The following is a 60,696-nucleotide window of genomic DNA, read 5'->3' as shown; positions in this document are numbered from 1 at the left end:
CAGTGGATATTGGCGTTTGCCAGTATGATGGTGATGACCATGGGATCGTCGTGTCCCGAGATGATTTCGGATGCATCTTCTTTGGTGAACGTAATTGCAGGGATGTCGGGTGCTTCCTCCTTTCCTTCGACATGATATACTTCTTTAAGATATCTTTTGCGGGATGATTTGGAGATTCCTCCTCCTGCAAATCCTCCGTGTATCATATGAACATGTCTTTCTGGTGTACGAGGAGATCGCTCGGTTCGCCCGCCCTCTTTATCCCTCCTCCTTTTTCTTTGCTCATCATCTCGGGTGGCCAAATACTGATCTAGTTTTCCTTCTCTTACTAACTTTTCTATGACGTTTTTTAGATCGAAGCATTCGTTGGTGGAATGTCCACGGACACGATGGTATTCGTAATACTCATTTCGGTTTCCTCCTCCTCTTTTGCCTTTGAGTGGTCGAGCTGGGGGTATTTTTTCTGTGTGGCAGACTTCTTTGTACACGTCCACAAGAGACACCCGAAGGGGGGTGTAATTATGATATTTTTTTAATTTTTTCCCCATGTCGATATTCCTTCTTTTTGGGCTCTTTATCTTTATCTCGGTAGGAGAATCCGGATTTTGAGGTTTCTCCTAGCCGAGAATTTTCTTCCATGTTGATATACTTCTCCGTCCGTTCTTGCACTTCATCCAGGGATGTGGGGTATTTCTTTGATATAGATTGACTGAAAGGTTCCTCTCGTAGACCATTGATGAGGCCCATGATGGCGGCCTCTGTTGGTAAACTTTGTATGTCTAGGCATGTTTTGTTGAATCTTTCCATGTAGTTGCGAAGACTTTCCCGATCTCCTTGCTTGATTCCTAGTAGACTGGGGGCGTACTTAGCTTTGTCCTTTTGAATGGAGAATCTGGCCAGGAACTTTTTGGCTAGATCATCAAAGCTTGAAATGGACTTTGGAGGCAGGTTGTCGAACCATCTGATTGCTGTCTTTGTAAGAGTTGTTGAAAAAGCTTTGCAACGGACTGCATCTGAGGCGTTGGTGAGGTACATTCTACTTCTGAAATTGCTGAAGTGATGGTTGGAGTCTGTAGTGTCATCGTACAAGGTCATGTCCAGAAGTTTGAAGTTCTTATGAATTTTGGTCTTCAAAATTTCCCTAGTGAATGGATCTTGTTCTTTGCGTGGGCTATCCTCAGGGTGGATCGAGTAGCTTTGGCTTTGAGATCGGCTTCAAGTTTTAGAAGTTTATCTTCTAATTCTTGATGTCGCCTTACTTCTCTCTGTAGATCCTTCCCGACTTCTCGTTGATGATGGGTTTCTTTTTAAAGTTGCTTTAAACGATCTTGAAGTGCTTCTATCACTCCCGGATTTGATGAATTTTTATCTCCGTTAGATTCCGGAGTATCCTTCAGTGTGGTATCCACGTTTTTGTGCGGTGTTCTATCTTCTAGATCTGAATCGTGGTCGTTGTCATGGCCGTCCGCCATGGTGATGGGATGACTTCCAGGTTCCCCGGCAACGGCGCCAATGTTCCGAGGGTTACCTGAAACTGTAGGTCGATCTCGGACGAGATCTTCTATACTGGTCGGAGGTGACATGTCCGGCTGGTGGGTGGCGGCCAGAGCTGTCGTGTCCGACTTGTGGGACTGGCTACACTGCTGATCCTTCGTCACCGGAGAGTGAGGGGTACCTGCAAGAGACTCCGATGCTTAAGTTAGCATGGGTATTAAACAGGTTTTTAGTAGAATCAGAGTATGAGTTATACTTGGGTACTCCAGTGTATTTATAATGGTGTAGAGTGACCTTTTTAGATAAGATAAGTTAGTTATCTTATCTTATCTTATCTTATCTTATCTTATCTTATCTTATCTTATCTTTGAGTGAGGTCACCTTATCTTCAAGGGAACCGCCCTTATCTCTATAGGCTTGGACTGCCTTTGAATTTGGGTCGTGTTCCTCTATTTAGGCCCCTTACTGGGCTTTCCTGTCGGTTTGACCGAGCTCTCTTTAAAAAGAGGTCGGATAGTCTGACCTGAGGAGGTCGGTCGCTTTGTTGCTAATCATCCCGGGTTGGACAACTCGACCCAGGGTATGAACAGATACTAAAGGCACGAAGTTGTGATAAAAACAAATTCAAAGGGGCTACCCAAATCAGCCCCAAGAACTTGGAAGCTATTTTTTGTTTTTCAGCCTAAGGTTGCTAAACAAGCAACTAAACAAGTGTCAACAGTCAGCAAAATAAAATTTACAAAATGAAGAGTTTAAAAGCCCACAAGCCGGGCTATCTACATAATCAAGATAAAAAAGTTCAGTTAAACATCAGAAGCCTTCCCGGTAGTATCAACATGGGGAGAAGGAGGGCGAGTCTGGATGGACACAGCATCCACGGTCCCATCATCTCGATTCAGGATTTGACAGTCCGGATCGGATACGGGATGACCGACCTCAACTGAAGGAACTAAAGAAGTTGACACTTTAGCGGCAGGTGCAGGGGGAGGTTCAACATCATCATCATCCAAGTCGTTAGGGACAATCTTACCATCCCTCACAATATTGTCCAGGCCGAAGAGAGACAGATCGACCTCGGGAGCCAAAATTCGAACCTGCTCCTTCAGGTTCTCATAAGCAGCATTCACGCTGCCAACAAGGTGACCTTGGAGCTCGGAGTAATCAGCTCGGGCAAACTCCAACTCCTCCCTCAGACGTATTACCTCCCGATAGGATGTAACATAGCTGTCTTTATGCTTCAATGCCGTGTCCTCGGCCAACCTCACAGAAGCCGCCAAGGCAAGGGAGCTAGCATTCTCGCTCTCCAGCTCCTTCTCCAGTTTGGACATTTTCACTTCGAGCCCCTCCTTCAAGCCCTTCATCCGATCAAACTCATGTTTAGCCTCCTCCATGAAGGCTTTGGCGGCATGAAGAGGAAGATTTTGGGCAGTTCGGTACAAGGTAGCCCCCATGTGCGCCATCTTAACACTACTCTGAGTTATAAAGTCTAAATGGCGAAGGAGCGATACATCATCCATAGGGAGGGCACCGTAAGGACCGATCTGTTGATCTACAAACTCGATCATGTCAAAATCAGGGGCATCAAGGTTGAAAGGCTCAATGGTTTTTTGCTTTTTGTTGGGAGGAGCACCAGAAGTAGCAACAGAGGCTTAGGGAGGATCAATCAAACGAACCCAGGGAGTCGGGATTACCTTCCTCGCCCCAGGTGAGCTCAGAATGGCCGGCTTTGACTGAGCCTGGGATGATCCCTCCCCGGCCGCCTTGGCCGAGATGTTTTTGGCTGCGGTAGCTTTCTTCGCCCTTTTGAAGGCCTTCATAGATTCATTATCCTTAATCATCTCTGCAAGCAAAACACAAATAGTAAGGAATCAATTAACAAATCAGAAAAGAGCTTGCAAACAATATAGGAGCAGTAGAAAGAGGAAAATCAAAAATTAACTACCCAGCTCAGTTTGGAGGAGAGAGGGATTGGTTAAAAACTTCTTTGTGTTGAGATAAGGAGGCTGACCCCAGGTCTCTTCCAGAACAGTCACGAAAGCTTGCTCAGCCTCATCCAACATTTCCCATGAATATCTAAATACCCTCACGTCCTTTTGCCATTCCAAGGGAAAGGCGGGCTCGTCATTTTCATCCAGGAAAAACGGCCGAGCTCCTTCAACAGCTCAGACTTTAAAAAGTAATTTTTAAAATCACGGAAAGATTCATCAACAAAGAGATAAAAGACCTTTTTTCCTTGGGAAGCTCGAAAAGAAACCTAAGCAGCTTTCTTCTTAACTACCCCAGGTTTCGTCAAAACAAAGAGATAGAAGAAAAGGGATTGCGAAGCAGGAATACCGAATCCATGACACAATAATTGAAAGATTTTTATGAAACCCCGGGAATTCGGGTGAAGTTGGGAAGGAGCAACATTACAGGACCATAACAGGTTGGTCTCAAAATCAGTAAAAGGAAGGGTGATACTCATCTGACCAAAAAAGAAATCGTAAGCATAGAAAAAAGGGCGATCTCCAGCAACCCGAGTAGAGAAACAAACTCTCTCTTCAGAAGTGGGAGGTACAAGTTCGTAATTCTTTTCCTCACCAACACTACTACAAACTCTATGAAATTGCCTAAGCTGCTGACAAAATTCAGCATCAACCAAAGAAACACACAAAAGAACCATTGAATCCACCCAATCGGCCATGCCCTCAGGGACTTGGGAAGATGTCTCAACAATGTTCTTGCGAGAAGACATGAGGTCAACTAGTCCTACAGCAAGAAGAGAAGAAAATAGATTACTAACCCAAAACATCTTGGATAAAAAATAAAACATCTCAAAACAGCTCGGACAAGCACGACATAGAGCAATACAAACAAAAAGGAAACCCCAGGACCCATACTAAAGATCCAGGGGCATCCTTTTGGGGGCAAGTTAGGAAGCAAGGATTCAAGGAAACCTACAAGCTTACATCTCTACACGCCCTAACAGGAAGATAACGCTCCGAGAAGAAAGCCACGAGTTACAAATCAAAAATCATCAAAATAATCACCTCCCAAAATTCACAAGTCTCAGACGGAACTAACAAGCAAACAAAAGCATCAAGAGGAAGTCAAGAAAACGCACTCCAAAAAAAAGGCGAAAATCAAATTATGGGTATCGTCATCCCCTACAAAGGTACAGCAATAAGGAAAACCACCAAACAGGGCAGAAATCAAGGGGCAATCTTTTGAAATTGTGAGCAAGATACAGTTTTTTGTTCCTATAAAAAACAGCTAGAAGTGACAGTAGAACATGCAAAGCCCTAAGAAGCCTCAAGCAGAAATACCAGGGGTAGGCGTAAAAACGAAAAAGAAAGTCAGAGATAACACATTACAGCGACAAGCAAACACAAGATCATAGAAAGGTCCAAGCTTTTTTCGGCATACAGTCAAATATCAAAGAGTCACCAAAAAACCAAAAACAAAGCAACGAAAAAAGTGAAGAAACTGTAAATGGAAATAACCTGGAAAAAAGCAAAAAGATTCAGAAGAGTTGAAGACGGAAAGACGGAATCACCGACAAAATCGCTGAGTGACGCCACAACGCAAGAAAAAGCAGAATGTAGGAGAAAAACTCACAGCGAGAGAACGGAGGGAGAAGTTACAAAGAAAAATGAAGAAGAGAAACCGTTTCTGATCGCAAGATTCAAAATAAGAAGCCAATGGAAACGGAGCAATTAAAACCAATTAATGAAGGTATAAACCCTCGCACGTTCCCAAGAACAGAGCGCTGATATAAAAGTGCGCGCTTTCAGAGAAAAACATTCCACATTCAAAAAATTTCTACAAGGAAAGAAATCGACAAAATGCTCGATTTCGGCTTCACTAGAGAAGGATCGAAGTCAAGGACTCGACCTCAAAAAAGAAGACCGAACTCAAGAAGGGGCACTGTTCACACCCTGGGTCGAGCTGTCCGATCCGGGACATTCAGTAATAAAACGACCGACCTCCTCAGGTCCGACTATCCGACCTCTTTTTAAAGAGATCGGCCAAACTGACAGGAAAGCCCAGTAAAGGGCCCAAATAGAGGAACACGACCCAAATCCAAAGGCAGTCCAAGCCTATAGAGATAAAGGCGGTTCCCTTGAAGATAAGCTGACCTCACCCAAAGATAAGATAAGATAAGATAACTAACTTATCTTATCTAAAAAGGTCACTCCACACTATTATAAATACACTGGAGCACCCAGGTATAACTCATACTCTGATTCTACTAAAAACCTGCTTAATACCCTTGCTAACTTAAGCATCGGAGTCCCTTGCAGGTACCCCCCACCTTCCGGTGACGAAGGATCAGCAGTGCAGCCAAACTCAACAAGTCGGATACAACAGCTCCGGCCCTCACTCACAGTCCGACACATCATCTCCGATCAGCATAGAAGATCTCGTCCGGGATCGACCTACAATTTCAGGTAACCCTCGGAACAGGTTTCATGCTCACACAAAGAGGAATCGAGGCAAATCCAGATAAATGTCAGGCTATACTCGACATGAAGAGTCCGACCTGAGTCAAAGAGGTACAACAACTCAATGGAAGACTGGCGGCCTTGTCCAGATTTCTAGCCGGATCAGTAATAAGATCTCTCCCCTTCTATGCCACTCTAAGGAAGGGAAAGAAGTTTGAATGGACAACAGAGTGCAAACAGGCCTTCCAAAATTTTAAAAGGTTCCTGGGACAACCACCTATCTTAACTCGGCCACGGGAAGGAGAACCACTTGTATTGTACCTTGCAGTAGGAAACCGGGCAGTAGCCTCAGCACTGGTCAGAGAGGATGAAAGTGGACAACAACCTATATACTTCATCAGCAAGGCACTACAAGGGTCTGAACTGAACTACCAAAAAATAGAAAAATTTGCCTATGCTCTCATACTGACGTCTCGACGACTTCGCCCATATTTCCAAGCCCACATTATCAAAGTTCAGACTAACCAACCCATAAAAGGTATTTTGCAGAAAACAGATTTAGCAGAAAAAATCTTACAATGAGCAGTCGAGTTATCCGAATTTGACCTTCAATATAAAACTCGGACAGCCATCAAATCACAGTATCTGGCCGAGTTCATTGCAGAATTTACCGACACTCCGGAAATCCCCATAGAATGGAATCTCTACGTAGATGGCTCCTCGAACAAAATCGGAAGTGGTGCAGGTGTGATAATAGAAAGTAACCAGGGAACCCAAATAGAACTTTCCCTCAAATTCGGGTTCCTGCTTCAAACAACCAAGCCGAATATGAGGCATTACTAGCCGATTTGAAGCTGGCTAAGGAGGTCGGAACCAGAAAACTCATCATCTTCAGTGACCCACAAGTAGTCACCTCACAAATAGCAGGGAGCTACCAAGCCAAGGATCCCACCATGAAAAAGTACTTGGACAAAACCAAAGATCAGCTCGGATAACTCGAAGAGTATGAGGTCCGCCACATACCTCGGGAACAGAATGCTTGAATTGATGCACTCTCAAAACTAGCCAGTACCAAACCAGGGGGCAACAATAGAAGCCTCATTCAAGAGATACTACAGAACCCGTCAATTTCGGAAGAAGAGAAGGTCCTAGCCATAACCGGTCTAGATCAAGGATGGATGACTCCCATAATTAACTACCTCAAACCAGAAATACTCCCTGCATATAAGAAGGAGGCAAAGAGGTTAAAACGGAAAGCACAATATTACACCATCATAAACAATACTCTATATAAGAGAGGAATTTCAACACCACTATTAAAATGTGTACCGACTTCCAACACTAAGGAAGTTTTAGAAGAAATACACAGTGGCATCTGTGGCAACCATCTCGGAGCACAAGCTCTCACCAAAAAAGTACTCTGAGCCGGATTCTATTGGCCAACTTTATAAAATGAAGCAATGGAATTCGTAAAGACATGTCCACCATGTCAGAAACATGCTAACTTTCACATCGCCCCACCAGAGGAGCTCATCAGCGTAACCTCACCTTGGCCATTTTCAAAATGGGAACTCGACCTCCTTGGGCCCTTCCCTCAAGGATCAGGACAGGTCAAGTTCCTCATCGTCGGGGTAGATTATTTTACAAAATGGATTGAGGCAGAATCCCTAGCTAATGCCACTGCTCAAAGAAGTCGAAAATTCCTATATAGAAACATTGTCACAAGGTTTGGGGTCCCATACTCCATCACCACGGATAATGGCACTCAATTTACAGACGCAGACTTCAGAAAATTGGTGGCCGACTTGAAAATAAAGCACCAATTCACATCCGTAGAACATCCCCAGGCCAATGGATAGGCAGAAGCCGCCAATAAAGTTATATTAGCTGGGCTAAAATGGAGATTACAGGATGCAAAGGGAGCCTGGGCCGAAGAGCTCCCACAAGTCCTATGGGCATATCGGACAACTCCACACTCCACCACAAAGGAATCACCTTTTCGATTAGCTTACGAAATGGAGGCAATGATCCCAGTGGAGGTCGAAGAAGGATCACCTAGAGTAATCCACTACAGCGAGGAGGCCATCTCTCAACTTCAAAGGGAAGAACTCGACCTACTTCCAGAAATCCGAGAAAGAGCTCGGATCAAGGAAGAGGCATTAAAACGTTGAATGGCCTCAAGATACAATCAAAAGGTAGTACAGCGAGGTTTTGCCGAAAACGACCTCGTCCTAATCCGAAATGATATCGGAACAAGTTGACCTGGAGAAGGAAAGCTGGCAGCAAATTGGAAAGGACCCTACCAAGTCATAGAAGTACTCGAAAATTGCTACTACAAGCTGTCCGAACTTGAAGGGCGAGAACTTCCAAGGTCATGGCACGCCTGCAACTTAAGAAGGTACTACAGTTAGGAGGTAATAAAGATCTTAGGGTAAGACACACTTTTTCCTGAAAAGGTTTTTTAACGAGGCGCCAAGCCAAGATCTATAAACTACCTAACTTAGAGGTGTAAAGCTCCCACATGTATATATTTGCATATTTTCTATTTTGAATAAAGTTTTTTCAGATTTTCTACAAATCCTTTTATCAAGACGCATTAATCTGAAACGCAAAAATTCATCGCCCGATTATAAAGCTACAGATCGGCAAAAGTGAAAATCAAATTCACTGCCCGATCACGATAAAGACCAACAAAGATGAAAACCGAATTCATCACAGGTCAACCAAGCGAGGATCGAACTCAATTTCTACAAAATCGGCAAAGCGGCAAAAACAGAATAATACAAGAAGTTATCAAAAAGTGATCCATAAGAAAGGACCTGACGAGGTCTTAATAAAAATGGGTTTCTAAAAATAACTTAAAGACGGACCGACATAAAGAAGTCGGACGAGTTGATTACAACAACAAAAGTTATAAAAAGTAAATCCCTAGAAAGAGGCCTGGCCAGCCCTAAAAAAGAGGATTTCTAGAAATAACTTGTAAGGGACCGACATGATGAAGTCGGCCCAACAAAATCACAAAAGTTATAAAAGGTAATCCATAAAAAGAGACCTGACAAGGCCCGAACAAAATGGATTACTAAAAATAACTTAGAAGGGACCAACATGATGAAGTCGGCCCAACAAAATCACAAAAAGTTATACAAAGTAATCCACAAAAGATACCCGACAAAGGTCCAAATAAAATGGATTATCGAAATAGCTTAGAAGGGATCGACATGCAGAAGTCGGACCAAAGCTACAGAGTTATAAAAAGTAAACCCCAAGGGATTACTAAAAATAATTCGCAAAGAAATTGATCGACAGAAGGCATGCGCTATAAGGGACTCAAGTCGGACCCGGAAGGCCGTGACCTCAATAAAAATCAATCTGCAAGTACTAATGTGAAGAAGACTAGTTGAACAAAGCTAGCTCCAACTAAAGCAGGAAATAAAGCACAAAGGCAATCAAAAGAGGTCGGACAGCAAGATTCCAGCACTCTCAAGATTCCAGGAAAGTGTTAAAAAGGTGCAGACAAACATGTCACAAAATAACAGACTCAAGAGGCCGCCTGAAGTCAACCCCAAGAGGCTTGAAAAACTGCTTTGTTTTTTCAAAATAAAGGCTGCTAAAAGAAAAACAACTAAAGTATCCAAAGTCAAACAAACCACCAAATACAAAAATAAAAAGTTTAAAAGCCCACAGACCGGACTGTCCACAATACATCAAAGAAAATTATGAAGGATTCAAAGACTCCCCAGTGGTGGCATCTCGGGGTGAAGGAGGACGAGTCTGAAGGGGAACAGCGTCAACAGTCCCATCCGCCCGATTCAAGATATGAACATCAGGATTCGAATCAGGGTGTTCGACCTCGGCTGCAGGCTTGGAAGAAGTCGGGACAACAGAAGTCTTGGAGGATGGCACAGGGGGTGGATCGACATCATCATCATCATCAGGGTCATCAGGGTCATCAGGGACAATCTTACCATCTTTTACAATGTTGTCCAAGCTAAAAAGGGTGAGGTCGAGTTCGGGCGCAAGAACTCGAACCTGATCCTTCAAATTCTCATAAACAGCATTCACACTGCCTACAAGATGACCCTGGAGCTCGGCATAGTCAGCTCGAACAGATTCCAAACTCTCCCTAAGATCCATCATCTCCCCATAAGTTGTGACATAGCTCTCCTTATGCTTCAGAGCCATATCCTTAGCCAACTTTGCAGAAGCCACAGCAGCAGTAGCCCGAGTCTTCTCACCCTCCAACTCTTTTTCTAGCTTCGCCACCTTCACTTCAAGCTCCTCCTTCAAACCCTTAATCCGGTCAAACTTCGATTTGGCCTCCTCCATAAAAGCCTTCATTGCATGAATAGGAAGATCCTGGGCAGTACGGTATAAAGCCACCCCCACATGTGCCATCTTAATGTTACACCGGGTAATGAAGTCTAAGTGACGAAGGAGGGAAATATCATCAGTAGGAATGACACCATAAGGAGCAATTTGTTGATCAACAAATCCAACGGCATCAAAGTCAGGGGCGTCCAAATTGAAAGGCTCAACAGTCCTCTGCCTTTTTGGAGGAGGGCCAACAGTAGGAGAAGAAGTAGCAGCAGAGGTCTGGGGAGGATCAACCAAATGAACCTGAGGAGTTGGGATCATCCTCCTCGGCCCAGTAGAGCTCAAAATCGGCTTCTTAGGAGGAACTTGAGAAGACCCCTCACCTACAGCGTTAGCTGAGATGTTCTGGGCAGCGGTGGCCTTCCTTGCCTTTTTAAAGGCTTTTATGGAATCATTGGTCTTTGCCATCTCTGAAAAAACAAATCAACCAAAAAGCAAGTTACAAACTGGAAGGAAAAGAAGCAAAGTAAATAAAAATAGAGCAAAAAGAAGTTGGTCAATACCCAACGCAGTACGGACAAGAGAGGGGTCCCCCAAAAATCTCTTTGTGTCGAGATAGGGAGGTTCCCCCCAAATATCTTCCAACACGTTCACAAAGGCCTGCTCGACCCCATCAAGCATTTCCCACGAATATCGAGACACCACAACATTCTTTTGCCAACACAAGGGGAAGGCAGGTTCACCATTCGACTCTAAAAAAAATGGTCGAGCTCCCTTAACAGCTCGGACCTTAAAAAAGTAGTTCTTAAAATCCCTAAAGGACTCATCATACATAAAAAACACTTTGTGCCCTTGGGCAGACCTGAAAGAAACCCAAGAAGCTTTCTTTTTGGTAGTCTCGGGCTTGGTCAAAATAAAAAGATATAGAAAGAGAGTTTGAGAAGGTGTGACATCCAACTCTCGGCAAAGCAACTGAAAAATCTTGATAAAGCCCCAGGAGTTCGGATGGAGCTGGGATGGAGCTACATTACACGACCACAACAAGTCGGTCTCAAAGGAGGTAAAAGGAAAAGTAATGTTCAGCTGGCTGAAAAAATAGTCATAGGCATAGAAGAAGGGACATTCTCCCTGGGTTAGAGAAGGAAAGCAAACCCTTTCATCGGAGTTAGGCGCTATCAGTTCATAGTTTTTCTCCTGATCCATATGACTACAGATCCGGTGATGTTTTCTAAGTTCCACAATGTACTCAAAATTAACTACGGACACACACATCAGGACAAGGGAGTCCAGCCAGTCGGACATACCCTCAGGGACTTTGGAAGATGTCTCGAAAATATTTTTGCGAGAAGGCATGGTCAAGTAGTCCTACAGCAAAGAAAAGATAAAGGGATTACTAAATAAACAACTCGGACAAATCAAAAAAAATCTCGGACAAATATGGATACAACCTGGGCCAAAGCATACAACACAGCAAAAGGAGACCCCAGGACCCACACCAAGGTCCAGGGGCATCTTTTGGAGGCAGTAACAGAGTAAGATTCCAGAAAAAATCTACGACCTACATCCCTTAAAACAAAGAATCAACCCTCCTTCGACAGCAACATTCCACAAAAGCACAAGATAGTCTACCAGAATCATTACCTTTTACACAATCTATTAGAAAATCAAACATCAAAGCATGCAAAGGGGCAATCATCAGGGGTGCAACCTTTTCTCAGAATCAAACAGTACATTATTTCAAAATGGAAAAGATACAATCAGAAGCAGTGACAACATGCAAAACCCTAAAAGTATCAAACTACCAGGGAATCAACCTAGGAGCATACATAAGTCAAAAGAACACCAGAAAATATGCATCACAGTAACGACCAAACACGGTAACACGAAAAGGTTCAAGCTTTCCAACATAAACTCAAGCAAAATCAAAACTTTGCCAAAAATAGAACAAATGCAAGCACGAAGAAAGAACGACGAAAGAAGTAAAAGAAAGAAACGGAAATAAGAACCAACCTGCAAAAGGAAGGAGGCGATGAACAGGTTGAAAACGGGAAACGAGCCCAAGAGTCACCTTTCAAATAAAGCGAAGCTTCAATAACCACCAATGGCGCCACAGAGAGTAGCGAGAAAACGTGAAGACAAAAGTCTCAGGCAAGACAGAAAAAAAATGGAAGGGAAAGGATGGAGTTACAGTGAGCAAAGAGAAGGAGAAACGGAAGCCAAAATCTTTGAAAGTCCAAATTCAAAATGAAGAAATGGGGAAAAACAGAAAAAAAGAAGAATTAATGGGTTATTAAACCCTCGCACGTTCCCAAGGCAAAGAAGCGCGCGTTTCCAAAGGATAAAGGAAAAAGAAAAAACGCTCCGCATTCAGAGGGGGTCTCTACAAAAAGAAATCGACAATGCTCGAGCTCGGCTTCTACAGAGAAAGGATTGAAGTCCTGAAACTAAGACTCGACCTCAAAAGGAAGACCACACTCGAGCAGGGGCACTGTTCATACCCTGGGTCAAGCTGTCCGACCCGGGTTGCTTGACGACAAGTCGACTGACCTCTTCAGGTCAGAACTATCCGACCTCTTATCAAAGAGCTCGGCCAAATGATCAGGAAAAGCCCAAGAAGGGCCCAAACAGAGGAACACGACCCAAATCCAAAGGCATCCCAAGCCTATAAGAGATAATGGCGGTTCCCTTGAAGATAAGATGACTTCACTCAAAGATAAGATAAGATAAGATAACTATCTTATCTCCAGAAAGGTCACTCCTTACCATTATAAATACACTGGAGCACCCAGGTATAACTCATACTCTGATTCTACTAAAAACCTGCTTAATACCCTTGCTAACTTAGGCATCAGAGTCCCTTGCAGGTACCACAACCCTCCGGTGACAAAGGATCAGCAGCATTGCCAGTCCAACAGGTTGGACACGACAGCTCCAGCCACCACCCACAAGCCGGACGCGTCACCTCCGACCAAGCACAGAAGATCTCGTCCGAGATCGACCTACAGTTTCAGGTAACCCTCAAAATAGTATTCTTAACGTTTATAAAAGTGATTTAATGTTATCCTACTATCAATTATACTAACAAATCAGATTATATTTTTCAATTATTCTCACTTGGATGTATTCATTATCAATTAAGTCTCACTTGGATGTGTTCGATTTTAATATTATACCCACTATTTGTGTTTATATTCAATTATGTCCCTAGAAAAGTGAATTATGTAAATGTTGTAGGAATTAGTTTCAACATTTGATGAGCAATTCAGAGTAGATCATCGATTCTATCCCAAACATTTGTATTCTAATTTCAAGAAGAGATTTTTAAAACTCAAACTAAAGCATTCATGATGTGTAATTGACGGCAGGATAACATTAAATCACTTTTACAAACGTTAAGGATACAAATAGGATGATTTAAACGTTAGGGACACAAATAGGATTTACCTCAAACGTTGGGAACAAAAACGATACTTTACTCAATAAATAAATTAGAAAATCATGAACAGAAAATCAGAAGGCGGTGAGGAGGAATAAGTGAATAACAGAGTATTACTTACCGATGGCGAGCTCGGCGATGATTTGGTGGTCAAACCCGTCGCTGCTGTGGCTGCGGGACGCGGTGGCGGTGAGCTGCTCGATTGGGGGTGGTGGCTATGCGATGGTTCGCAGAAAAGAGAGGAGAGATAAGTTGTTGCGATGGTGTCGGCGATGATGCGGTGGTCAAACCCGTCGCTGCTGTGGCTGCGGGATGCGGTGGTGGTGCTCGATTGGTGGTGGTGGCTATGCGATGGTTCGCAGAGAAGAGAACAGAGATGAGTTGTTGTTGCTACTGAGTACAATGGGTGATTTAGGGATTAGGTTCAGCTTAGTTCGTTTAGCTTTTTTCTTTTTTTTTCTTATAGGGACAAAACGACGCCGTCCAGAGTTTTTTTTTTCCAAACCAAAAATCCGCTAAAAAATTGAACGGTTCTGTCGGTTCATCGGTTAACCGTCAGCTCGACCGATTTTCTTACCGATTTTTTGCTAGGCAGTTTTTGAACTTATTCAGACTGATTAAGTGACCGATTCCCAATTAATTCGATTGAACCGACAGGTCCGGTTCGATTTTCAGAACCATGATATAAACTATACACAAATTCGTATCTTAGAATCATCACTAAATTTAAACAAAGTTTAAAACCATCTAAATATTAATCCAACTTAAAAAAAAGTGGATTAAACTCAAGTTTATTCCTTCAAAAAATACCATTAAAAAAATAAAGCTATGATTTTTTTTTCTATAATCTTTCTTGGATTTTTTATTCTTAGTTTTTTGTACGATTTCTCATATAAGTATAATATATATCAGCTTTTTACATTACAAATAGAGATTGAGTAGAAAAAAAAAATATTCTATGTGATCATAATGGAAAAAAAAATAAAACTTGTATGTTGTATTTGCTCTTTTTTCTTTAACTTCATCCTTAAAAATGATCGATTATATAATGATGGTCAATATTTAAAATTGAATTTCTTTCTTCTTTAATTTCAGATTCATTGCTGCCATAATCATTCATTCATTTGACCGTTTGTAACAATTGAAAAATCTTCCAAATTGATTTTGCTTAGCTTGGTCCTTTCATATATGACGATAAGTTACGCATGATATGATCCAAATTAATTAATTAAAATTTTCCGTTTAGGGCAGCAACTTAAGGAATGGACCAAGATCTGTGCTATATCAATTTTGAATATGAGAAAAGCTCAGTATACAAGCGATTAGGGCTTGTAACTATTACAAGTTCATTAACGCTTAATCCACCAAAATGCGCTGCAACTCCTACGTCACTTACACGCGCTATATAAAGATCCTGCATTTGTATAACTACCAAATTTAAAAGATTTGTTTCCTTCTTTGTTTTCCTTCTTTCCAAATTTCATCGTTCTTCTTCTCGCGCGTCTTTCCCTGGTTTTTCGATCGTTCTTTTCCTCTCCTTTCTCATTGGTTTGTTCTTCGTCATTGACGTTAGTTCTTCTCTCTGTAACTCCAGCTTCGTTTTCTTTTCGATTTTCTGGTTTCTGAAATCAAAGTTTGAACTCGTTTTGAAGATAAAGGATGATTCAACCTCAGATTGTCAGCTGAATCAGGGCGAAGTGGATTATGAATTTGAATCTAACGAAGTTCCTAAGGTTTGATTTACATACGATTACTCTGAATTTTGTTGCGGTCATTTGTATAGCATTGTGTAGCTGAATAATTCGTGAAAATTGACTGTGAAACTTCCCCGTGAACATAAATCTGTGGATTGAATGTAATGTATTAGTTTTTATTGATTATCTGAAATTTATAGCAGACGCTCGGGTGTAGATCAAAACTTTTTTGGGTGTATTTTTTCGGGAGTGTGGGTGTATTTACAGTTTATGGCTTTTTCTATTATTTTAGCTGAGTTGTTGTCGTTCGGGTATATTATATCAGACATGATTGGGTGTGTTTTTAGTTTTTGTCATGGTGTATTCTGCAGCCTGTGTATTTACAGCTTATGGCTTTTATTGTCATTTTAGTTGAGTTGGTGCCGTTCGGGTGTATTATATTAGCAATAATTGGGTGTATTTATAGTTTTTGACATGGTGTATTCTGCAGCCTCTCTGTTGTTGATGACCAGTTTGTTCCGAAGGTTGGAATGACCTTTACCACCCTTGAAGATGCTGGAAAATTTTACAGGAACTACGCCAAGGCTGCAGGTTTTTCTACAAGAGTTCGGAGCACAAATAGGAAGGAAAACGAGATTAAGAATCAATTGATTACATATAGCAGAGAGGGAAAATGAAACTCTCATAGAAAATACTCATTTGATAGGAATTGGAATGATTTTCTGCTAAATTTTGGTCTTGTGGACAACAAGTGGATTTCAGGTAGTGTTGGGTTAAAATCTGCAGCGGTGTAAATTTAATTTTTATCAGGTGTATTTATAGTCTGTGTTTGGGTGTATTATGCAGATCTCTATGCAGACCGTCATATATGGGTTCCAATCTATCTGGATCACCACTTCTGGGTAGGGATGAGAAGCACACAAAGGAGCGAGAGCATGCATTCATTTTTTAACAAGTTTATTACCCGGAACAGCTCGCTTATTCAATTCGTCAAACAATAATATAATTACCCTAAACCCTAAAATTCAATGATTTGGGTATAGTAGGTTGGGTGGTTTAGGGTTTAGGGTTTTAGGTTTTAGGTTTTAGGGTTTAGGATTTTATTTTTAGGGTTTAGGGTGTAGGGTTTATGATTTAGGGGTTTAGGGTTTAGGGTTTAGGGTTTAGGGTTTAGGGTTTAGGGTTTAGGATTTAGGGTTTAGAATTTAGGTTTTTAGGGTTTTGGGTGTATAATCAACATTCTTTGGGTGTAAAATGCCAGGTTATGGGTGTATATTTGGTTTGATATTTTCCTTCATATTATAGTACCGATAAATCAGACATTTTGAATACACCAGAGAGAGTTTAATTATGGAAAAAAAATTTACTTATAATTGGATCAAATATATTTACACCATGTGTTCAATTTCTTACAAGAGTATATAACAGTTACATTAATCAGTGACAATATCATTAGAATCTATCTGACAAAATGGACTCAATAACAATGAGGATGGCCTGGACAGTCTTATTGCATCACTTCTCCTCGCTCATATTTCTGAATTTCTCACTCAACAAATGGGTTGCACACTTTAGGTCCTTGATTTGCTGTAAACAAAGCAAAATTAGAGTTAGATATATTTCTATTATGAAAAACTGATTTGATCGAAGACATATATTTGTTCTTACATTTTTTTCAGCTTGGTTTTCGCCTTCCATTTTTACTGCAATGAAAAATACACCCATAGATATCATTCAGATACACCCATAGATCAACCACATACACGCAAACCGATTTTATAAGTATTTAATGAGATCAGTTCAAAATGATGTTCAATTGACTCAAACAACGATAAATATACAAGCTCAAGCAATATTACAATGTCAAGCAATATACACCCAAGGATAAGCAGTATTAGAACATTTGCAACAGTTGACTATATTAAATTATATGAGTTCAGAAATATACACCCAACAAATTATGCCATATACACCCAACACATTACGCCATATACACCTAACAAATTACTCAATATACACATAAAAATCAGTTAGAAGAAGAACTAGAACAAGAAGAATAGTAAAAGCTAGAGCAAGATGAACGGTAAAAACTTAGATGAGGTACATACACCCAAACCGATTTCATAAGTATTTAATTAGATCAGTTCAAAATTATGTTCAATTCACTGAAACATGGATAAATATACAAGCTCTAGTAATATTACAATGTCAAGCAATATACACCCAAGGACAAGCAATATTAGAACAGTTGCAACAGTTGATTATATTACATGATATGGGTTCAGGAATATACACCCAACAAATTACGCCGTATACACCCAACACATTACGCCATATACACCCAACAATCAACCATATACACCCATACAAATTACTCCATATACACCCAATAAATTAAGCAATATACAGCGAAAAATCAGTTAGGAGAAGAACTAGAACAAGAAGAACAGTAAAACCTAGAACCACTTTGAAGAACAGTAAAACCTAGAGGAACTTACAAGAAGAGTAAAACCTAGAATAAGAAGAATAGTAAAAACAGTGATATGAGATTTAGAACAAGAAGATCAATAAAACCTAGAAGAACATAGAAGATGAGTAAAACAATAACGTACCTTGAATAATATTTTGTTGATGGTTTCTGCTATTATTCGCGACGAGTTCAAATGTCTCTTCAGTTTGGAATGTTGCTCGAAACTTTAGGATTTGTGTTATCTTTGAAGGAGAAGAGGAAGAGTGAGCCATAACGAGCGATTTTTTCGAAGCGTAATCGTTTGAGTGACGCGCGTGGAATTGACGCTCCATTTAAAGGGAGGGAGTGCGCGTGGATTAAACCTGGGTTGGGCCAACTTGTAAGGATTGTATGCGTTATTTGCATGTATGTGTAGCGGGGCCCTTTGAATATATATATTCAACACGCATTATATATATAATGCGTGTTGTACTTGCTGATCCTGATTTGCTTGTAATAGCACATCTTTTCGTTCGTTTTTTCGTTTCAAATATCAACACATTTGTTGATGAACGTTACGTTGTTTCACTTGGATTTGAGTAAGGAAATTTCGCAATACTTTAGTTTTAATATGGACTAAATTTGATCTGCTTATATCTATAGAAACTCAAATGAGATTATTTAAGAGAAGAAAAAAAAACAGAAAACAAAGAACCAAAAGTTGAAACGTGTACAAAGAGGAAGAATTCTTTTACACCAAAAAAAACTAATTAACTATTATTTTTGAGTGTACTCAATACTTTGAGAAAGTCAATTAGAAATTTTAACTAACTCACTAAAATAGGAAGTAAGGCTACTATTTATACTAAACAGACCCAATAAAATTTTAATAAAAATTTATTACTCTCAGCAGTAAATCCTAACTCTCTTTATATTGTAAATTCTGTTTTTTTTACTACTTAGCAAGACTGATCCTCAATAATATCTATAATTAGTTTCATTACACTATACATCAAAGCCTCTTAATAATTTAGACTATTAATAAATAATCTAACTAATATTTGTCATCTATCAGCTAATATTATCAACTGAGATTACATGATGGTCTTTTATTTTATGTTTATAGCACTTTAATTTTATATAAACCATCAGCTTTAAGTATAGTCAGATTCTTTTTATACAATTTATTAATTATGCAAAGTTTTTTTTTTATCGTTCACAAAGTTAAAAGATTTTAATGCATATTAAATTCATATTCGTAAGAGAGTAGATTTTATTTTCAGAAATTAGATATTAAACCAAAACATTTGGTTTTGCAACGAATAAATTAAAATTCTTTCAATTTTGATTTGCAAAAAAATCTGTGTAACAATTTTTAAAAAATATTACTAAAAAAAGTATTATCAAGATATAAAATATATATAACTTTAATTTTAATAACACTTCATAACCACTATAATTATAGATATTCTATAATTTACCAATTATAATAATAGTTGATGTATGTTTATATTTTGACTTAAAGATATAGTCAGACCTAAAAATAAATAGAAATCTACTCAAAAGATCTAACTACTACCCTTATCTGACCTCTAGAGGTCGGACGCGACGACGACTATTCAACTTTATTTATGTGAATAAATAACTATCTCTTAAGATATCTCTCACTTATCTAGAAGAGATCGAAATCTCAACAATATTCTTAGGAAAAGAGAATAGTTATCCATAGGGGTGTTCAAATCCAAACCGGTGCAAATTAAACCGCTCATCCAATTCAATCCAAACCGAAAATCGATTAAAACCGCACTAATTCGGATTTGATTGGATTATATTTTTTGCAAACCACTGGATCGGATCGGATTTCGGATTTAATTTTCATAACCGATCTAATCCAATCCAAACCGCACAATGTGCTATAATATTATTATTTTATTATTATATTTACAATTATACTTATAACATGTTCAATTTTTTATATATATTTTATATTATTCATATATTATTATTATTTAATAAATATTTTATGTTCAAAATATTATTTATTTATTTATTTTAACTAACCTATAATTTTATTTCTATTGTTATGTTATTGTTGGCTTTTTAAAATATTCTTGAGACTTGTTATGTCATTGTTGATTATTTAAAATTTGATGTTGAAACTTGTTATATGTATTTAATTTTTTTAATTTATAAAACCGCAAATCCAATCTAAACCAAACCGCTTGAAATTGGATCGGATCGGATCGGATTTTTTTTAAAAAAGCATCCAATCTAAACCGCACCGCAAGTAAAATCAATATTCAGATCGGATGAGTTTTTTACTCAAAACCGATCCAAACCGCACCGCGAACACCCCTAGTTATCCATAATTAAAGGTGGAACTATTCTAAAAGGTGATTATCTTTTCTACTATAAATATACTAATATCTTCAGATATATTTAGAATTCAATCTACTAAAAATCTGCTTTACACTCTTGTTAACTTAAGTATCGGAGTCTTTTGTCACTACAATAATTCCTTAAGATAGCGACGGTTATTTTGCGGCGGTTTTGTGAAATCGCCGCGAAAAAACAAACTGCGGCACATATAGCGGCGGTTAGAGCTTGGGGTTGCAATCAAGCCGACATTTAGCGGCAGTTTTGTTAAAACCGCCGCTATATATATTGCTGTCAGGTTTACATATAGCGGCGGTTTTCTTCAAACCGCCGCTATATTGCAGGTCCGGTTTGCATTTCGTGGCGTCTTTTCAAAAACCGCCGCGATATGTCCGCCGGTGACTTCTTGTTAGGCATTTTGCAGCGGTTACGTTTAAACCGCCGCAAAATGCGTGTTATCACATATTGCATTGTTCTCTTTAGAAATAACCATCTGGGTATAATCTAGTTAAGTGAAGACTACTATCTGAAGCTACATATGTTTAAATCATTGTTACTTAAACTCGTAACACTTTTTCTACATTCATTTTACGATAAAAAATTCACAAGTTACTTGTAACCTTTATATGTTAACTCATGTGAACAAATTTACCACTAAGATTTTTCTTGATTACATTATTGGCATTTAAAAATTGCATTCAATCATGGATGTAAAAGAAGAAAATAAAATCAAACTCTGATATTTATGAAGTTAAAATAAAGTTCTAGAGAGCATAAATCAAAGTTACTCCTCTTTGAAGTTATGCCTTACTAAACCTAAACCAAGAATAAACATGTACAACTGCGACCCAAATAATTAAACTAAGGAAATCAGCGTAACTGTTATAATAAAAGATCAAAATTTCTCTCCAACATCGTATTGACCTGGCGAAAAATACTCTGTTATGAATCTATGGGCTTCACGTTTCAGAGGATCTGATATTTTATCTCCATACCATGGCATCTTATTCAGATCAAAGCATCTTTTCTTAACATGTATATCATCTTGTTTATCTTGTTGGTCTTCTAAAGTTTCATCCTCTTCATCCGGAACCTTATTCAGATCAAACTGCATGGATCTATCGATTGTGACAGAGGATACATCATCTAAAATGTCTTCTGAATCAGACTCTTCTCCGTCTAGACTGTCAGGAACTATTTCTCCAGAATATTCAGGTACGACTAAAAATATCAACATGCATATAACAGAATGAGTATACATAGAAGGAATTGAGAACTTTGGAGTCATTAAATACTGACTTAAAAAACAACCAAACTACAATATGCTAAGACAATTTTAAAACTAAACACAACTTTTCGACAATTACCATCACCCTTGTTTGTAGTTTGGGCAATTTTCTTAAACAGAAGCTCTGTAGCAATTGTTGTTGTTGTAGAGGATGACGAAAAGTCCTCATTTTTCATCAATCATGTTCCACCGTCATGTTATGTTCACAATTGTTTTCAAAACGTATCACTAGTGAAATTATATTGCGTAATACATAGCAAGATTATAAAAAATGCAACCCTAAGAAAAACAACAACTGTAGAAGGAATAAAGATTTAACGTAAACTAACTTTTCCGTATTAAAATCGTTGAAAGAACCAAAAAGTCTGCTTTTACTCATGAGAATTCACAATAACACAAATATTTAACTGAAAAAAAAAACTACACAAGTATAAAGTAACCAAAGAAAACAACGTATAACGCTGAGTTTATTTAACTTAGTTTATGACAGAAAGATCATTTTTAAATTACATTAAAATGCTTCATACAAAGCATTACGCGACATCATCGAAACTTAGACGGTAACATCTTAGTACCAATACAAGTCAGACATTACTTCAAAAAAAAAAATCTAGACCTCACGTTTAAGTCCAAATTAAATACAATTTAGTTTTATAACCCTCATAGAACAGTTGACATACAAAAATTAAATCACAACTAAAATAATAAGCTTAGTTTTTTTTTTCAAAGGAATTGATTATTGTATTGATTGGAAAAAAAAATCAATTGATGCGTCTTTCCACATGTCCAGAATAATAGCATAAGGACAGAATGAGCATTTTCTATGGCCAGCAGAAATTAAAGTAGGGCAAACCAAAAAAATATATTCAAATAATTTTGTCACTAACAAAAATGTATTTGAATTTTGTTATCAATAAAAATATTCTTAAATAATTTTAAAACGCGACAAAAATGTGTAACAGTAAATATGCATTTTTAAAAAAATATTTTAGAAATTAAATTTTGATGTATTTTTTATAAGTATGATTAGAAAAATATAATATTTTATCCTTAAAATTTAGTAATTTTTTATTAAGTATATATTTTTTTTGTGATTTTTTTGTCAACAATCTATAATGCTTTTAAAAATAAAAAAATATAGAGATCAAATTTTTATTTCGTTTTTTATGTGTATTTTTTAAATAATTATTTAAATATTTCTATAAAATATTGGATCAAATACATAAGTGGTTTGTCAAATACAAAAGCTATTTACCACTTACAAAAAAAATTTAGATATTTTTATCGCATTTTTAAATTATTTGAGAATATTTTTATCAATAACAACATTTGAATGTATTTTTGTCAATAACAAAATTATTCGAATACATTTTTACTAATTTATCCATCAAAGTATTTACTTAAAGAATTTAGAAAGAAAGAGTAAAGTAGCATCTTCGAATGAGGAGAGGAATGCATCTTCTTTATTTTCCAAAATCAATGTTGATGCCTTGCAAATTTTGCTACAAATCGAAGAGTTTGAGTCGGAATTTTCACAAGCGTTTTCATTCTCCCTTCAGACACAATAACATTTTGAAAAAGTATAGGTAAACAATGGAAATATTAAATAATGTGAACAATAAATATGTCGAATATTCAATTCAATTATAGGTATGCAAATGATTATATTCATTATTTTTAATTGGATGGTTATTCATTTTGATTCAGATTACTCATGCATAGTTAATAATAGATGGATGTTCAATTTAATAGGTGTGCGGATGGTTATTCTAATGTTAGGGTTTAGAGGATAATTTAAGAGTACACTACAAAAAAAGAAAGCAATTTCAACACTCTTTTTTTAACAATCATAATTAAATGTCAAAATTAATATATATTTTTAATAAATATTATAAATGTCAACTTTTCTATTTTTTTTTTTTGATAAATAACTTGACCGTCGAAAATTATTGTTCAATTTTGACGGTCCCCAATTTATTTCACTAAGAAATAAGAAAGCATCATACTGCTCCTTTCCCTTGGCTCCGTCAAAAATATCACACTCCTCTCGGTCATTCTTCAGCTCTAGTATAATGATGATGAGAAAGTATAGCCATGCATGTTAACAGACATAAATTGCTCCAGTATAACTTCAATCTCAAGATCTCGTTTCATTCTTGAGTTCCAAAATCAACTTCGTTTTATTAGGTATTTTTTTCCTCTCTCAAGATTTTTTTATTCTTTCATAAATCTGTTTTAATTTTTGTTTTCATGCTTCAGATTTCAAAATTTTTATATTCAAGCTTCTTATTACTTTACGTATTAAGGTAAGTATTCATATTCTTAGATCTATTCTCTAATTTATATTTTCTGATTTGGCTTTTTATTGATCTATTTTATAATTCGTAATTTTTTATTTGTTCGTCATACCTAATTGCTCTTGAATTTGATCCTCATATTTGATTTGGTAATTTGTGTAAATATGTTCTATATATTTGGTAATTTGCTCTACTCTGTTTGATTTTTCTATTTCTTTTATTCATAATAAAAAAGTGAGAGAAAAATAACTGTGACTTGGTGATGCAATTTTAGTGTTTGTTCTATTTTAGAGTTTTATTCAATTTATGTTTTATCTAATTTGACTTCTAATCCTTTGTTTTTTTTTCCTTTCAATTTTCGCACACCAAGTGTTTGTTCTATTTCCTAAATCAAAAGTTCATATCAAATAGGAGTATCTAACTTTACTTTGAGAGCTTGGATATATATATATATATTCTATTTTGAGAGTCTGAATTTCTATAATATATTAATTTGCATTAGTAATATTGTTTATTTGCTTAATTGCTTAATATAGGTCAAACAATTTTATCAATGGCTTCCAAATTACTGTTGAAGAAACAAAGTCAACCAATTGAGGCAAGTATTCTTTATTATTGAAGCTTACTCTTTGTTAAACTTAAAGAATTTTAATTGTGTTTAGTGGCATTTTAATTTTTCATGTACTGCAATCTCACTGCTCTTTTAATGGTTCTCAGCCCCTTCATTTCTTTATCCCAAACATATATATGTACTTCAATATTTTATTTTATTTTATTTGGTTCTTACCTATCCTTAAATACTCTGTAGGGGTGAAGGCTAAATTTGTACTATAACTTTTGCCATCTCTGCTGTTTTTCATTAGTCCAAAACAAGAGAGTCTAGGGTTGCCATCCTGTCCACCATTGATACCATGTAGACATATACATTGCTTGATAAAACATACTGACTTAAGAAAAGGAATAAGCCTGCTCATAGAAGCTTAACTACCTAATCGAACAAAATTCTATAAGCATTAAGATCATGGTATAATGCCCTTCCTTGACTGCTGCAATATTCCAATGCTTGTGCCAAATACAAGGAAACTCTCAGCCTCATTGCCCATTCCATGGGCTGGGACTCCCCTGCCAGACGGATTTCGCACAAATCACAATCACAAATCAGTGGTTATTAACTTAACATTTCTGAAAACATTTAGCTTCTCATGCAAAATGTCTAGTCCATGGCAATTGTTGACACAACATGGCATATCTCAAAACATTCATTCCCTCTATATGTTACAAATGATTACAATTAACAAAACCAAACAGAGAAAAAATGAATGGAACTCACAGTGAAAGAGGTGCTTGGAGAGAGTTTCATGGGGCATAAACTCTGCCACAAGTAACCTCTCTTCTCCTTCACAGCAACAAAACCAAAAGCTTATTCTTTATATGACCTTTTTTTCTTTTTATTGGTATTCTAGGATCTCCAAATCTAGCCAACACTTGTTCACATTCTTTTCTGCTATTCCACACCATTTCTTCTAGCAAAAATTACCCTTAGATTATTTATTCTTTTTAAAGTTTGAGTGCTTTTTTTTAACTCTCTGAACTACTTATCCTTAGTTTTTGTCAACTGAGATTTTATTTCTATAATATTCTGTTAATTACTTCAAGTAGATTTGGCATGCATGAAAGAATTTCTAGCTTTTATAAGTACCACTACTTTAATTTCGTTTGTCGTTAATTATCTGTCAATTAAGTAGTGCATGTATGTTCATTTCTTTTTGCTTTAACTTTTAGGATTCCTAGACACCACATATATATGCCTAATGCATAGAATTAAATTCCCTAGGTTCATATAGATTTGGATTTTAATTTAGATGGTTGCATGGATTATTCATTATACAAAAAGTGATGTTTGCATTATTTTTTATTATTTGTTATACATTTATTATGATAAAATAAAAAATTTATCTTTTATCATAAATATTAATTATTTTTTAAAAGAATGTAAAAAAAATTATAAAATTATACATAAATAATAATAACAGATATAAAATTCTAGTTTTTAATTTAAGGTACATCAGTACATGTGCACCAATGCATATTAGCGCAGTGTTGGAATAGTAGCCAAATAGGTTCGAGTTTGGAGGTTTCCGCTTTCAGGTTTAGGCCTCTTTGGAACTTAGCCGCAACAAGATCACAACTTTGCTTTCAGATTTTTTCTTAACTGATTTCTATTGATTATTTTTAGCTTTTGGTATAGACTCTGTTACATGCATTCTTTGGATTTTATTATAGCTACACTTGTGTTTTAAAATTTTTTTTTCTATTGAGGCTTGTGGTTTCTGGTGCTTATTTTTAATATTTTTTTTAGGTATGTTAAGCTTGTCATATATTCAATGGACAAGGATTGGATGCAAATTAAGAATAGAGCGCTTTTACAATATAGGAGAGGTGTCAAGGAGTTCTTAGATTTTGCCTTTAGTCATACAAAGGATGATAAGATATATTGTCCGTGTTTTAAATGCAATAATTGCCTTAGAAAATCTCGTGAACAAGTAGAATTTGATCTTCTAAGTCATGGCATAGTGAGAAATTATACAACTTGGTACCACCATGGAGAATCGCTACAAGATGAGTCACCCTATTCAAGTTCATTTGATAGTGAGGATGATTATATGGATAAAGATGACATGGAAAACATGTTAAGGGATCATTTTGGAGTTTGGGATATAGAAGAGGATATTGAAGAACCTAATAAAGAGCATATAGAAGAGGATATAGGAGAACCTTATGAAGAGCATGTAGAAGAACCTAATGAAGATGCAGCAAAGTTTTACAAACTTTTGGATGATTATGAGAAAGAACTATATCCAAGATGTACGCAATTTTTAAAGCTCTCGTTTTTTATGAGATTATTCCATATTAAATGTCTTGGTGGATGGAGTAATAAATCATTTTCTATGTTACTTGAGTTATTGAACGATTCCTTTCCAAAAGGGGTATAACTACCGGCGTCTTACTATGAAGCTAGGAAGATTATTCGAGATCTTGGCTTGGATTATGATAAAATAGATGCTTGTATTAATGATTGTATGCTATTTTGAAAAGATCATGATAAGAAAGAAACTTGTGATCATTGTGGTGCTTCAAGGTGGAAGTTTAAGGAGAAAGATGGAAAGAGAAAAAAAATTCCTATAAAAGTTCTCCGTTACTTTCGAATAACTCCAAGGCTTAAAAGGTTATATATGTCAACGAAGACAGCATTTGATATGAGATGGCATGATGCAAAGCGAATTGATGATGGGTATTTACGTCATTCAGCTGACTCAGAAGCATGGAAATCATTTGATGAGTTACATAAGTCCTTTTCTGATGAACCTAGAAATGTAAGGCTTGGATTAGCAAGTGATGGGTTTAACCCCTTTGGAAATATGAGTACTACATATAGTGTTTGACCTGTGGTACTTATACCATATAACTTGCCACCTTGAAAATGCATGAAGGATCCTTATCTAATGTTATCATTGCTGATACCGGGTTTAAAATCTCCAGGAAAGGCAATAGATACATATCTAAGGCCTTTAATTGAAGAATTAAAAGAATTATGGAATGTAGGAGTTGATACCTTTGATGCATATGAAAAAAAAAATTTTAAAATGCGTGCAACTATATTATAGACAGTAAATGACTTTCCAGCATATGGAGATCTATCTGGATGGAATACGAGAGGGGCACTTCGTTGCCCCACTTGTAATGTTGAGACTCAATCTAAGTTTCTTACTAATGGAAAGAAATTTTGCTTCCTAGATCATCGACACTTCTTGCCAATTAGACATAGATGGCGACGTGAAAAAGAATTGTTTGATGGCACAAAAGAACTTAGGCGTCTTCCCAAGCAACTCTCTGGTGATGATATTCTTCAACAAATTTTTAACTTAGAAGGCTTAGTAGTTAGTAATCATAAAGATATTAAAAAAGGAAGAGAAGTGCAGCAGGAAAAGAAATGGGAAGTTCCAATCCATGGTTGAAAAAAATCATCTTCTTTGAATTTCCATATTGGAGGACTTTATTGTTGCGTCATAATTTAGATGTCATGCACATAGAGAAGAATATATGTGACAATGTTCTTGGGACATTGATGGATATTCCAGGAAAAACAAAAGATAATTTAAATTCTCGTTTGGATATGGAAGAGTTAGGCATAAAGAAAGATTTGCATCCTATTAGAGAGGGAGAAAAGGTGTTGTCATTACCTGATGCCATTTATAAATTGAATAATAAAGAAAGGAGGAGTTTGTGTGAATTTTTACAAAATGTCAAAGTACCAGATGGATATTCTTCAAATATTAGGAGATGTATTAACCTAAAAGAGAAAAAGATTTATGGCTTAAAGACTCATGATTGTCATGTTCTTCTAGAGTGCTTCCTTCCGCTTATTTTACAGGGTCTTTTCTCATCACATGATGTGCGTAGTGCATTAATAGGACTTTGCATTTTTTTCAAGGAGTTGTGCTCAAAAGTTCTAACAGTGAAAAATCTTGAAAAGATTGAAGAACAAATCATCATCATAATTTGCAAGTTGGAAATGATATTTCCGCCTTCATTTTTTGATGTCATGATCCATTTACCTATCCATTTGGCAAGTGAGGCGAAGATTGCAGGACCGGTCCATTATCGATGGATGTACCCTATTGAGAGGTAAATATTATTTTATCATGTAATATTTTAGATAAAATGTTCAATAAATTCCTTTACTCATAATGAATGCTTATTATTTTATCATGCAAGTTGCAAATGAATGCTTATTATTTTGCTCAAGATACTTTAATGGTATTGAAACAAAGCATAATCGAGTTGGAAGAAATTGGGATGGTGCAATAACTCATGGTTATAAAGTTGAAACAAAGGATAAAGTACTACCGATTTTCAAGCAAACTGGAAGACCCACAAGAAATTGTAAAGTGACAAGAAGATTGAGTCTAGAAGAAATAAAGCAATCTCATCTTTATATTTTGAAGAACTGTGATCAAGTTACTCCTTTCATATGGTAAGCATAGTTGTATTTAGATAATATTTAACTTTTATTTTAGAAGTATTGCTTAAAACTTATTGGCTACTTTTTAATCAGGTTACATACTACTTTTTAAAGTCACGTAAGAATTTTTTTAACTATATCTTTTCTTTTTCAAATCAGGTTACATCTTTGTATAAAGAAAAAGATGAACAAGTAACCCATCAACTTTTATGTTTAGCAAGAGGTCCAGCAAGAGAAGCCATATGCTATAAAGGATACAAAGCAAACGGTTTTATCTTCCACACAAAAGATTGTGAGAATCATAGAAAAACTCAAAGTAGTGGAGTTATGGTAAAGCTAAATTGTGGAAAGGAGTATTATGGAGTCATTGAGGATATTGTGGAGTTATCATATATGAATGATAACAAAGTTGTAATGTTCAAATGCTTATGGTGGGATGTGGACAATTATGGTAGAGGAGTGAAAGTAGATGAATATGATGTCACCCTGGTAAATAAATATCGCACTTTGAAGACAAAAGAAGTATTTGTTATGGCATGTCAATCTGAGCAAGTATTCTATGTTGAAGATATTTGTAACTCCAATTGACAATGTGTTGTAAAAGTAACTCCACGTGACTATTTTAGCATGCCTTTAGAAGAGGAGGAGGAGGAGGAAGTGGCTGATGATATGTTTGATGAATAAATAGAGTAATAGATAGATTTTCTTTTTTTACTTGAAACCTTTTCTAATAGAAATTAATTGCAATTATGTTTTTAGGATTTTAATGTTTCTATTTAATATTTCTATTGAAATCCTTTTGATGTGCTTTTGTTGGTTTTAATAATGAATATGATTTGTTGATTTAGCCAAAGACCTCAAAGATTATTAATAGTGTTGCTGCTAGAAGAAATAAAAGGATTCAGAGTCTTGTATCTAGAAGAAATTTAGCTCCATCAAGTCATTTACAACAAGCTGATTTTCTTTCTAATAATGATGGAGTGCATGGAAAAAAAGCAAGTTCATCAAGTCACTCACAACTTAGAAGGCAATTTGACTCCCTTTCTAATGATGATGGAGTGCATGGAAAAAAAGCAAGTTCATCAAGTCACTCACAACTTAGAAGGCAATTTGACTCCCTTTCTAATGATGATAAAGTGGATGAAGAAGAATTCGAATCCGATATATATTCTTTAGCATTCTTTAATTTCATTAGTCTCTTTTGGATATTTATTATGAGGTAGATTTAGTTTTCTGACATAAAAATATTAATTGCATGACTAATTTTATTTATATGTCTTCTTTGTGACATTAATGCCATACCATAAACTTTGAAGCTAGTGACTATAATTAGAAAAATATTAGTGCTATACCATATAGATTTAAAGGGTGATGGGGTGTGAGAAGAGAAGAGAAGGGCAGTAATTAAAAACTGAAGGAGGGGACAGGGGCATGGGTCAGGGTGGGTGCGTGCAGTGCAGTGCAGGGTGTAACAAAGACAAGCCATTTATTATTCTTCCCCCCATTAAATTCTAAGTTGCAGAGGTGAGTCTTATATACTAGTATATTATTATATATCTGGCTAGCTAGGAATCCTGCTTATGCCATCTAGTCTATATATAATGTATGCTTCTTTTGTCCTTTTCCAATGCTAGTTATTTTTTTGTCCTCTAAATTAAAATCTACTGTTTTCTTTGTATTTTCTCCACTTGTTGTCTAAATAAATTCCTATTGTCTCCACTAATATATGTCTGAAAAAATATCTTACTCCTATTATCTCACTGATTTAAATAGATTTTGTTGCACCGAAAAAAAAAAGTGAGAGGACCTACACGCAATCTTGAGTTAGCAAAGTTACCAGCTGGAAAAAGACTTGACATAAACTGGAGAATGAATAGGCCAGTTGGTCCAAATGCAAAGTTGTTCAAATCAAGACGTACTATTCTAGTTCGTGATGTAAAGAATGCACCACTAAAGGTTAAAGAATGGGCTGATATCAAAATAGAGAACAAAATAAAGATGTTTGACCTAGTTTTGGTAATATTCATGTTCTCCTTATTATGTTTTCACATGCTTTTTTTTATTTTTATGTCTATAAACTCAAACTAATAGTATATGTTATGTTCTTTTAAGACATACTTTAAAGTTGAAGGTCGAAAGCATTTAGTATGGGCTCAAATGAATTCTTCTTATCGGAGTTATCGACATCTACTAAAGAAAAGGTATTTTGAACCTTATGATAACCCTGAAATTGCTCGAGCCAATATACCATTGAAAATGGAAAAAGAGGATTGGGATTACCTTGTGAATCTTTGGATTGATGAAGGCTGGCAGGTTTGTACTTCACATGACATAATAATTGTTAATTGACTTAGATTTAACTAGCCTCTTTTATCACATGTTATAACATATTTTGTTAATTACTAGAAAATAAGTCAACAAAATAAGATGAGTCGAGCTGCAAATAGCATTATCCATACCACTGGTGCTAAGGGAGCCCAACAAAGAGCTGAAGAGGCGGCATCTAAATTTTACTAATTTATAGACTTAATTTGAAGATATATATTAGTTGTTATATTTATAAGATATGTTATTTGTGGCTACAGTTTGAGCAAACAGGACAAGAAATTGACCGTCTTCGTCTTTGGGAGCTTACGCATACCCGTGCTAATGGACAAGCTTGCAATGAAGAAACTCAAGAAAAACTTGTAAGATATTAGGAGCTATTTCTGCTTCAGATTTTGTTGTGAAAGTCTTGAAAAATTGTGTTTGTTTTGTCCTTAGTTTATGTATGTTAAATTTTCTGCTTGTTAAAGAAGTCTCTAAATTTTCTACTTGTTTGATTTTGTTAAAGATATGTTAAATTTTCTGCCTGTTCTGCCTGGCATTTAATGTTGCTAATTGGTTTCTTTGCGGTGAATAGTTCAATTCTTTAACACTCTTCCAACAAAAAAATCATTGTTAGTCTGTAATTGTAGTAAGATGGTAAAGTGTGATGCAATATTTTTCATCATTAGAGTGCTATCAGCTGAACAGGTACTTTTTATCAAGTTGTGCATGCTTCAACTTTGGGTTTTGAATCTTGAGCCTAGTAACTGGTCCCACTTAGCCCAGCAATAATGTGAGCCTGATTGGTATGACCCCTTAAGTGTGCTACCTTGGGCCGTTAGAGCTTTTGGATTTTGTAGAAAATTAATTACATATTTTCTGGAATGTGGAATCTGAAACATTCTTTGCACAACATAGTCCTTCTTATGAGCTCTGTCTGGAATATTTTGTACATACTTATATGAGACAAAATCAGCAAATCTTAGAAGGTGGGCAACCAATTAAAAAGACTATTATTTTGAAATCATGTAGATGTAAAGAATTTAAGCTGGTTATTGATTATTAAAGCTCTTGAGCAATGCATATCATCATTATGAAGTGATTATGTATAACTTGTGGGCTGTGGTATAATTGAGTGACAGTGGTATCCAAAATACAACCTGCAGAGTTTCATTTGCATAATAAATGTGAATTTTCTATAAGTATATGTGATTTATGACACAGTTAATAAAATAAGAGACAAGTATGAAGGTAATCAGGTAGAACATATAACAATTTTATTTCTTAACCGAAATTTAAGGACAGTTTTATTACATTTAAGTGTGGTCTTGGTATTATCATGGTTCTCACAAAATTATCCTCTAGTTCTCACTACTCAGTCAAAAGTAATTTTAATGCTGAAATGTTTGGTGAATGTCGATATTTATATTTATGTTTTAAAAGCATTTTATATTTATGTTTACATATATTTTTATTGATTTTATTAGGTTGATTTGATCCTTTTTAGGATTTACTTAAGGAATTATCATCTCAAGTAAATGAAGGAACATTAGAGATGAATGAACATGAGGTGATGGTAGAAGTATTTGGACCTGAACGACATGGACGAGTTCGTGGTTATGGGGCTGGCGTGACACCTACACAGTTATGGGGTCCTAGATCATTCATATTTTCTGATCTCCAAACAAAACTTCAATGTGCAGAAAAAAATATGAAGACTCTAAAATAGAGGTGGAAGATTTAAAGAAAAAGGTAGATCATATGACAGGAATACTTGAGCAACTATTGGATGGAAGGTTGCCTATAACTCAAAGTGATAACAATCCTACTTCACTTGATTAATGCTCAAGACTTTGATGAGTTTATGTGTGATTCATATAGCACTATACAAAAAAGAACATTAATATGATATTGAGTATTGGTTTTGGTACTTGGTGTTAATTGTTGTTGATATACTTGTCAAATGCTAAATAAGGAATGCTATTTGTACTAGTTTTGAATCATGATCAATGATCAAAATTGCAAAGTTCTTGTTTGATTTTATACAATGATTATGTATGATAAAGTGAAAGCATATTCATGTCATAGTGGTAGAATTTTTGTTTTGTCTATTGTTATAGTAATTTTTATTTAAAAAACAAATAATAGGTGAAACTAACTTTAACTTTTATAATAATGAATGTCAAAAAAAATATAATTGAGTTTTTTTATGGTAAAAAATTGTCAAAAAATATCCATGATATAGTATATTTCACGGTTAATAATTGTAAAAAATTGTTGTTGAAAATTTTTTATGGTCAATAAGTGTCAAAATAAATAGTATTTTTAACGGTTAATAAGTATCACAAAAAATATATTCTCAAATTTTTCTAACATTATTTTTGACGGCCAATATTTATCAAAATAAGATTAAGCTTTTTTGACAATTACTTATATGTTAAAAATACTATTTTTGACAAAACTTTTATTAACATATTTTCACAATTAAAATAGTATCAAAAATTGTTTTATTGACGATTTTTAATTCTTTTTTGACACATATAATCCTCAAAAATAATCTATATTGTTGTAGTGGTAAAGTATTTTTTTACTTTATTGAACCAATTCTAGAATCCATTGTTTACATTGTTCACAAAAATCATTGTTTACCTAACAAAATTCATACAAATTTAGCCAGCCAATCTCCATAGTAAATAGGCTATCCGAACTAGATTATCTCTTAAATCTGATCTCTTCATTAGTGTTTCCATAATAAATTGCATTTTTGTGTTTTTTTTTTTAAATTTTAAATTTTTTTTATATACTCTTTGATTTGTCAATCACAATATTTGATAATGGATAATAAATCATTGTAATTGACAAGCCAAAGAATATATAAAAAAAATCAAAAAAAAAAGAAAAAATAGTATTGAAATATAGATAAATATTATTAATTTTACAAAATTTTAAATCTGAAGGTTATAACATAAGTAAAAGAAGAACATAAATAATCATGAAAAGAAGCATATCCGTTTGTGTCACTGTGAGATTAGAATATTTAGAGTATTTTACCAAATAACTTTTATGGAGAATTATAACAAATAAGAAATTATAATTATATCCTAATAAAAGTTAAATAACTAATTGATCCGTCAGTTATAATTCGACCTAAAAAGAATCTATAAACTCAAAATCTAAACAAAGTCAAATAATCAAGTATCAATTTAAATCAGCATAAGAATCTCTCCGTAAATCTTTTTAAATAAACCCGAACGAGTCACCAAAATACAGGTATTTGATAAGGAGGCCACTCAGATAAAGACACCTAAAACGTCTTTTTTTAAAGATGTTTTCATATTATGTTTTAATTGGTTTCTGTATAATTTATTCGGTGTTCCTCATCACATATTATTAAATTCTTCAAAAGATTTTCTTTCCAGAAACAATAAAAAACATTTAATTTGGACTAAAACAAAAAAGATAATAAATTAACTATTAGATTTTTTTTAAAATATTATTTATATAAAAAAATATATCACATTCATCAAAATATATATATATATATAACAAGCTCTTAAAATTTTTATAAATAAAAAAATAATTAATTTATATTCGTATAATATATAAAATAATTACTATATTATTATTATATTATATATTAAGATTTACTAATTTAAATTTTTTTTATTTTTAATATAAGTATTAGAAATAAATAAAATTTTTATAACTAAATATAGTGTAACAAAATATATATAATATTAATTAGTTTTTAAAAAATTCTGAAAACATGATTTTTTCTAATAAAGTGTTATTAAAAAATTAACATTATAAAAACTAATTTCAACCAATATGATATAATAGGTTATTAAATATATTTAATACAAAACACATTAAATATAAATTTTTATTGAGTTTAAATTTTAAATAATTTTTAATTGAATTTCGAATATTTTTATTTTAAAGAGTTAAAATATTTTAACATCATTTTTTTCGTATCTTTTTAATTGAGTCTTTGATTTTTTAAATTATAAACCTTATTTATAATTAAGAGTAATGTTTTAACACCACCAATTAGTCATACATATAAAAATACAAGAACAATTCTATTGTCATAATTATAATCTAACTTTATAAGCAATACAATACAATGAAACTATATATAAGTAATATAACTAAATTTTATCTACATCTATAATCACATTTCATAAATAATATAATTAAATTATATTTATGTTTATAATTAAAATATGAATAAAAATACAAAAAATTATCAGGATAGTTAATTTTTTTGTTCATAATTTTTTTTATTATTTTTGTTGTGAAAAGTTTAATTATTTTAATAATTAATTATTTTTTAAAAAAGATAATTGAATAACACAAAAGTCTTATTAAGAGTAATTTATTTATATATGATTAAAAAATAATTGAATAATTATATACAGTAAAAAATTAATATTATTAAAAAATAAAATTAAACTTTATTTTAAAATTAAAAATAAAGTTTATTTAAAAATAAAATTAAAAATCATGTTTTTTTCTCTTTTTTCCAAAATTTATCTACGAGTAATTCTATAAATATTTTATGATGAATAAAAATATTAAACTCGTACTAAAATTTATTCTAATAAAATTTATTTTTATTCTACTAAACGTTAAATAAACTATTGAAAAGAATTTTGTTTCCTCCATTAGAGAAGAATGATAAACTTCCATACTTCTATTATGTTATGGCAATAATTTGGCATGTTATTTTTTAATGTACATAATAATAATAATAATAATAATAATAATAATAATAATAATAATAATAATAATAATAATAATAATAATAATAATAATAATAATAATAATAAAAAACAAGTATATCACAGTAAAAAAGGAAGCACGTCACCAAATAATTTATCATCCGACTTATATATGAATCAAATTGATAATATGAGGGCTAACACTACAAAAATCGATAATAAAGTTAGGGACTTACAAAACCTTTCTTAAGATCATAGAAAAAAAATGTTTATATTTGTGTGATATATAAAACAATTATCATATTATTATTATTATTACATTATATATATATATATATATATATATATATATATATATATATATATGAGCAAAAAAAGTCCAACTGTTTTAAAGTAAAAAAAAAAATTTATTTGATTAAATATTCTTGTATTTAGTACTTTTTTTTTAGCACTTCCTCTTAGTTAAAAATATAACATTATAATTTTTTAGTTATTATTGCTAGGGGTGTTTACAGATGGGATATGGCTGAAATTTCGATCCAATCCGCACTAAACTCATTAGATCAAATTCGATATTCGCACTTTTTATGTTTGGATCAGATATCAAATATATCCATAAAATAAAAAATATTAAAAAATGTTATTTTTATAAAAAAAAGTCAATATTTTTTTTGTTTACTTTTGTAAACATATTTACTTCTATCTGATTAGAGTGTGGATCCGATTCGATCCAATCCGATCATCTCACAGATCAGATCATATCCTCAAATTACAGATCAGATACGGATAAATACTGTGGATTTATATGGATATGATCTAATCTATAAACACCCCTAACTACTACTATAGGTTCATTGTTGCAAAAGAATGCTTCTTTTATTATAAATCATTATTAGATCTTAATTACCATTAAAACAACTTAATTGTCAACAAAGAGATAATACTTATTGGTCTCTGAAATTATGTTCGTATTTGAATCCATAGTTGTAAAAACCATGGTTCTGAAAATCAAACCGGATCGACCGGTTCAACCGGAAAAATCGAAAACCGGTCACTTAGTCGGTCCGGGTAAGGTCAGAAACCGCCTGGTAAAAAACCAGTGAAAAAACCAATCGAACCGGCGGTTAACTGGTGAACCGGGAGAACCGTCTGGTTTTTTACCGGTTTTTGGTTTGGATAAACTACTAAACGGCGTTGTTTTGAAGGTAAAAAAAAAAAGAGAGAAGCTAAACGCAACGAACCATAATCCTAATCTCAGTCTCATACTCTCACAAGAGAAAGCACAGCATAGCCACCACGGGCAGAAGAGAAAGCACCCACGGGCCACAATCGAGCAGCCCCTCTTCGCCGTCGCATAGCCACCACCATCGTCACCGCATCCCACCGCCATCGCCACCGCATCCCACATCCCACAGCCCCTCTTCGCCGTCGCACAGCCCCTCTTCGTCGTCGCCGAGCTCCCCTCCTCGTTGGTCGTCGCCGAGCTCACCTCCTCCATCGTCGTCGCCGAGCTCGCCTCCTCCTTCGTCGCCGTTATTCGCCGCTGGTAATACTCTGTTCTTATTCGTTTGTGCCTTCCACCTCGCCTCCTATTTAATCGTCACCTCCTCCTTCCACCTCGCTGCCTTCTGATTTTCTGTGCTTGATTTTATGATTTATTAGCTTGCGATTTGTTCATGATTTGTTATCTGTGCTTGATTTTATAATTTTTCTGTTCATGATTTGTTATATGTGTTCATGTTTTGTTATCTGTGTTCATGTTTTGTTATCTGGATTCATGATTTAGTATCTGTTCATGATTTGGTATCTGTTCATGATTTGTTCATGATGAAATGAGTTGCTGCTTCATGATTTTATTTGCTGAATTATTTATTTGTTCATGCTGGATTACATGATTTTGGTTGCTGCTTCATGTTTATCTGGATTACATGGTTTTCTGAAGTTATACTTACAATGGAGGGGGGATATATAGAATGAAATATCATCTTGCGAAAATTCCTGGATAAATTAAAGTTTGTAACAAAGTAACTGAAGATGTTGAACTTCAATTCAAAAGGCTTTTGGAGGAAAATAAAAAAAATAAGGCAGAAAATTATGAAGTTGTTTGTGAACCTCTAATATTAAGTTATGGATAATTTATTATGTGAAATTTTAAATTTTATTAAGTTAGAAATTATTGAATTTATATATTTAAAATTATTTTTAGGTTTTTAAATAATTTTATTTAATATTTTATTAAACTGGTTCAATACCGGTTGAATCCCGGTCAAACCAGTGAACCATTGAACCAGTGACCTCACCGGTTTATTGACCGGTCCGGTTCTTGCAATCTTGGTAAAAACCGAACTGGTTCGACCAAAAAACTAGTGAACCGGACTAGAACCGAACTAGTTCGGTTTACTCCTTGGACCGTTTAAAGAATAAAATCGGTGTGAATCGGTAAGAACTGGTGCAAACCGGTCTAACCGAACTGGTCTGCTTGAAAAATTTTTTAAAATGTCTCCATAAGGTCTCGAACCAAGAACCTTGGAGAAAAAGCAACCTCTACTTGCCACTTAGCCATTACACTTCTAAGTATTATATTTGACAAATACTAATTATATAGTATACATAAATATCTAATTTAATTTAATTTTTGTTTTTTCTATTTTTAAAATTAATTATATTTTAATTATATACCATTATTAATATAAATATAAATTTCACTAAAAATTTATTAATTTACTTGATCTATTTTATTGCTAGTATTGTGATTAAGGTTATTTATTTTGATGTTAGTGTTAAAATCTACTGATATTATAGTTAGATGATAGGCTTTGTGAATTAATTATTTTTTTATTGTATCAAAATAAGATACTATTGTAGTATTAAAATTTTATGATTTTTTTATATTAGTTATTTTTAGAAGTTGAGACTTGATTCTTCATAAAATGTTAGTGAAGATATGTATTTCAAATTTTAATTTTAAGTTTTTAACTATTTTATATTTTATATTTACGTGAGACCGGTTTTATCGGTTCAACCAGTGATTTATCGGTTGAACCAATAAACCAGTGAACCAGTAGCTTGACCGGTTCGATCACTGGTTCAGTTCTAACAACTATGTTTCAATCTAATTTCAAAAATTTCGATTTACTCAATTTAGTCTCCCAACTTAATAGTTATGACTCACATTGGTTCCTAATCTTATTTTTGTCACTGTCTCACAAAATCGTTAACGACATGCTGAGATGGACTAACGACTATTACATTATACATTCTAGCGACTGTTTGATGTGACAATTGAAAATTTTTTTACCTTATTATTTTTCAACTAAACACTTAAAACCCTAATATGAGTCACGGATACCTAAGTTAAAAAATCAAACTAAGTAAATTGAAACTTTAAAAATCAGATTAAAGCTCGAATATAACTTCAAAACAAAACTTTAACTTATGTAGTGATTAATTTAAATGAGAATCAAATAAATCAAAATTCAACATAGTTTTTATCAATGTTTACAAATTCAAAATTTTTATACCAAAATTAACTAAGATTTTTCTTTAAATTAAAAATTTAATAAAATAGTGACTTTAATTATCTTAACTAATGTCCTAATTAATTACTTTTATGTCTTAAAAAAACTGTATATGAGAAAAAAATAATTAATTTATCTACTTTAATAAATAGTTATTTTACTAAAATGAAAGAAACTATTTTTTTAGAATTTTTTAAGAACTAATTAATATTATATATATTTTGTTACACTACATTTAGTTATAAAAAAATTATTTATTTCTAATGCTTATATTAAAAATAAAAAGAAAATTTAAATTAGTGAATCTTAATATATAATATAATAATAATATAGTAATTATTTTATATATTGTACGAATATAAATTAATTATTTTTTTATTTATAAAAATTTTAAGAGCTTTTATTTATATATATATATATATATATATATATATATATATATATATATATATATATTTTGATGAATGTGATATTTTTTTATGTAAATAATTTTTTAAAAAAATTAATAGTTAATTTATTATTTTTTTTATTTTAGTCTCAATTAAATATTTTTTATTATTTTTGAAAAGAAAATCTTTTGAGAAATTTAATAATATGTGATGAAGAATACCGAGTAAATTATTCATAAATCAATTAAAACACAACATGAAAACATTAAAAAAAAAAAGACCTCATCTATCGGGTAATTGATCTGTTGAAATCCGTACCTTCTTTTTTATTCGTCGAAAACTAACTTATTGAAAAGTTTATTTTCACCAAATACATTTATGCTTTGATATAATGTTATATTTCATCGACATCAATAATAATTTGTAAAAAAATATTATTTTGATATAACAAATGAGATCTTTTAAATAATATATAAATGTATTTTTAAGGACTAATATTTGCCAATTGTATGTGTTGTTATTATACTGTGCCACCAAAATAGAAGAAGAGCGCTGAGTGTATATCTAGTTATATATCTACATCATTATTTGGAGATACCTCTCTAACATATATATAGTGTAGATATGAATATGAATATGAGAAAAGTATATTCAAAGGCCAACAAAAATTTATTATTTATGATTATTATTTTTAGTTATTAATTTAATTTTTTTAATTTAATAATATAACAATATATATTTACTTTTACTTTATCCATTTAAATATTGTTAGCTAATTATTAATAAAAATAATAATACATTTTACTGATACTCTGATCTAATAATATTGTTACATATATAAATATTGGCCACCAGATCGCTCGTTTTAATTTATAGCGTGCAACATTTCTTCTTACTTAGTATAAACTAGAACGGCTAGGATAGCAGCATAGACTATTTTACTGTTTTATTATTCCGATCCATATATCTTTCCCTACATATGCTAGTTAATTAAAACAAACATACGAGCGCGATTGTTTGGTCAAATATAAAGTGATATTGAAGAACTCCGTTTTCTCCTTAGACATAGTATCGGCTAAGAGCTCCTGGAACACCCGAAAAGCCTCATCAATGATGGCTTCACCAAAGTGTTGGAGAACCAAAGGTTCTAGCACGGCCCTCATGCACTTGGCTACGTTATATGCACCGCTTTTGTGTTCATTATCACTGCCGCAATGGGTCCAGTGCACGGATGACACCTCGGTGCGGTTGATTTTGAAGGAGCCTTGTTTTAAGATCTGGAGTTTGAGTTCCGATGAGGATGGAATGTAGTTTGGAATGTTAAAGCTGTGAAGTTGATCAGCTTGAATGAGTCCCTTGAAGACCAAGTGATTGAGAGCGTTTGCAAAGAGCTCATAAATGTGAACTGCGGACTCCTTGCTGCTTGGGTCTTCGCTTCTTCTTCCCAAGATTGTGAGAACCATACACCCTCCTTCTACCAACTCCTCTGCACGGCTCCTTAGAAACCATGAAATGTCTCTCTCAAATTGCTCGTAGTATGCCTTCAACACCTTTTTTGGGCTTGTCCTCGTTATATAAATGTTCCCTTTGTTGTTCTTCTCTATACCCTCAGGAACCTACACACAAAATAACCCATATTCTTTGTCATAATTACTAAGGTGCCTTTAAGCAGATATTGGTAAAACTTTGGTGTAACATTTAATTATTGTTTTGCTTTTAAAATTTTGAAAAATATCATAAAATTTAATAACTAAATATTACATAAAAAAAATTTTCAATAAAAAAATATAGATAAATAATTTTTAATCAGTCAATTTTAAATAATTGTAATTAATAATTATTAATTTTATATTTAAAAAAACTAAATTTTAAATAATTACTAATCGATTAGCATAAAATGCAATTCAAAAATATTTGTTATTGGTAAATTCTTAACCTGTTAATTACCTAACGGAATTATTTTAATATTCAAAAAATTAGCCGCAATTACGATGTGAATGTATTTTGGTAACTCGTGTGTTAGAATCAGTGCGAATTGACATGAAGAGCAACAGCATAAATATCTAAATTAATTTTTTAAAAATTTTAGTTCATTTTTAATATATATTTAATTTTTAAAGGTTCTTAAAAATTAGATAAATTAACTCATTCGTCACTTTTAATCAAATTACAACATTTAGTGATCTTCTCCATTCCCCAATATTAACCTAATTATCTTCCATGAATGTTCAACAAAACACAACTATGAGCAAATCTAAAATGTAAAGATGACATGATTTATTTTCACTACTAGAACACACCCCGTCAGCGGTGGTGGTGGTCGTTATCGGTTGTCATCATCAGCTCCTTGGTCACCCAACCTAGAGACTTCTTTAAAACGATATCGTTTAGAAACTCTATTCTTCTCTATCTCACTTGGTAGTTGGTTAATCGATGTTGCATATTTCATTAAAAAGTTGTGAAATTACAACAATTACTCGTGATGAAAATTCTAACTTTTACTGGCCAGCATGGCATTAAGTTATTAAAATGAATATTAACAAACTCAACCAAATTAATTAGTTGACAGATAGATATGTATGTTCTATTCTATGTGAAAAGAGGAATGTTAGGGCCATCAATTTTGATGTTTTGTAACCATTAATTGGCCATTAATAATATTTTTAATGGTATGAGCTAATATCTAATGGTGAAAAATCACTTACTTTTATTTTAATAGTTAAGTGCTGGCCAAAAAACACAAAAATTGCTGCCCCTAGACTTTTTCATGTGAAAAATGTATTTTATAATCAACTAATAGTCATAGGGGCCACCATAGATATAGCACCATATTTCACATATTTTATTTATTTATTTATTTTTCTTAAACATCATGTAAAATATAATCTGTTAGTATTACCTACTAATATATCTTTATAGAATAATATAAAATTTTATGATACAGTATCAAAATAAAAAAAAAAGAAAAATTATACAAAATTTATTCATCAAACTCAAAAAAAAAATGCATAAAAAACGTATTATATGTATAATCATTCATAATACTTTTACTACTACTTTATAATTGTTTTTTTAGAAGAAAAAAAAATATGACGACTAAGCAAAAATATAAAATAAACTATATGTGAGTATAGATATAATTGTCTCACTAAAAAAATTGAATTAATAAAATTTTGAATAGAAAAGAGTGTATCGATAAAAAGATATAAATTAAGAAAATACCTGAGACAACCAATGCAGGCTATAAGAGGAGTGGACAAAATGCAGAGATCGGGTAGGAAAGAGTCTGCCATAGAAAGAACCAGGAACTCCAGAAATGAAACAATGACCAATCTTATTAGCTTGGATTTCATTATAGAGCTCATGTTTAAAGGTGGGAATAGACTTGAAGATGGAGTTAAAGTCGTTGGCCGGAAGATCGTTCAACAAGACCTGGTATTCGGGTGAGGGACGGTTCAGTTGTTGGGAAAGTGTTTCTACGAATTTGATAATTTGGGTGACTACAAAGAAAGTGTTTGGGCCTGAAGAACATCCTAAGTCAGCAATGGCAAGGTTTCTTGGGAGTGTGTTGCAATATAGGGTTGTTATTGCTTCCTCTATCATGGGCTTCGCTATTGAAATTGCCTTTTGCTGCAATTAGTTAATTAATAATTAATTAAGTACACATATATATGCAATATGTTTATTAAAAGCGCATGCTCTTCTTGATGGATAAGATTAATGATAACCTGAAGCAAGCTGTTCCTGGCATAACTGGCTTCCCCCATTCCTTCATTCATATGGAGCACTTGATCAATCTTCATTGCTTAGCTTCCACTCAAATTGTGCAAATACAAAGTAAAATTTGTTTTTGGCTTACAAAATGGAGTTCATGCCTTCCCATTTATAGTGCATTTTCGACTTTGTCGTGTCAACGCACGTCTCAGCATGCATGATCTTTCAAACTTTAACTATCTATAACTAAATAACGTGAATAATAAATATATTAGATTAGACTTGCGAATGATTATTCTAATATTAAGATTTAGATAAATAATTTAAGGGTGTAGTGTGTTTTTTTATTTTATTAGACTAATTTAGAGCTCATTGTTCACATTATTTACAAAAATAATTATTTGCCATACAAAGTCCGAATTTAATTTGTTTAAAACTGCTAGTGTCCACACACAATGCATATCTATTATATGTTAAAAAAAATTAATTTTAAATTAATTTTATAACCATCTATACAAATCTTTTTATACTAATATTTAACTATATTTTTATAATATATATATAAACATTATTTTTAAATAATAAATATAAAAACTAATTTAATTTTATCTGTGCAATAAATCTTGTAGCTAATTAAATATAAAAATATACATATTATGATATTAAACTTTTTTATATGATAATAAATTAAATAAGTGAACAAAATTTTTATATAAAAAATAATAATTAAAAATTTTATTATTTGATTTTTTTACATGAGAATTTGATTTTTTGGCCAATGAAAACTTTTGATATTAGATTTAAAAATAACAAAAATAAATAAATTTTAAATTTATTATTTAAAAAATATTTAAACACGTAAACTTAATTGAATAACTGTATAAAATAGATATATCAAAATTAAATAATTAAAAATAATAATATATAAATCACATATATGATATCAAATTCGGGCCTTTGAACTTTTTCTTCCAACAAAAAAAGCCAATACTACATTGATAACTTATACAATTCTATATCGTCAATTCACCACAAATCCTTTTCAAGTTCCAAAAGAATAAAAGATAATAAAATAGTTGCTGCCACAAACAATAATAATCACTCGATAAAAAATGAAATGTATTTTTATTGATAAAAAAATATTATATTAAATAGGTCGATTCAACGAACTCCATAAACATTTCTTAAGGCTTATATATGACCTAAGCTATTTAATTAATAGGTTCTACAAAAAATCAAATTTCATCTATTTAAAAAAAAAAAACAATTGAACTGAGTGTCTGAGTCGAACGAGCTGAGCCACAAACTCAATTGGATAACCTGATCCACATCGATACTTGGGAACGGGAGCCACGCACGTAAGTGTGTATGATTCACAGTTTACACGTTATAAATTCCGAACTACTTATATGGATTGAGACGATCCATCAAAATAAATTCCTACATATTGGCAACGTGAATGTTTCAGGAAATAAGGGCCAGTAGAGCATGTGTCTCATAAATAAAATTGAAACATATAAATAATTTATATGTGGTAGCATAATTTAAAGAAAATATTAAATAACTATTAAAATTTATTATTTTTAATTATCAATTAATTATTAATATTTAAAAATATGAGATAAAATATATTATTGAATTAAATAAATAAATTAAACTAAAAAAATAAATTAATAATTTAATAATAAATAAAATAATACATTTTCATAGTTCATAACATTTAATTTTTTTAAAGTAAAAACTCAGATGCAGTCAGTTTCATATAAAGTTAATAATTTAAAGTTGTTAAATAAAAATTTAATCAAAATAATTAAATTATTTAATAATTTTTAATTATTAACTTCACATAAAGTTCACTACACCTGAACTTTTATCTTATTCTAATTTAAGCGGTGGGATTAATCAAATGACTTGGGACCATATCAGCAGAGCACGAGCGTGTATCGGATGTGTGGCTTCATGATGATTGCGGCCCTTCTAGGCCCTCGTTTCATAGCAATAGAGAGGAATATGGTATAAGTACTAACTACACATGAAAAGTCCATCCAAGATTAATACAAAACTATAGGAATACATTTACTTAAAAGAATTTAATTTTAATGTATTTTACACATATATTTAATTAAGTAATGGTAGTAATGATACATCAATAAAAATAAATATTTTTTTATATTAATTGTGTGAATAATTATAAAAAAACAAATATAATTGTATATAAAATACTTTGTCAAAATTAAACTCTTACTTAAAACAAACAAAAATAGAAGAAAAAACCATAGCCATGCAACTATCTAAGAAACAGCACTGTACCCATAAGCATCTGATAACAAGGGTAACGACAATTATATGGGAACACTATGAAGAATATGAAGACCATGTGCATGGTTCAAGCAACATAACGCACATGATCATTGATTAACCTAGGTTTGCATCATATATGTAGAAAAAATGCATTAAAAGCTACTAAAAGAAAACTTATACTCTGCGCGTACTAGAAAAATTTACTCTTATTGTTATAATTTATTTTTCCTTTTTGAGTGTAAAAATCTTATTATTTTACCGTAAACATCTGGCTATGAAAGGCTAGCCTATTGCAACTTATCAAGTAACTTAGATCGCTCTCACTTTCCCTCGTGTTTGTGTGTGTTTTCGGGATACACATAATACGCTCTTGCTAGTTTCTACAAAGTCAATCAGTAGCTAATTAGCCAGCATGCAACTTAGGGTTAACGAGGTTATTAAGTATTTGATTATATATTTACTGAAGAAACACAATATGTAATATAAGAACTATAAATATGAATTCGAAATGTTGGGGGAGGTATCCCGTGGAGACCCCCTTGAGGTCTTATAGGGGGGTTCCACTCCTAAGGTGCTTAGGCTAGAATTAGGATTCTTGAACCACACTTCTGTTACTAAAAGTGTTGTGCTCGCTATCTATATGTATCTTTCATTTATTTTTTTAGAAAATTCTATTATGCCTATAAAATTTGTGCGTAACTTTACTAAAAAGTGAAAGGTGAAAGAGTAGATTCTACTATTTATATTTGTATCAAATAGTTAAAAATTTAGACATGGGAAAAGATATTTTAAAAAGAAAAATGATACTTTTTCACTTTTTTTTTTAGCTGCATGTTTTTTACTCTTAGATATTTTTTGGATACTTATCGCCCAACTTGCTTTTTCTTTTGGACAGTGAGCCCAACTTGTTGCTACACACAAATTACCATTTAGTTTCTATAGTACTACACTTACCAAAAAAAAAAAAGGTTTTCATAGCTTGAAGGCCTTCAAGACCAAAAAATGTAAAGGCCTACAATATCGTCGCCTATATGCTTCAGGCCTGGACTTTAACCATATCATCCACGACACACCCGAAAAAAAACATATCATAGACCATTTTCATGAAAACTATAATTTCGTGAAATTTTTAATTAGGTTTTTATATATTTTTTTAATTGAATTCTTGCATTAATTTTTTTTTTAATTAAGTTTCTCTTAATAGTAATTGGCTTAATTTTATATAGATCCAACTAAAAAAAAATTAGTATAAGGACCTAAATAAAAAAAAAATGTAGAAACCCAATTAAAAAAAAATTGGTGTAAGGACTCAATTAAAAGGAAAAAAAAAGTATAGTAACCTAATTGAAAATTTCGCGAAATTACAGGAACCAATAGAGTAATTAAACTTTCATGAAATTTGTGAATTTTAATGGAAGAGAACAGTGCTGTAGGGCATCAAAATCCACATAAAAAATTTTGAGTAATCTATGTTATAAAAAGATAAAAATGAAAGGAAAAAAATCTTTTGCAAATCATAAAAGATAAAAGAGAGAAATTTTAATTTATCCAAGAAATAAAAATAATAATGTTTATATTTATCAAAATTTACACATATAAATTAATATAATTTGTACTCATATTTATTAGAATTTATATACATAAATTAATAAAATTTATATGTCGAAGATAATTTGATATTTGTGTTGAGTAATTATTAGCTAAAGAGACAGTTTAAAAGGTTAATATTTTTAATAAAATTTAACACTGGTGTTGGCTAAAATTGCTAAAATCTGACCCCAAGAGTTTCTGTTGCCAAACATGTTATCCAGATACAACTTAGACCAGATCCGAGCATCAGTCATTCGTTGGATCCGGAATACAATTCCTCCTTAAGTTATCATGATAATAGGCAATCAAATTCCGCCCTAATCAAATATTCTTTTCCCTCCTATTCGTAGTATGATAATTATTAATTAAGTTGCAGAGTAAAGTGGGACATGTCCCCAATACATTGATTCCAATTCTTTCCAAGTCCGTAATAAACTGCTCCAAGTAAATCACATAATACTCTAAATCGGAATATATTCATTCAGCCAGCCACAATGGTTGGTTCTGTTCCGTGATTCCGTATAAGCGTGATTTGCAACCATAGAAACCCAAACCTCCTCCTTATGGTGAATTAGCGAATCAAAACATTGAAACTCATTGCGCCTTTTTTAAAACTTTTTCCAGAGAGTAATGAACACCTCAACACATCAAATTACGTACAAACTGAAATTAGGTGAAGAAAATAATTTGGTAAAGGCTAATCCGTCTTATTGATATTCAGTGTAATTTTAATATAGCGGTAAGTTAAGGCTGTAACATTTCTAAGTGATACCATAAACCTGAAAGATTGTTGATTAAAGTGTAATTTTAATTTTATTTTCATGCTTAATGTCACTAATTAATCATAATGAAATACTTAGTAGTTACTAATATTGTTGATTTACTCTGAGGTTTTAACAACAATGGCCAACGACTCTTCCCGGAGAAGGCTCATTTGCCTCGCAATGAACGCCTCTATGGTTTGCCGGAACTCCTCGTTGCTCAGCTTATCATGCTGCGGATACGAACTTTCAACCGCCTTCGCCGTCTCCGTTTCCGTCTCCGATCGCCGCAGTTTCTTCCTCTCCGTCGTCCTTCCCTCATCCTCCTCCAACTTCTCCGATCGAATCCGCCGGAAAACTCTCTGGGAACTGAAATTGGAACCTGAATCCGCCGCGGCACATGAACCATTGTCCGTACACGTGTCCGTTACAGCTCGATCCGTTATTAGTTGATTGTGCCGGTGCTCTGCTTGAGGTTCGGAGTGGGAGGTGCGGTGATCGGAGGCGGAGAGTCGGGCGGACTGGGCGAGGAGGGCGGCAATGATAGCGTTGAAGAGAGCGAAGACAAAGAGAGGGCTGCGGAGGCAGTTGGCGGAGAGGCGGATGGCGAGAGGGAGGCGCGTGAGGATCCAGGAGAGTAGGAAGAGAGCGATGCAGAGTTCCAGAATGCGAAGCGTCTTGGCAATGCCGGAGAAGATATGGCCAGACATGGCGCTGCCTTTCTCTTCTTTCGAATTGCTGAAATCAAAAGCCTCCATGCATGCAGAACAATTTCTCAAGAGAAAATAAAAGTTTTAAGTGTATGTGTGAGTGAGAGAGCTCAACCTTTTTTCTCTTGCATTGCCACATCACTCTTTTATACCCACACTCTTCTCTGGTCTCTTCTTGCATTTAAAAAATAATTTTGTATAAAATAATAATTTAATTTAGATAAATATATTAAATTATCTGATAATGTTGAATTATCAGCTTTACAGTGTCTTGACGTGAATAATCATTTGTTATTAAAGTTTTTTTGTTTTTATTTCCCGTACGGATATAATTGATTGAGGACAAGTAATTATTGAAAGCTACGGTCAAATATTTGACTTGTTCGCACCATATACTGCAAGGAAAGAATCAAAATTCAAAACTGCTCCAAAACCTCTCTAACTGGAGGGATACGTACAAATATTAAATTATCAGACCTACTCTACCGCTATCTACCCTACACTTTCTCATTTAGTATTTTCTTATTTTTAAGTTCCTAAAAGTGATCTTGTTCCTGTGCATCCAATTTGTGTGTTTTATATTCGTTTCGTGGTTTAATAATATTTTTTCATTTAATTTTTTATACTTTTGAGATGGTCTAAATCTTAATCAGCTGATAATTTAAGGCAGGGGAGGGAAAAAAAAGTTGGGACAAAGCGCGATTTGAAGGGTAATGAGAACAAGCGTGAGATAAGAGGTGCGGCATTTCACGTGAGGCGATATGTAGTTATGTACCAGTGGCAAGTGGCAAGTACCATGGCTCGTGCGTTCTGGTAGTCTTCTTTTTCAGTTTTTATCGAAAGCAATATATTACTTTCTTTTCTGTAACAGTAATATCATTTCCTATCATATATTAATGCAAAGGACTAAGCTGTGTACCAATTCAAGTGTATGATATGGTAACATTATGGGCACACCAGCTGAAAACATTCTTTGATTGGTAGTTGGTAATAAGTCTTGATCTTTTATGTACCGGCTTATTTGATCTAGGCCTCTACCATAAACAACAACTACTACTCTGATAAATAATGAAAATGTGTAATTAGACGAATTTACTTTATGCACATATATTTATATTTCCAGGGCCTGTGACAGCACGCATGATAGTGGGTAATTAAGTTCCACCCCGCTTGATAGCTCTTTATTTCCTTATCCATCCCTTTCCAAGTGCAGTCCGAAGCCCAATATAAAAAATGACCATTCCATGACACCCTACATTTTGTGGCCAAAATTTTTAGATATGGATAATTTTAATGTGAAATACGACAATATTTGTTCATTTTGGTATTTTACAATGCTATGATGGTAGTACAAAACGTCACTAACATTTTGTAAAACAAATATTTTTTTAAATATAAAAAAACAAAACGTCACCAACGTTTTGTAAAAAAATATTTTTTAATTATAAAATGAGAAAACGTCATTGACGTTTTGTAAAAAAAATATTATTTTAATTATATAAAGTGAAAACGTCACTGACGTTTTGTAAACACCCACAATAACGTTTAACACCTAATTTAGATCACTTTTAAAGACTTCACCACTCATAATCCAATATACAAAAATAAAAGTTCACATTTTGTATACTTGTGATTTATTAATTATTTTATCAAATTGTGTATGTAAGCAATAATATATGTTAGTTCTTTCAATCTTGTGCACAGAGTTTCATGTAATAAGCTAGTATTGATGTCTTCTCTGTAGTTTTCAACTCTTAGGAATGTGACTCCAGAGTCCAGACGTAGTTATTTGTAGTAGCTAGATGGGGTCATGTCATTCATGACCTAGCTTGTCACTCTTGGTCTTGCTACTTGCTTGGTCCCTAGACCCTAGCCACTGCAATATATACATGACTATAAGCTGATACAGATAAAGGTGCAGATTGTTCAAATTGCATGCAGTCCCAGTCTAAGTTTCTGTTTTCCTGATCCTGAATCCTGATAATCATAATGTATATGTATTAATATTAAATACCATACCATACAACACAGCACGTGCTACGGAAATGGCCATCACACGCATCCATCTTCCTCTCTCTTCATTGCAGAATGCAGATAGACGCATACAGCACCTGATCTACAACCTCTTTCTTCCACAGCTCACTGTTTTTTTCACTTGCCAATCTCTAGTCATTTGAATTACCATCTCACTAGCTAGGTACTACGTCAACCTTTATTATGTACTAGTTAGTATTACATAGCCAGGAGATGTTTTCATTAAGAGAATGTTACATATATCAACCATGATAGTTAGCTAGCTAGCTATATATAATATATATTTGAAAAGGGATTTTGTGTATGCCAAAAATGGAGAAGCGAAATTGATACGTAAGTAATACTTTATTTCCCCTAATTGAAAGTGAGTATGGGTAAATTAAAGGGAATATTTATATATGATGCTGGAACATGCATTTGTTAATCTTTAATAAAACTATATATTTCAGGACCACTAGAAGCAGAGACAGAAGCACGGCACTCATTTTGTGTGTACTTTATTGACTTAATTAAATAATCTGCTAATGTTTAACTAACCACACAGCACCACACATTTCACTGTCGGCATTATTCTCCCATCGAAGAGATTGACTACTGTTGAGTGCTCCGTTCAATCCGTTTAGAGATCTAAGAGTTTCAGGGCATATATTCTTCTCTTTTCAGTTTTCATTACCACAAAGTAAAATAAATTGCAGGATAAGTCAATAAATTACGTTCAATAACTTCAGAACTCGTATGAACTCAAATCAAGCATTTTTAATAATGCGTAATGGAACGACTAAAGTAGAAAAGTGCTTTCTACTCATTGTGCTCAAATTTATAAGATATTTATTCTATATGGTAGTTCAATCATTCATACATATATATAGCATATAAAAGGAGTTCAATAGAAAGGCTTAGGTGGGCTAGTGCGTTTGTTTAATTCGTATAGGCTTCAGACCAGGTTTTGTTGGATTGAGCTTTGCCCTTTTTCCAGACTACTCTTTGCGGACCAAAACCAAACACAAGGCCAGGCTGGCCAGGTCCATCAGGAATGACAAAATCTTACTCAAAGCAATACCAAACAAAAGAAAAGATATAAACCACATATTATTGCTATCCAGAAAACTAGGTGCTATGGAGATCAGGCCCAAAGAGTTATTAGAACTTTGGATTTTAATAATTCCAAACCGGGGCGGGCCTTTTCAAACCGGTTTCCTTTAGAGGCTTTAGGCTCAGACAAAAAAAAAAAATTTCATTCTGATAGAGCCCAGAGGCTTAGGGAGGAAAGGGGGTGGTTATTGTGGAATAGAGGGGATTTGAATATCAGGTCTATCTGTTTAAATGACAAGTTCATCCATGCTGTTGTGGAAGAGGGACATAAACGACCGTGGTTGATTATGGTTGTGTATTATAGCCCTAGAGAGACGAAGAAGAAGGAAGGGTGGAGAATTCTGAAAGAGATATCGTTGAACATTAATGAGCTGTGGCTTGTTGTCAGCGACTTCAACGCAATTGCGAGCCCTACGGAGAATGTTAAGTCTAAGTTGATTTTGAGTTTGATAAATGATGATAAACATTTCTTGGGTTGAAAGCCCAATATTGTTTAATGTGTGTTTTATTGTTACAGGCCCAATACCTATTTTCACAGTCAAACAATGTAGTTGGTTTATTCCAATTCCCTTGGTGCTTCAAGTTAATGCACAAGTCCAAAGCTCCTCCTTGTTTCACCGATTAGCAATAAAAAGCTTATGCATTCACAAAAAGGCAAATAAGGACAGTTAGAAAAAAGAAAAGGACAATTGTTGCTCTAATAAAGTAAGAAGGACACAAGGACACTCCACTAACTCAAGGACATCAGCAGAGCACCACTTTGGATCACGGTTGAGCAAAACACAAATGGGCAAAGAGCAATAACAGCAGGGGTTATGGAGAAGAATGAAAAAGGAGTGCATGCCAAGGAAGAAAGCAAAGCAAAGGACCACAGAGGTGGTGGACGGGCTCCTTAACCAGCAGAGGTAGCGGAGCATGATGAAGAAAGACTACAGCCAGCTGTGACAGCTCCAATGGGCAGTAAGGACAAACAAAATGAAGAAGCAAAAATGAAGGCAAGTTGAAGACATATAAGGAGCACCATTCCATCATTTCAAAGCAAGAAAAAGAGAGCACACACTCAGAGCATCATCTCTAACATGGAGCTGAAATCTTTTTCTTCTACTCAAGCTTAATTTCTGATTTTTTTGTTATGGCTGTCTTGTGTCATTTTCTATTTTAAGAAAAGGCTGATCTTGTGAGGTTGAAAAGCCAACAGAGAAAAGGCAAGAGTGATGCATAAGAGCCACTGATTTCTGATGTAATTGAATTGATTGAACTAGGATTAGTTCCCCTTGCCAAGTTGGATTAGCACTTGGTGAGTTTTGAATCTGTTAGGATTCCCCTTCCAATTTGGAAAAGCACTTTGGGTTGCTAAGCTTTGGTGAAGAAAGCTTAGGGGTAGATATTAGTTGAATTAGGAAGTAATTCAATAGTATTGGTGAATGTAATCAGTGAATTATAGTGAAAATTTTACCATGGTATGTGGTGGAGACTGGATGTAGGATTCATTGCACAAAGAATCCAAACCAGGATAAATGTTGGTCTCTTTCTCCTCTTCCATACTCTTTTTCTGTTCTGCACATGAGATAAAATGAAATAATCTCATGCAACTTAAGCTTCTGCGAAAACAAAGTATGAAATTTTAACTTAGTGCAAACTTGATTCAACCCCCTTCTCAAGTTCAATCAGCACCATCAGAGAAAAAGGGGGGGTGGCCTGCAGAGTTAAGTAAATGCCAAGAGTTTTCTAACTGGATCTCACAGTGCAAGCTTATTGATTTGGGTGCAAAAGGATCCAAGTTCACTTGGAAAGGAGCAATAAGGAACGGGAGGGAAATAGTGTTCAAGAGGTTAGACAGGGGGCTGTCTAATGCTGATTGGAGGCTAAGATACTCAGAAGCCGTTGTGTCTTGTTTAACTCGCACTCACTCAGATCATCATCCGCTCTTAATTGAAATTGATGGTAGCCCAAACAGTCGCGACAATAGACCTTATCGTTTCGAAACATTCTGGATGCAACATCACGATTTTGGAAGAGTATTGAGAAACAGCTGGAAAGTAAGGGGCAATTATTTTCAAAAGATGCTACACCTCAAAGACAACATTGGAAATTAAAGGAAAGATGTTTTTGGAGACATCTTCAAAAGGAAGAGGAGGCTAATAGCGAGGATCGATGGTGATGGGTTGGAATTAGATTTCCAACACCTAAACTCACCGGCAAGTGTACCGGGTCGCATCAAGTAGTAATAACTCACAAGAGTGAGGTCGATCCCACAGGGATTGATGGATCAAGCAACTTTAGTGGGTGATTAGTTTAGTCAAGCTAACATTGGTGAATTGGGTGAAATTGAGCAACAAAATGTAAATTACAGTGAAAGTAGAGTGTAGAAAGTAAATTGGACAGAAACTTAAAGTGCAAGAAAGTAAAAGAGATGAAACTTAAATTGTAAGAAAAGTAAATTGCATGAAACTTAAAGTGCAAGAAATGTAAATTACTTGAATCTAAATTGCTGAGAAACTTAAATTGCTTGAAGAATAAAGGATTTGGGAACTAGGATTCAAAATAAAACTGGAATTGTAAAGTGCAGAGAAGTAAGAGATGAAGTAGATTTGCAGAAATTCTAAAGCAGAAATGAAAATTGCAGAAGAATTGAAAATCAGAAGTGAAAATTTGCTTCAGATTGAAACTTAAAGAAATAATTGAGATCAGATCTTTAATTCTTAAATTCAGAAAAATAATGGAACTCCAAGAGGAAGAACTCCAAAGAATTCTTCAATCAAAGTTCACAAACCCAGAATCAGAAAGCAAAGGTTGCAGAAGAAAGAAAATGAAAACAGGAAACAATCTCAGATCCGATCTCAATTCTCTAGAATTCAAAAAGGAAAATTAAAAGAGAGCTCTCTATTCTACTCCTACTGCTCTCTAGTAGAGCCAGCCTCCTCTTGAAAATGAAACTGATGCCTTTTATAGGCTTTCTACAAAATGAAAATGAAAATGAAATTAAAAACAAATTACAAAATGAAATTCCTAATCTAGCTTCTCTGTGTCTTGTGCCTTTGAGTGATGTCCACGGGCTTTGCTTGCTTTTGATTTGAAGAAGAGTGGATCCGAATTGGCTTTTGGTTGAAAATGGGTTCATGAGACACTTCCAGGGGAGCGCTCGGTTAAGTGTAATAACGCAGCGCTCCCTTTGCTTTGTGCCTTGGCTCATTTGATGCGTGAGAAGCATTCTTCATAGCGCTCAGTTTACTTAGATAACGTAGCACTACTAGCTTTGGATGGGACTCCCCCTTCGAACCATGGTGGCCTCCTTTTGATCCATTTCCTCATGAAACATAGCGCTCAGTGAACTAAGTTCACGTAGTGCTCTCTCTTGCCTTGGACAAGGTCCCCATTTCGACCCTTGGTGACTTCAATTGTTGGCAATTTCTTTGTTGCAATAGCGCTTAGTTGAAGTTAAGCAAAGTGGCGCTTCCTTGTATGTGCCTGGTTCGATCCTTGGCTCTACCTTTCCTTGACATTGCGCCTCACTTTTTTTTCATGAGGAGCCCGATAAAGTGAAAACAATGAACGGAGCGCTCCTTTGATGAACGCTTGCCTTGAAGTAGCACTTTGCCTTGCTCCCTTCTTGGGCGCTCCGTTTTGATTATGAACGTAGTAGCGCTAGTGTTTATTGCTTTAAGATTTCGTTCCATCCATTTTTAAATAATGATGCCAATGCATGGTTCATGATGATATAATTAAATTAGATGCATGCTTTACTTTAACGCTTTGGCATTGATTAAATAATGCATTCATTTCCAATTAGCAATAATGATTAAATGCTTTATGCATGCATGGCCGTGGCATTCATTTAATGAATTAAGCCAACGTAGCATGCATTCATTTAATGCATTCTTAAATAAATGCATGCCTTTATGATAATGCATGGCATAAATTTTCAATGAATGCATAAGCATTAATTAGTAATGCCATTAGCGTTCATTCCTTGGCCTTATCATGGTCATGGGCTACTCTTTTAAAAGCGTGACTTAAGATTCCAAAGCGTGCTCCACTTCAAAATGTGCCTCAAATTTTTTTTTTCTTTTTTAGCTTATTTTGTGCTCTTTTGCTTCTTTTTCTTCTTATTTTCTACAAAATTTATAAAATCAAAAGATCAAAGAAATATACCATTTAAGCACAAAAGAATGCAATATTTAAGCACTAATAATCAATTTCTTGTATGAAAAAGTATAGAAAACATGACATGATGACATGTCATCACAACACCAAACTTAAACCTTGCTTGTCCCCAAGCAAGAAAGGAATCATGCAATAAAGATTGACAATCCAAGGTATGAAAAATAGCAACTCAATGTTCATGGTTAGCTAGTTTCCTATGCATGCTTTAATCACAAAAGAAATGTAAATGATTGATACTTCTATCTAGCTCAATTTATGAAATCTTTTTTTTATATTTCTTCCTTGAAACAAGCTTTTGATTTTCTTATTAGCTTCTCCTTTTGGGTGCTTTGCCCCATGAGTTGATAACAAAGCTACGACTCTAAATGCTCTGTTTTCAAGTATTACCACTTGATACATAAGCACCACAAGCATTTAATTAGAGGACTTCTTTAAGCTCATTTGTTTCTTTTCTTTACTCTCTAATCATTGATGCTCAGAGCCTTGAGCTTTGAAGGAGTACATTTGCACTTGAGCCTAACCTTGACTTCTAAGTGTTTTGTTTTCAATCTTTTTGCTTGATACATAAACACCACAAGTACTTAACAAATGAATTGTCATTGGTACTCAGAGCCTTCACCTTTCTCATTCTTTCCCTTTTTCTTTTCTTGCTTTGATTTGTAATTGATTCTTCAAGATTTTCATGATTTCAAAAGATTTCACAAAATGTCCCAGATGAAAACTTCAATTAAATCAAATCTAATGCAATTGAGCAACAATTAATCATACTAGCCTTCCAATACTTATATGCACATGCTAAATTCTTCTTTAATGACCTTGTTTGTTTATGATCATGATACTTTACTGCTTTGAACTTTACAAAACTCAAGTTGGCAGTTATAGTGGCACAGCAATATGTTACAAATCAAGATGCAGGCTATGCTTATTCAGTTATTCATACCACACATGCATACAGAGAAGATAAAGACAATCATGCAATTTTAAAGTGCTGGAAACAAATGAGAGAAAAAAGAACTTTACAACCTTGTAATTCATCTTCTCTATTGTTGTCACTTTCCTCCCATTCTTCCTCTTACTTTGTCAAACTCAGAATGCTTGCTCATCCTCAAGCAACAATTAGAATAATGGCTATGGGGCTAAGATGGATTATGAGTGTCTTACAATGAAATGTTAGCAGTACATGTGTTTTAAACAAGCAAGATTAAAGATAACAATCAAGGCACAAGAGACAGAGATATTGTGATTGTAAAGATAAGAGGGTGTGCATGATACATGGCATAAAAGATAAGTAGCACACCAAACTTAGTGTGACACTTTCACTTGGAATTGATGTAAGTATCTAGTAAGGATTGGAACCAAATTTTGTTGTATAGCAACACCAAACTTAGAATGCAATCATATGTCAATTTATTTGAATTAAAACTAAGCAAATGAAACTGTTATATATTAAGTACAATCACCAAGCCAAGAATATGTCATGAATAAGGATCTCTTGGTGATGTATTAACAAAAACAGTTAATAGAAGAAAGCATTAAAAACAAGGAAATGACTAAAACAACGAGAAAACTAAAATTGTCTAACTAAAAGAAAGATAACACTGCAAAGGGACTTATGACTATGCAAACAAGTGGTGTTGCTGAATGAATTGCATAAAAAAATAAGTGGCACACTAAACTTAGAATCTTAGTGTGACACTTCCATGTAGAATCGATGCAATCATTCAAAGGGATTGAAAACAAATTGTTGCAGGGAAACACCAAACTTATAATGTAACCATATGCCAATTTATTGAAATTTAAACGAAGCAAAGATAGAAAGTAAACAAGGCAAAGAAATGTTACCTATGGTTGACATGTTCTTCACTTTCTTCCTCTTCTTCCAGTTTGTTAAGAGGAATGACCTCAAAGAGGGAGAAGATTCAGCTAGTGTCCCTTGTCTTGGCCTCTCCTCAGCAAGCTTTCTTTTGTAAATGGCTTTATTGAGCTTGCTTGCTAGATCAGGGACATGATTGGGGCTCTTGTTAGTTGCCTTCACTTCTTGGATATCAAGACTTGGTGGTTGTGTGATTGTTGGAGTGATTTCTTCATCAAGAGCCTTTTGAATTAGTGGCTCAATGAGCTCTTCCTTCATGTACTTCTTTGCCTCACTTGAGTGTGAACTTTCTTGACTGACTTCCTCACTTTCTTGTTCTTCCACTTCCTCTTTTACACTCAACATTTGAGTTAATAGCACTTTCATGGAGGAGGTTTATTGATCTTCCCAATATTTCTTCATCTCCTCTTCATATCTTTTAATCACAGATTCAATTGTTGAGAATTTTTGGTCTAGGGGAGTTTGAGGAGGTTGTGAGTTTTCATGTTCTCTTGTCATCTCAAGTGTAGTTTCAGGTTCAAATATTTCCACCACGTCTTCCTTCTTTGCAATTTCACTTGACACAGGTACCTTGTGTTCTTTTTTTCCATTTCCTCATTCCTTGCATTCAACAATTGGTCTACCAGCACTTCCATATTTTTGAGGGAGTTCTCTTTTTCATTCCATAATCTCTGTGCCTCCTCCTGATATTTTTCAAACATGGTCTCAAGTTTTGAGAGCCTTTGGTTCATGAAAGTTTGTGTGGGTGGCAAGTTTTGAAAGGGGCTTTCTGTTTAAGCATGGTCAAGTGATGATATCTTTGGATGAATATCATATGGAGCATTAGAATTCCCTTCCCAGCCACCATTAGAATAACGACTTGCATTATTTTGTGGTAGAGGAAAATATCCCATATGACTCTCTTGCTCATCTTGTGTCTCTGAAGCAAATCTCCATGGATTGGAGTGCTCAGAATTTATATTTTCTTGGTGATATTCCCAGCCACCATTAGAGATTGGTGATGGTGGGTAATATCCCATAAACTTTGTTTGATCATAAGATGAGTTGAACTCCATTTGAATTTTGTAAAACACAACACCAATGAAATTTGAAATTTATCTCACAGAGAAAATTTTCTTAGTGAGGCAATAACTCAAACACCTTGCTATCAACTTAAATCAGAGAACGAAAACAAAGAAAATGCTTGATCTAGGCTTCTCACCCACTTAATCATTGTTGATCTAAATCAATCCCCGGCAACGGCGCCAAAAACTTGATAGGTTGGAATCGGATTTCCGACACCTAAACTCACCAGCAAGTGTACCGGGTCGCATCAAGTAGTAGTAACTCACAAGAGTGAGGTCGATCCCACAGGGATTGATGGATCAAGCAACTTTAGTGGGTAATTAGTTTAGTCAAGCTAACATTGGTGAATTGGGTGAAATTGAGCAACAAAATGTAAATTACAGTGAAAGTAGAGTGCAGAAAGTAAATTGGACAGAAACTTAAAGTGCAAGAAAGTAAAAGAGCTGAAACTTAAATTGCAAGAAAAGTAAATTGCATGAAACTTAAAGTGCAAGAAATGTAAATTGCTTGAATCTAAATTGCTGAGAAACTTAAATTGCTTGAAGAATAAAGGATTTGGGAACTAGGATTCAAAATAAAACTGGAATTGTAAAGTGCAGAGAAGTAAGAGATGAAGTAGATTTGCAGAAATTCTAAAGCAGAAATGAAAATTGCAGAAGAATTGAAAATCAGAAGTGAAAATTTGCTTCAGATTGAAACTTAAAGAAATAATTGAGATCAGATCTTTAATTCTTAAATTCAGAAAAATAATGGAACTCCAAGAGGAAGAACTCCAAAGAATTCTTCAATCAAAGTTCACAAACCCAGAATCAGAAAGCAAAGGTTGCAGAAGAAAGAAAATGAAAATAGGAAACAATCTCAGATCCGATCTCAAATCTCTAGAATTCAAAAAGGAAAATTAAAAGAGAGCTCTCTATTCTACTCCTACTGCTCTCTAGTAGAGCCAGCCTCCTCTTGAAAATGAAACTGATGCCTTTTATAGGCTTTATACAAAATGAAAATGAAAATGAAATTAAAAACAAATTACAAAATGAAATTCCTAATCTAGCTTCTCTGTGTCTTGTGCCTTTGAGTGATGTCCACGGGCTTTGCTTGCTTTTGATTTGAAGAAGAGTGGATCCGAATTGGCTTTTGGTTGAAAATGGGTTCATGGGACACTTCCAAGGGAGCGCTCGGTTAAGTGCAATAACGCAGCGCTCCCTTTGCTTTGTGCCTTGGCTCATTTGATGCGTGAGAAGCATTCTTCATAGCGCTCAGTTTACTTAGATAACGTAGCGCTACTAGCTTTGGGTGGGACTCCCCCTTCGAACCATGGTGGCCTCCTTTTGATCCATTTCCTCATGAAACATAGCGCTCAGTGAACTAAGTTCACGTAGCGCTCTCTCTTGCCTTGGACAAGGTCCCCATTTCGACCCTTGTGACTTCAATTGTTGGCAATTTCCTTGTTGCAATAGCGCTTAGTTGAAGTTAAGCAAAGTGGCGCTCCCTTGTATGTGCCTGGTTCGATCCTTGGCTCTACCTTTCCTTGACATTGCGCCTTACTTTTTTTTTCATGAGGAACCCGATAAAGTGAAAACAATGAACGGAGCGCTCCTTTGATGAATGCTTGCCTTGAAGTAGCGCTTTGCCTTGCTCCCTTCTTGGGCGCTCCGTTTTGAT

At 34.0% G+C, this 60,696-nt stretch overlaps 3 protein-coding genes across 3 annotated transcripts; 1 reads left to right on the top strand and 2 right to left on the bottom strand.

The window, feature by feature from the left end:
* The first annotated feature begins 24,325 nt into the window (after nt 1-24,325).
* Nucleotides 24,326-32,831, top strand: LOC107641695 (uncharacterized). The gene is made up of 6 exons (XM_088489187.1): nt 24,326-24,370; nt 30,569-30,811; nt 30,908-31,108; nt 31,202-31,294; nt 31,381-31,482; nt 32,610-32,831. The coding sequence occupies exons 1-6, from the start codon at nt 24,326-24,328 to the stop codon at nt 32,829-32,831; spliced, it is 906 nt and encodes a 301-aa protein (XP_088345313.1).
* Nucleotides 32,832-40,496: 7,665 nt separating this feature from the next.
* LOC107641694 (S-adenosyl-L-methionine:benzoic acid/salicylic acid carboxyl methyltransferase 3) lies at nt 40,497-43,619 on the bottom strand. The gene is made up of 3 exons (XM_016345166.3): nt 43,462-43,619; nt 42,956-43,363; nt 40,497-41,349 (listed from the first exon to the last, which is right to left on the bottom strand). Exons 1-3 carry the CDS (start codon nt 43,534-43,536, stop codon nt 40,720-40,722), a joined length of 1,113 nt encoding a protein of 370 aa, XP_016200652.1. The 5' UTR covers nt 43,537-43,619; the 3' UTR covers nt 40,497-40,719.
* Nucleotides 43,620-48,217: 4,598 nt separating this feature from the next.
* Nucleotides 48,218-48,943, bottom strand: LOC107641693 (uncharacterized). Its single transcript, XM_016345165.3, has one exon. It carries the CDS (start codon nt 48,855-48,857, stop codon nt 48,219-48,221), a length of 639 nt encoding a protein of 212 aa, XP_016200651.1. The 5' UTR covers nt 48,858-48,943; the 3' UTR covers nt 48,218.
* Between the last annotated feature and the right edge of the window lie 11,753 nt (nt 48,944-60,696).

This window comes from Arachis ipaensis, chromosome B5 (genome assembly GCF_059453495.1).
Source record: "Arachis ipaensis isolate K30076 ecotype BB chromosome B5, ASM5945349v1, whole genome shotgun sequence".
NCBI lineage: Eukaryota > Viridiplantae > Streptophyta > Magnoliopsida > Fabales > Fabaceae > Arachis > Arachis ipaensis.
This window is presented reverse-complemented; position numbering and strand designations above follow the sequence as displayed.

Bases quoted from the DNA above. Each gene is read 5' to 3' on its own strand.
- LOC107641693 (XM_016345165.3), bottom strand. From the start codon at position 48,857: ATGGAGGCTTTTGATTTCAGCAATTCGAAAGAAGAGAAAGGCAGCGCC.
- LOC107641695 (XM_088489187.1), top strand. From the start codon at position 24,326: ATGGCTTCCAAATTACTGTTGAAGAAACAAAGTCAACCAATTGAG. The intron at 31,295-31,380 runs GCATCTAAATTT...TTGTGGCTACAG, and splicing joins AACAAAGAGCTGAAGAGGCG to TTTGAGCAAACAGGACAAGA. The intron at 31,483-32,609 runs GTAAGATATTAG...GATCCTTTTTAG, and splicing joins AAGAAACTCAAGAAAAACTT to GATTTACTTAAGGAATTATC.
- LOC107641694 (XM_016345166.3), bottom strand. From the start codon at position 43,536: ATGAAGATTGATCAAGTGCTCCATATGAATGAAGGAATGGGGGAAGCC. The intron at 43,364-43,461 runs GTTATCATTAAT...AACTAATTGCAG, and splicing joins CCAGGAACAGCTTGCTTCAG to CAAAAGGCAATTTCAATAGC. The intron at 41,350-42,955 runs GTATTTTCTTAA...TTTTGTGTGTAG, and splicing joins GCCTGCATTGGTTGTCTCAG to GTTCCTGAGGGTATAGAGAA.